Source organism: Aotus nancymaae, unplaced genomic scaffold (assembly GCF_030222135.1).
Source record: "Aotus nancymaae isolate 86718 unplaced genomic scaffold, 86718_ANA_hifiasm-v0.15.2.pri h1tg000053l, whole genome shotgun sequence".
NCBI lineage: Eukaryota > Metazoa > Chordata > Mammalia > Primates > Aotidae > Aotus > Aotus nancymaae.
In genome coordinates this window covers 17,224,897-17,296,583 of record NW_026988467.1, presented here as the reverse complement: position 1 = coordinate 17,296,583, position 71,687 = coordinate 17,224,897, and the positions used below count along the sequence as shown (strand labels likewise).

Genomic DNA, 71,687 nt, shown 5'->3' with positions numbered 1-71,687 from the left:
TGGTTAGGTAGCAATAAATATGGAAAAGGCTATTAAAAGACCGAGGTGGGGGAGGTCTACAGGCCTTCATGCATGATGGGAGCATGCCAGCGCCGCATTATTCAAACTTAATTAATTGAATGGTTGTAATCAGCATCCATCTCCCTGGATTCTGCTTCCGTGGCCTGTCCAGGCTGACAGCCTGAAGGAATATCGAAAAGCACCTCTAAGGGGGAAATTGGCAAATTAAGTTTTAAAAGAAAGAGACTTGAAAATTACTGCTATCTGGAGGCCACAGATGAAAGAATGAGTAAGGGGTGCTTCTGCGGAGAGCAGGGAGGGGATTCCCAGGGTCTGGGGGCCTGGTGGGAAGCTCTGGCCTAGAGGGAGGGGTCAGACATTAGGGTGGCTGGTGCATGGGTTTGGGACAAAGATGTCTTGGATTTGAAACCTCTGTTTTATGCTTTTCTAGTTGTGACTTGGGCATTTCTCAGGTTCTTTGGGCTTCTGTTTCCTCTTATATAAAATAGGGACAATAACAATTCTCACACATCATTAGATGGGAACCCCTTCCTTCTCCCTAGCACAGGGCCTGGTGCATAATAAATGGCAGCCATCAGTATGAACATATGTGAAGTGACTACCACATGCCAGGAAATGGACTTTTAAGATCTAGCCAACCTTTTTTTGTTGCATGAAGCTTCTTTGCGTATAGTTTTGGCAGTTGCCGTGAGGGTCAGTGGAGTCATCTCAGGGGTTTGAAAGGTGGAGGTTTGGGTGATGAGGTAGGGAGTAGTTTGGGGGTGGTCAGCCTGCCTCTCATGATCTCCAATAGCTCCCAAAATGCCCCAATAAATACAATCCTAAGTAAATCTACGTGCTTGCCTTCTAAAGGCAGAGTCAAGAGGAGTCTCTACCTGCTTCTAACCAGATTGCTAGAAGTCTTCCTTCTCTGGATGGAGGCTAAGAGATACTGACTTCCTGCCCTGGAAAGAGAAGATCTTGGCTTTCTGCTTTGATCACTTCCTTTAAGAAGACCTCCTCAAGTTTCTTTCATTTGACAAATATCAATTTAGCATCTGCTATGTGCCTGATCCTGTGCTAGGTGAACTGGGTATACAACGGTGAACAAAATGGATGTTCTTCCTGGGCTTGAAAATGATGATTGTTCCTATGGAAATGAGGTTGGGATCTAGGTGCTTGGATACTCCCCAAATCAGAAGCTCAAATCCTTCATGCCAAAAAAGGGGAATCAAAGATAGCTAGATTTTGGGGATTACCTGAAACCCAGTTAGCTGACTCGCTTTTTAGAAAGTAAACTTTCACTTGTAGAATAGTTTTAGGTTTAGGGAAAAGTTATGCAGATAGTACAGCATTGCCGCATACCCCGACCCAATTTCTCCTAATGTTAATGCCTGACGTTATTATGGAACATTTTTCACAACACTGGTATTTTACTGTCCACTAAACTCTGTAGTTTATTTGGATTTTATTAGGTGTTTTTTTTTTTTTTGAGATGGAGTCTCACTCTGTGTCCCAGGCTGGAGTGCAGTGGCGTGATCTCAGCTCCCTGCAACCTCTGTGTCCCCACCCCCGGGTTCAAGCAAGTCTCTGCCTTGGCCTCCCAAGTAGCTGGATTATAGGCACCTGCCACCACGCCCAGTTAATTTTTGTATTTTTAGTAGAGACAGTGTTTTACTATCTTGGCCAGGCTGATCTTGAACTCCTGACCTCGTGATCCACCCACCTTGGCCTACCAAAGTGCTGGGATTACAGGTGTGAGCTACTGTGTCTGGACTTGGATTTTATTACTGTCGACCAACCATCCTTTCTCTGTTCCACAGGGGCTCCCACATTGCATGTAGCCATCACATTTCCCTAAGCACCTCTTGGCTGTGACAGTTTCTGAGACTTTCCTGGTTTTTGATGGACTGTTGGTCAGGTATTTTGTACACTCTCCCTTAAGTGGGATCTGTCTGCTGTTTTTCTCACGGTTCAACTGTGGTTATGGGTTTGGAGAGGAGAGCCATGGGGGTGATGTGCTGTTCTCATCACATCATATCAAGTGTCTATGCTATAGCTATGACTGACTGCAGCTGATGTTGACCTTGGCCATCTGGCTGAGCTTGTGTTTGTCAGGTTTCTCCCCTGCAAAATTACTCTTTCCCCCTACTTTCCAAACTATACTCCATAGAAGGAAATCATTCTGCACAGCCCACACTTAAGGGACAGGGAGTTATGTTTCACCTCCTTGAGGGAGGAGTGTCTCCATAAATTATTTGGGATTCTTCTTAACAGGCGATTTGAGTGACCCATTTTTCAGTAGTTCAAACTTCGCCCCTGTGTTGGGCAAGACCACTGTGATTTAGATTTAATAATGAATTCCAGGCAAATGGGAGCAGTGGGGGGAACAAAAAATGCCCACAGGTGCTGCCTGATGACCCACAGATAGTCTTACAAAAGAAGAGATAAAAAAATTAATAAAAGTAACTTCCTGTGGAGGGGAACTGTCACCCTGGTTAGAAACTGTGCAGAATTTTTTCTTGGAAACCTTCAGGCAGCTGCTCTGGTTTATAAAGTCTGCCTATTGGAGGGAAGGAAAAGAGAGAGAGAGAGAAAAAAAGGTTGTCGTTATTCCAGTAACAGAGATTCTCCCAAACCATATGCAAAAATAAATCTGAGGCGACTGGGCTGTATCCGAGGAAACCTGGCAGCTGGGCTGGAGCTTGCGGGGTGGCCTCTAAGGACAGGGATTCTGTGTCCAGAAGCCCCTGCCACCTCCCCAGTGGGATCGAGAGTCCCGAAGCTGCTGGATTGCCCCTATCCCTGTCATGGCAGTACCAGGCCCCCGTCTGTTTTCCCTGGGACTGGGGGTGAGGATGGTTTACCTTGTTGCCTCTTACATTGGAGGGTGTCCTTAACCCAGGGGAAATGCACACCTCTGGACCTGGAGGAGGCTCCTTGACCCCAAAACAGCTGTTTTGGGGACAAAGGATCACTAAGTGAGGAGAGGTCAGGGAGGGTAGGCTGAAGGAAGGAGCGGGACCCAGGCAACGTGTCATGGGAAATCTGAACAGCAGGGTGATGGCAGTGGGTTGGGGTGAGGGGTGATGACAGGAAGTAGTCACAGTAAGGGGTGTCCTGTAAGGCAGAGAGCTGGGTGGCCAGGGGATTCAGGAACTTGCTCTGGGAGAGTGTTTGGGTGGAGGAGATGAACTAATTAATTAATTAAATCTATATTCATTTGACAACTCCTCCGCCAGGCAAGGGGTGGAAAGCAGAGGTGCAGGAAGAGGGTTTGTGCGTGGCACTGGGGAGACCGGGCTGGCTAAAGCAGGACCTTTTCTGGTTCAGGGACCTCACTGCTTGATCAACAACCATTCAATGACTGTGACTGTCAGGAGGTCAGAGAGGGGGGTTGGGCGGGCCCGCAGGAAGCACAGGTAACCCCTGAGAAACCCCAATGTGTTCACCCTGGTTGTCTTAGGAAGAACTGCCAAGTGCATTCCAATCCCAAATCTGCCAATAGCACGCTGTGTGACTGTCACCTTGGGCAACTGTTGGGGACTCTGTTCCCAGCATGGAAAATAATGCTTACTCAGTGCTGGCTACAGACCAGTAACCGATCTGCCCTCTTTGCATTTAGTCCATTCAGTTTTCACAACCCTGTAAGGTAGTCGCCATTATTATCATCCCCATCTTACAGATAATGAACACCAAGGCACAGCATGGCCAAGTCCTCTGCCTAGGATCCCACAGCTGGAAAGTGGTGGAGCGGGGGTTGCAACCAGGACAGGCAGGCCCCCAGAGTTTGTGGTCTCAACTACTCCCATAAAGGGAGGCAGTTTGACAGGATGATTTTGTAGGTTCTAGCTGCTGGAAGCTTCCAGAGCACAGAGTTGGGAGTCTAAGACGCCCAGCCTCCCACTGGGGAGGGGAGACCGAGGATCTGGTTGACTGTGAACCCTGGACCAGGCCAGCTGGTTGCCATGGGGACCGCTGGGTGGAGGCGGCTGGCCAGGCCTGTTGCCCCGAGGGGCAGTTCCGGGGAGCTCCCTCCTGCCAATGGCAGGGAGTGGCATGGAACTGGCACCTGGGACTGTTTTCCTGGCAGCCAGAGTCACACGAATTTTCTCCTCTCAGACAGGGGAGACCACAAGTCCCCTCAGCCGTCTGAGCCTCCTCCGCCCTGAACTCGATCTCCCACGAAGCCGTGCTTATCTCCAGTTCATCTGTGTGAATTATTTACTGCGTCTGGCGGCCTCCCTGGCGGCCTCCCTGCCCGCGAAGAATGTGGAACCCACATCCTGGGTTCTGAAGCCTGTTTTTTCTCATTATCCAAGGAGTTCCAGAGTTAGACCTCAGGGGGACCTGGGGGAAAGGGGCTTCCCACCCCCTCCCACCTTCACCCAGAATTCTTGTCCGGAACCAGAAAGCACTGAGTTGGGAGTCAGGGCACTTGCTGCTCTGCTTGGGTGCTCTGTGAACCTCAGCATCCTCATCTGTGACCCTGGGTTGGTGATTCCTGCCCTAGGTGCTTCCAGAACTGCTGATCAAACCCCACAAGGTAATGCTGGGGAGTGATCTCTGCAACCGAGGCGTTGTATGATTGCACAGGTATCACTATCGGTATTTTTCTTAATTGCCTTCTTATCATGTGCCACTGTGCTAAGTGTTCTGCATGCGATTTAATTCTCACAGCAACTCTAGGAATCATGTTTATTGTGTGTGCCAGTTACAACTATATATCATGTTCATTTCACAAAGAAACTGAGGCCCAGAGGGTCTGGGTAACCTGTCCTCAGTCAGGAAGGAGCCAGGAGTGGAAACTGAGTCTGAGTCTGGCTTCCACCCTGAACTCTTAACCACTCCTAAACTCCATGCCATGTTGCCTAATAAACCTGGGGGCCCTTCATCAGCACCCAAGAGACTGCTTGGGCACCAGTCTCATCTATGATAGCCATCTGCACAGAGTGATGACCCAGCCTGTGTGCCTGTCTCCATGCAAGGCGCCAGGGACACAGGGGTGAGTCAGGCACAGTCCCCACCCTCAAATTGCATGTGTCTGGAGTTGGGGGTGGGTGTCAGGGACAGGGAACAGGGAAGCACGACCTGGTCACACTCAGATATGATACAAAATGAAGTGCCCGTCATGATGAGGGCTGGGCACATTCAATGTGTTTTGGGGGGTGACCATTTAATGAGTGGGCAGGATTTCAGCGGGGCCTTGGGGAAGGGGATAGGGGTGGGAAGAGCACTCTTGAGCAGAAGGACAGATGTTGGTAAGTCTGGGGTTTGCTTGAGAAAGGGCGGTCCTTTAGGGGCTGGTTGGAACAAGGCATCTGTGTCGGTGCTGGGACTGGGGGAAAGGAGGTTAGGGCTAGAACAGGAGATTCTTGACATATGATCCCAAGGGTCAGTTTAGAGCAGTGCTTCTCAGCTGGGGCCGATTCGGCCCACCAAGGGACTTTGGCAATGTCTGGAGACAGTTTTGGTTGTCACAACGCCGGGGAGAGGGCTAGTGCTGCTGGCATCTGGTAGGTGGAGGCCAGGGATGCTGCTAGATACCCTCCAGTGCAAGGACAGCCCCACCATGAAGAATGCTCCAGCCTCCAACAGCAGTGTGTTGAGGTTAGGAAATACTAGCGTAGAGCCTGTTTAAGAGCCTTTAAAGTGAGATTTAGGGCAAGTCACTTAACTTCTCATGCTTCAGTTCCCACCTCTCTAAGATGGGCTGATTGTAACAGCTAACGTTTGAGAAAATAACTGCCACGTATTTCACGTTTACTGTGTGCCAGTTACGACCCTAAATGCCTTACGTGTATTATCTAGTCCTTGTAGCCAATGGGCACCAACAGGGAAGCTGCAGACCAGTGATTCAGCCTGGCCTCTCTGATGCCTATGTTAACCTGAACGCTCAACACCCGATTCTTTGACTTTCTCTGACCCTCATCTGTGAAATGGGGCCACGAATCCAGGCCTCAGAGGATTGCTGGAAAGGTGGTAAAATGATCTATTACCCAGCACCTACTAGGTGCTTAATAAATAGCAGATTCTTTCCCTGAGCCTCCTGGGGCTCCATCCTCAAGTCTGAGCTTTGGAGCAGTCCTTGGGGAGGTGTGGAGCTGATATTAGAGGAAGGGGGATCCAGGGGTGGCAGAAGGAGGGGGAAGGTCTCTAATGACTGCCCTGCCCTGCTCTATGAAGCAGGGTCCTGACCATCTCGGTGGGTCCCTTCCTGTTATGCTGTGCTGCCTTTAGACTACAGAGTGGCCGTGCTGCCCTGTCATCCACAGGTGCACCCGGGGAGGCTGTTTTTCTGGGGATGGGTTGCGTAGCACTCTTCCCATTCTCTAAATGGTTCCGGGCATCACTGGCAGTTAAAAGAGTAGATGGGGTGTGGTCTACACTGCAAGTCTCATCTTCCTCCACTTCTCCATAAGCCTGCTCCAGTGCCCTGGCCACACTGTTGTTTCCAGAGCACCACACTTTTTATGCCTCTGCACTTTTGCACATGCTCTTCCTTTAGCCTCTTACTCTTTCCATTTAGCTAAATCCTCCAGGTTTCAGCTGAGATGTCACCTTCTCCAGGAAACCTTGCTGAGACCCTTCCACCTGAACTGAGTGAGGTCCTTCACTTCCACTGCCGCAGTGTGGATGCTTCCTTCTGCCCTAGCACCGTGTGCCACTGCTGATGGGGCCTCCTCCATCAGACCACGTTCCCTCTTGGGCAGGCGCTGGAGCTCCCTCCTTGGTCTCCATATCCCCAGGACTTTGCACAAATGCCTGGCACACAGCAGCTCCCCAGGGAATGTTAGTGAATTAATGTTATGATAATAACAATGTCTTGTATAAATCGAGCTCTTTTCCCATTTCAAAAGCCTTCTTAATGCAACAACGGTGTCATCTGAACCTCATAGGAAACTCGATATTTGAGGTAGCTAGGGTTCGAATTGGTGTTTTCATTTTAAAGGGAAGAACTGGAGGCTGGAAGAGATTAGGTGCGGTGCCAGGTGGCCGGTGGGACAGGCACGATGCCCACACGGTCTTGCCTGAGCAGGCCTGGATGCATTTGAGAGATATCTGGTCCAGAGTGGGAGTCGCCTCAGAGTTCTGATCCTGTCTGGGGACCAGTGAGGAGTCAGGGGCCAGGACTTGCTGCTTTCAAGGGTTAGTGGGGAGTGGGGGCCAGCCTGTGCGGTGGTGGTGATGGGATGGGTGTGTTCTCTGGAGGTGAAACTGTAGGAGGCAGTACTTTTCTGTGAAGATTTAGTCACTGCTACGCTATTGACGGTACAGAATACTGGAAATTCAGGAAAAAACAAACAAACAGGGAACGACTAAGTAAACTGAGTCCAGCAACTTGCAATATTTGGTGGCCGTTAATAATAATGTTTCCACCAGGTACGGTGGCTCATGCCTGTAATCCCAGCACTTTCGGAAGCCAAGGCGGGTGGATCACCTGAGGTTAGGAGTTTGAGACCTGCCTGGTCAACATGGTGAAACCCCATCTCTACTAAAAATACAAAAAATTACCTGGGTGTGGTGGTGGACGCCTGTAATCCCAGCTACTCGGGAGGCTGAGGTGGGAGAATCGCTTGAACCGGGAGGCAGAGGTTGCAGTCCATTGCACTCCAGCCTGGACAATAAGAGTGAAACTCCATCCCCCAAAAAAGTGTTTCTGCAGCTCATGCAAGGACATGGGGAAGTGCATATGTGTCCATGGGAGGCTTAAGGCAAAAAGGAAAACATAAATGCGTCCGGTAGGAAAGACAGTGCCATGGAGTGGTTTGAATCCCAGCTCTGCCACTTACTGGCTGTGAACTCAGGCAAGCTAACCTCTCTGTGCCTCAGTTTCCTCATCTGAAAATAGACAAAATAATAATCTTGTCTCAGAGAGCCATTGGGGGAATTAAATGAGTCAATACTTGGACAACACTTAATAATGCCTAGTATATATTGTTAAGGTTTAGTCACTATTATTAATCATGATTGCCATCTCAGCTATGTCAAACGTGTAAGAAAAAATAAAACGATGGAGGAGAGCGCTCAGTGTTTTCTTTGGGACGTGGGTTGATGGACGGTTTTTGCTTTCTCTTTTTCCACTTCCCTGAATTCTCTACATATTTCACAATGGGGATGTTTTCCTTTTATTATCATGAAAGAATAAACTTTATTTTCCCCCAAACGACTGGAGATAAATGCAGCAGCACTTTCCTTTTGGACGTAAGGGGGTGACTGCAGGGAGTCGCCTCCATAATTAACACCTGGGACGCCCTGAGAGCACACTCGTGTCAATATTTCTTTACCTGGAAGGTCAGCTCCCAGGTAATCTTTCTCCAAACAGATCAGGCTGTGCCTCCCATCTCTCCTCTGCCTGTTTAATAATTTTATATGATGCCTATTGGAACAAATAACCAAGCTGTTTAAATACCCACAGCCATGAACTGTCACCACCTGATGACAATGAGAATTCCCCAGGCAGGGCACATCAGAAATGAAACTAAATCATTCTGACCAGCCCTGTCATCATCACACTCTCCCTCTATCCGGTGAGACAAGGGCATTTACAGTGAAGGAAATGCCAGCTGCTGCATGAGCTGATATGGGCTCTCAGTCAGCTGGCCAGGCTGGCAGTCTGCCAGAGAAAGCCAGCCGGCCAGCCAGCTGCTCAGCAAATGACTGTGCCAGGCACATAGTAGGTGTTCAATGACTCATCCCATCTGATGAGAGTTTTGTTAGTTCTGGCCAATGTGTGCAACTGTATCCTGAGCAGTGTATGTGTGTCATGGCAAGGACAGGAGGATGCTAAAGATGGCCTTCACTTTTAAGGAGCAAAGACCAATAGATATTTTCAGACCTTTCTACTGAGAGTTTCATAAGTTCTAGGCTTTTGGGATGGTGGTTTCTGGGCTAGGGGTCTATGCTAGATCTTAATTTTTTTCCTGAACCTTCTTGGGATATGGGTTTAAATGACCATACCAACCATCATTGTCAAGAGCTTACCATCTCACACCTTCCCATCCCCCTATTTTTCATCCATCCATCTATCCATTTATCCATCCACTTATCCATTCATTCATCCATCCATCCATCCATCCATCCAACCATCTGTCCATCTGTTCATCTGTCCATCTATCCATCTATCCATCCATTTGTTCCATCTGCTATGGTTTGAATACGTCCCTTAAAGCTCACGTGTTGGAAACTTAATCCAAAATGCAATAGTATTGAGAGGTGGGATCTTTAAGAGGTGATTAGGCCATGAGGGTTCTGCCCTCATGAATAGATTAATGCCATTATCAAGGGAGTGAGTTTGTTATAAAGGTGAGTTTGGCTCCCTCTTGTGCCCTCTTGTCCTTCCGCATTGTGCCATGGGATGATGGTGCAGCAAGAAGGCCCCTGCCAGATGCCAGCCTCTCAGCCTTGGACTTCCCAGACTCCAGAACTGTAAGAAATCAATCTCTGTTCTTTATAAATTACCCAGTCTCAGGTGTTCTCTTATAGCAGCAAAACCAAACTGAGACACCACCCAACTATCCATTCTGTCTGTGCATCTGTTGTGAAACAGTATAATGGTGGATAAATAGACTCTAAAGCTGGACCGTCTGGTTTAAAATCTTTTCTGGTGTGAGAGGCGGACAGATAAACAGACACTGAGGCCACAGGGTAAGTTCAGGGTGCTGTGGGTGCAGAGAAGAGAGGCCTGACACCCAGTTGGAGCCTCAGAGGAGGCTGCAGGAGGGGGACCCAATAGCACCATTACTATCATCAGGGGAATTTCTTTGACCTATGGTGGGGCCATGGTCAAGTGGAGTCATTGGCAAAGCTGGCCTGGGAGCCACAGCCTTGTCCCTGACATGCCTCCTCCTCCCAGCACTGTCATTGCTATGTACCTAGTAAGTGCATTTACTGTGCACGATGGAACCATCTACTCTGAACATTTTGCATTACCCAGCACTGCTCATGTGCAATTTTTAGGTATTTTGTGCATTGACTGTGTGCATTGACTGTGTGCATTGACTGCATTATTGAACACATAATGTGTGCCTTTGCCTATGAATTTCGACCAAATCTAGGCTTTAGCTTTCTTCAAAAGACAGCATGTGGAGTAGAGAGGTGAGATCCCTGCCAGACAGGCCTGGGTTGAAATCTCACCAAACTTCTTGCTAGCTTTATGCCCACAGACAAGTCAGCTACCATCACTGAGCCTCTGAGATAGTAATACTATAGCTACCTGGAAGTGCGGTGGGGAGAGTTACTGGACAATGTGTAAGGCATCTTTGCAAACTGTCAAGCACCATGTTAGCGTGAGAGTCATCCCAGGAGCTTTACATGCTGGGCAGATACTCCTCCTACAGGGGCAGGGACACAGATGGCTGGGGATGCAGGGGTTTTTGGAGGGGGCTGGGATCTCCAGGGCTGTAGACTGGGCTGGCTGTGACCAGTGTCCAGGGATATGGCATCACCACAGAGTGGCCTAAGACTGATTGGCATCTGATTGTCCTCTCTTGGACCTGATTACTCAGGGCCTTGCCCTGTAGGAAGTCTTACAAGATTTCCCCCATGCCAGTGTCCCCTGGGGTTGCATTGCTGGGTGCTCCCCCTTACTTCCTCCCCTGGGGAACTTCTACTGTCTGGACCTGTGTTCCTTGCTTGCAGAGCGGGAGTGTTTTGGCCTCCCACCAAGTACCCCAGCCTCCTTCTTTTGATTTTGAATCGGCAAAAAAGATGGTTCTCCTTCAGCGAGATCCCCCTGGAGATACCGACCCTTCATGCATGAATTCATTCGTGCATTCACTCAGCAAACATGTTAAGTCTTACCATATGCTGAGCTCTGCACGTGAAACATGGTATTGTGGGTGACCTGTGCTGAGCTTTGGAAGAGTCTCTGATGAGTGGTCTCAGGCACTCCCCTGCCCTTCCCAAGGGTCTGCTCACATGATGCAATGGGCTCAGGCTCAGCAATGGGGTTGAAAGTGGTCCTTAATAATAAAAAACATAAACTTACAATTGGGCACACCCACCTTGATGCTTCTGTATCTAAAAACTGTTGAAACGTCACGACTCTCTCAGACTGTTGGAAATGGGGGAATCAGGAGAGTTGTTGGGACTGGAGATAGATTTGAGATTCTGAATTTGTAGGCAATGGGTCAAATGATGGGGGTGGGTCTATTGCCTGGGCTGGGGTGGGGATGGGGAATACATAGGGAGAAGTGAGGGGAAGAGAAGTGGAGAGGATGGGATGAGGGGGGATCTCTGGGAACAGCGAATTAAAGATGGAGAGGCCAGAGGAGGTGCCTTCTGAGAGATGGGAGGAGCACTGGGAGGGAGGAGAGCACTTCAGGAAAGGCAGGGATCAGCAGAATCCGAGGAGACCCAGGGCTGGGGGCTGGCTGTGCACTGGCGACCTCAACATGGCCTCCTCTGTGTCCATGAGGCAGAAACCAGAATCGAGGGATTAGAAGGAGACAGGGGCCTTGGCCATTCTTTGGAGGAGGTGGGCAGTAAGAAGGAGGGGGTGCTCTTGGGGCTGGGGACAGCTATGGGGAGGATGGAGTTTGAGGCAGAAGGAAAGCATCTCCTTGATGCTGGCCATATACTAGGTGTGTACACAGCATATGTTGACTGGGTATCTTTTTATATCTCCAGTGGCTTCTTGGTCACCAAATCCTGCCAGCTAATCATACTAGTCAGCATCCCCCATCCCTGCTGATAACTCCTGGGCACCTGCTGGGTACCAGATTCTGCTTTGCGTGCTGGGGGTACCACTGAGAAAAGACAGACAGGGTTCTTACCATGGAGGCTTTTCCCATATCATGTGGTAAGAAATGCCATGAGCCAGTACTAAGAAGGCTGGGTACCAGTGAGGGCTAAACCTGAGACGAATCCATCGGGCTACGGTAGGAGAGCCCACACCATTACTGACGGTGGAGAACCAGGGCTTTATGATGGGGGTTAGACCTTGTTCAGCGGTGGCAACATATGGGCAGTCAGTGCAGGCCGCTGCCTCTGCATCTGGGGTTAGGCCTGAGTCACTATAGGTCAGCCAACTGGCCTTCAGGAGGGACAGCTGAATGGAGCCAGCGTGAGGACAAACTGGAACCCATGTCTGTCTCTGGCGACCTCCAATGTCGATGATGATGCTCGGGTGAGCTGTCACAGGGGCTGGTACCCTTCACCATGAGCTGCACACACAGCTGGCCCGGACTGGAGAGGTGGAAGGGGGAGTTCTGGTGGAGTGGAGCTCCCTCGGTCCCAGGAGCTGCCCCTCGTCAAAAGATGGACCACGACAGTGACAATGGTGCACCCTGCCCCGACCTTCAGAGCATATTCAAAACACATAGCTGCTGCTGCTTTACTCCCACCTTCCGAGTTGCCTGCAAGATGTCTCTTGCTCCCCACACCACCCCAGCACCATCCAGTGAAGGGTATTTCGGGAACCGGCATGCCAGCTTAGTTAGTTGCACTGTGTTAGCTGTGCTGATGCAGTAGGCAACGTGGTCCAGAGTGACAGGGTTGGGGTGCTGCTTTAGCTCAGGTGGGTGGGGAAAGCCCTTTGGAGGGTGTGGCACTTATAACAGGAGCTGGGAAGCTATAGTTGGTAAGTTCCAGGGGCAGGAAGAAGGGCAGGTGGCTGGGGCACAGAGGTGGGAGACGCAGGGAGAGAGGAGGAGATGAAGCCGGCCACGGCCACGCAGCAGGAGCTACAGGGGGTCGCACCGCACTGGCGGTGGGGGGGGGGGGCGGGGCGTTGGATCTGATTCTGCTTGCAGTGGGAAGAGTTCTAAGCAGGGCAGGGACATGGCATGATCTAAGCTTTTGAAAGTTCACTTGTGCTGCTGGGTGGATGAGGGACTGTGGGAGTGGAAAAGGCTGGAATTGAGGGGGCCCACATTTGGGGGGCACTATTACAGTGGTCTAAAGAGATGATGACAGCTAGAATGGGTGTGGTAGCTATGAGGAGAAGGGGTGATTGGATTCTGGATCCATTTTGGGGATAGAGATTGAATTGAGGTGGGTTTGTATGATGAGGGTTAGAGAGGTATCAAGGTCCTTAAGAATAACACTTCCCCTGAGCTTCTCGGATGACTGCTTTCGGGAAAGCCCATTTCTTCCCTAGTGGCTTTCTTGCTAGTGACCCCTGTGCTCAATGATTATGAGAATCCATCCCTTCCCCTCTGACATTCAAGGCCGGTCCCTGTGACATCACCCCCCCAACTCTCTCCACCCTTGGCTGTCCCCTGCTTTTGGGCTCCTGCCAGCTGTCAGCACCCCAAGCTCCTGTGCCTTTAAGATGAGGAGTTAAGGGCCAAATGAAATCTACCTCCTCAAAGTCCTGCCGCAATGAGAGGCAGAGAGAAGATAATAAAAGCAAGAACCAGCCTGGGGGGAAAAGAGGAGATTTTTATCTTCCCAACCCTGCAAATTCCCCTCTGGCTCTGAGAAGTCTCAGAAGATTTCTCTCCACACATATGAGTAATACCCGGCAAAAATGCCGTCCTCGGAGCAGAGGGAGAAGACGGAGCGATTCTGTGTTTGATTAGAATTTATTTCCAACCTGCAGCCTCCCTGGTGCCAGCCTCCTATGCTTGCCACCCCTACAGAGCTTGGTGGCCAGAGAGGCAAGGCAAGAGGAAAGGAGTTGATGAGAGGAGGGAGGAGGGAAGCAGGGAGACAGAGGGCTCTAGAGCTCCCTGAGAACTTCCAAGTTTCCTCTTGATGGGCAGGACAGGGAGAAGAGATGTATCGTACACTTGCTGCTCCCACAGGGACCAACGGGGTTGCCATTCCAGCACAACTGTGAAAAAGAGCCAGTTGGATTCACTGGGGTCAGAAAGGGATGGTTGACTAGAGCAGCCAGTTAAGCTTGGCTAATAGCTTGCTGTGTGAGCTTGTGTAGCTCCTGAACCCTCTCTGGGTCTCCTCTGAGGCCAGTTTTCTCCTCTGGCCTCGACGAGCTTTGAAGGACCCTTAGAGGTTGTGCTTTTAAGACAATTGCAACATCCCTGCCTAAGAGCAGATTCAGTTCTCACTGGATTGGGTTGAGGGAGGACCACTAGATGTCAGATTGGGGAGTGAGTAGGGCCGAAGGGGACCGGGACAAATTGGAGTATCCAGACTTCGAGTCAAGGCTCTCTCCTTTTTGGATAATCTCTAGGGGACTAGGGTGAATCAAGCCAAATGTCTCTCCTTTCATCACTCCATTATTCACTCAATCATTCAATGATTCATTCATTTGCTCACTTTATTAGTCACAGGCTGCATGCCCGATGCTGGGCCGAGTGCAGTGAAGACACAGTCTCTGCCTTCAGGAAGCTCTTAGTGTGGTGGGGGAGGAACAAGTGCTGGGTACAGGGGACACTGAGGAGAGGCACCTGGATTGGGCTTTGTAGGGTAGAGAAGGCTTCCTGGGGAAGCTGATGTCTAAGCTGAGACACAAAGAGTGAGCAGGGGGAAACCAGGAGGAAAGATAGAAGAAGGAAGCCCTCAGAAGAGAGAAGGATCTCTTCAGAGGTGCAGAGTACGAGCGGTCAGGGTAAGTGAAGGGATTGAAACATGCTAGTGTGATGGAAAGGAGGCCCAGGATTGGGGGTGAGATAGGGCAGGGGTGGGTTTAGCTAAGTGTGTGGGTTCAGATTTCATCTCATCGCCATGGGTTCATCAATGGCTTAGAGCAGCAGCTCTCCAGGAAGGTGTGTGACCAAGAGCATTTCAGGGCTGTGGGTGTCTATGTGACATTCAGATATTTTAAGGCCCACCCCTTGGAGCCCTGTTATTCTCTAGCCCTGGAGGTGGACATAGTCATGGCTGAAACACATGTGAGGGGGAGCTAGATTTCTTTAGCATAGATCTAGGGCTTCAGAGGTTAAAAGCTTTGAAGAAACAGACTTTTTGTGACTCCATAACAGAGACTCTCAGTGCTGGAACTGGATGCTGGAGTGGGAGTGAGGTCCTGCCCATGGAGTAGGTGGGTGGCCATTTATCCAGTTCTGGAAGGAAAGGTGATTGGGATGGACAGAATTTCACCTTGTAATAAAGAGGCATGAGCACTGGAATGAGGACAGACAGATCTGGTGTCCCAGTGGTGGCTCTGCCATGCACAAATGTGTATCCTTGGGCAAGTCAATTAACTTCTCTGTGTCCCGGTTTCTGTATTTGTAAAATGGCATTAATAGCATCCACTTCCAAAGACGGTTTTGGGGCTAAACAAGATGATGATGATGGTGGTGGTGATGGTGGTGGTGGTGGTGGTGGTGATGGTGGTGGTGGTGATGGTGATGATGTAATGATGATGATGGTAATGGTGGTGGTGGTGGTGATGATGGTGATGGTGGTTGTGATGATGACAGTAATGGTGATGCTGATGTTGGTGATGATGCTGTTGTTGGTGGTGGTTATGGTGATTGTGGTGGTGATGGTGGTGATGATGTTGGTGGTGATGGTGGTGGTGATGATGGTGGTCATGATGATGATGATAATGGTAGCAATGGTGATGGTGGTGATGGTGGTGATGGTGGTGATGATGATGATGATGGTAGTGGTGGTGGTGACTATGATGGTGATAGTAGCAGTGATGTTGATGATGGTGATGGTGGTGATGATGATGTTGGTGATGGTGATGGTGGTGATGATGATGGTGGTGATGGTGATGGTGATGATAGTGATAATGATGGTGATGATGATGATGGTGGTGGTTATGATGGTGATAGTAATGGTGATAGTGCCGCTGCTGATGGTGGTGATGATGATGTTGGTGATGATGCTGTTGGTGGTAGTGGTGGTGATGGTGATTTGGTGATGATGATGATGGTGAGGGTGGTGATGATGTTGGTGATGATGGTGATGATGTTTGTGGTGGTGATGGTGATGATGATGATGGTGATAGTGGTGATGATGGTGGTGGTGATGGTGATGATGGTGGTGGTAGTGGTGATGGTGACAATGATGATGATGATTAACAACTAATATTTATTGAGTCTTAAGCCCTATTGGTGGATGATGCCATGCATTGCTGAAGTCCCCCTTCAGGACTGAGGCACTCGTCCCCCAGTTTCCAAGAGTGTTGCCTGCTGAAAGCTCACTGCCGAGTGCCTCCCTGGAATTGCCTTCAGCCTAAGTCAAGGCCACTCTTTCTCTGGATGTAGCCCCATGGCCTCAGTGCAGGAGAATTTGAAGGGGAATCCCGCCTCAGAGCTCCAGTCTGTGGCTCCTGCAGATCATTCAGTGTCTCCTTCTGTCCAGTCCTGCTTCCTTCACCTCGTCAGGTGCTTTCTCAAGAGCCCTCCCCGACAAGCATCTTGCAAGCAAATGTTCATCTTAGAAGCTGTTTCTTAGGGATCTGACCTAAGAATCTGACAGCCCTTTGCCCATACTATCTCATGTAATCCTCCCAACATCCTTTTGAAGGGGAACTATGATTAAACCATTTTTACATACATGGAAACTAGAGTAAAGAGATTAGATCCCCACTTGCAGCCACACAGGTAGTAAGTGGCTGTACTTGGATTTGAATGCGGGGCACCTGACTCCAGGACCCCAGCTCTGAGCCACCATCTCGAGCCTGGCCTGTGGCAGGCAGTTATCAAAGGGCAGTGGGTAAATAGTTAGCATCCCTTCCTGCCTGGAGGCTTCGGTCCTGTTGCCGTTTGCTCTGAGGCCTCACATCCCCTTCTCTCTCCACATTGTGCAGTAGCCGTGATAGTAGCAGCAGCAGCAGCAGTCTTGATGAGCCTCCCAGTGTGCCAGCATCGCACAGTGGAAAACAACACCTCCCTTGGCCACCCACTTCCCAGCTGCCGATATAACACCATTGTCACTGCCACTAGGGTGGGTGTCTTCGCCTGTGTGCCTCCTCACATGTGGATGGTACAGCTGCAAAAACTGCTGGGAGAAGAGATTTGGAATCCGATCTCACTTTATTCTGACATCTAAGACCTTGGAAGAACTGAGACCCCAGCAGGACCAAGGTTCTGGCCAGGCTTGGACTGTGACAAGCGGTGCACTGGTTGTGATGAGACCTGGGTTCCAGTCCTAATACTTCCACCGATTTGGGAGGGGTCCTTGTACTTCTCTGGGCCTTAATTCCCCACCCAAAGCTGGGCAGTGGCCTTTCAGAGCCAGTGTAGAGTTCACATGCATGTGGATGCCCCATTGGACATTTGCTTCCTCCTCCCTTATACCTTCAGAATGTCCAGAAAGCCATCTCCTTATTCACTGGTTCGGAGTGTTATAGATTGTTAAGCATCTTCACAAGCATAGTCTCATTTGAGCCCCGCCACAAAGCTGTGAGGTTGGCATGACCACCATCCTGTGTCAAATGGTAAATAGAGTTCAGAGAGTGGAAGGAGCTTGCTTCAAGTCATGCAATCTTTGGGACACTCTTGTAATCCCTTAATTTTTAACCTACAAATAAAAACATATATGATGCTAAACATTGGAATTAAGAGACAGCTCAGAAATCATCCTACCCTATCCACTTGTTCGACTGAGATGGAGCTGAGGCCCTAGGAGTCCTCTTTCTCCCAGACTGCACAATGACCAGTGGCAGAGCTGGCACCAGGGCCAAGTCTGCAGTTCATTCAATGACTCTTGATTGGGTGTTTTTCAAATTTCATATTATGAAATTTAAGACAAAAACCTAAACCACTTACAGGTAGGCAAATACTGCATACGCTTGTGGACATTAGGTGCCCTGCTTCTGATGGTCTGTTTGCAGGAGGAGAGCAGAGCTCTAACAGAGATGACTGGGCTTGTCTCACCTTGTAACTCATGAGCTGTGGGTGTTCACGGTGGAGATGTGTTCGTGCACTTATTTTCCTATCATAGTGGCATAGGCAGCCTAGGGAGGAGGTAAGGCTGGGGAGCAGAGACAAAGAAATGTGTGTGTTCTGGCAAATTTGGGAAATTAACTCAGAGGCTGTTCCAGGGAGAAAATGATATTTTGAATCAGGAGTTATTATACATCTGAGCTCACTGCCTTTTGAAGAACACCTTGCTTACTTAACTGTTCTGTTTACAGATTTATTTATAACTGACTTGGTTTCAAAAGAAATCTGAAGTGGCTAATTATTTAATTTGAATGCGAGCTCCTTGAGGGCAGGAACTACCTTCATTATCTCTCCTCCTCTTCTGACAGGCTAACTTCTGCTTGCCCCTACCCCTGGCCTCCTCTAGCTGGATTCTCCACCTCTCTCTGTTGTAATAATCCCTTTCAGTATCTTGGTTCTCCCTTGAACTGTGAACCTGGTGAGGACAGGGACTATGCATTACATATCTCACTATCTCATCCATCCACCTAGCCATCCCTCCAACAACAATCAGCCATTCATTGAATCATTTATCCAACCAACAAACCAAATGTCTATCTAACCATCTGTCTTAGTCTGTTTCGTGCTGCTCCAACAGAATACCCGAGACTAGGTGATTTATAGTGAACAGAAATTTATTTGGCTCAAGGTTCTGGGGGCTGGGAAGTTCAAGATTGAGGGGCCACATCAAATGCCTTCTTACTGTTTCATAATATGGTGAAAAGCATCACATGGTGAGACAATGTGAGCATGAGAGGGGTTCAAATTCACTTTTATAACCAACCTACTCTTGTGGTAATAAATCAACTCCCACAATAATAGAATTAATCTATTCATTAGGACAGACCCCTAATGACCTAATCGTTTCTTAAAGGTCCCATGTCCCATGTCTCAACACTGTTGCACTGGGGATTAAGTTACCAACACATGAGCTTTGGGAGACACACTCAAACCCTAATGCAATCCACGCTCCATCCATCCATCTATCCATCCAACCATCCATCCATCTATATATCTGTCCAACCAACCATTAATCCATCAATTGATCCATCAGTCAATTGATCCATCCATCCATCCATCATCCATCCATCCATATTTGTGTCCAACCAACCACCCATTCAATTATCTATCTGTACAATTTTTCATTTATGCAACCACCCGTCATCCATCCATCATCCATTCATCCATCTGTCCATGTATCCGTGCAACCATCCCTCCATTCTTTCAAAACCCCAGAAAGTTGCACGACTGAAGCCAAAAAGGATGGTTAGTTATCCTTTATCCAGTGCTCACTTTGATCCCAGCACTATGCTACGTGTAGTACATACATTAATCAAGTAAGTGAAGTCCAAAGACTCCACGAAGTAGGATTATTATTTTTATATTGCAGATGACAAAAGTGAGATTAAGAGAGTTTCAGTGCCTTGCCCAAGGTCACATGGTCGGCAAATGGCAGAGTGAGATTTAAAGCCCAGCTTCTGACTCCAGAGCACAAGATTTTTTGCTTCACCATAGTGGGAAATATTTTGGGGCAATGATGTACACTGACCTGCACCTCTTCCCTGCAACAGCATAAACTTCCCCACACCCAACCTCCATCTCTTCAAGCCCTGACCCTGCCGTCATACTCCCGTCTCTAACTCCCTCCTAATAAAAAGTATCCTTCTTGATCTTAACCTCTGGGGAGAGAAGAAGAGTGAGAAAGGCCTGAGTGAGCTTTGCATGCAGGCCAGGTCTGGAGTGAGGAAGGAAACAAAACTCTCCATGGGCAGCCCAATACCCTATCTCCCTTCTTGTCCTCTGGGGAGGCTCAGAGCCTCACAAAGCATATAGCTCTGCTGTGAGTGGGCAGTGATGAGTTAGTGTGTAGGGGAGGGCCAGGGAGGCCCAGCCAACCACAAAACGCATTGGCCCCAGAAGCCCTGGGGGCTTCAAGAGAAGGAAGTTTTACTGTTCCAAGGTCACTGGCGGCCAAATGCAGTTCACGCAGAGGACTACACCTGTGGGGCTTCTCCACTCGATGACCTCCAGGCATCTGGAATCCCCAGCTCCAGAGCTAAACCCAATTTCTTTTGCTCCACCTCCTCCACTTGCCCCTCCCTGCTCTTCTCTCTCCTGGAAATGACATCATATGTTTTGCCTGTCTGTTGCACTCTTCTTTCCTTTTTCCTTTGAGATTAGCACCCTCTTTCTTAGCATGATTGCCCCTCTCCCGTTCTAGTTCTAATGGGACCTGCCCATCAGCAGTCTACCCTCTGGTCATGGGGGTGGGAAACATCCAAATTGGGCCAATCATAGTTCCCCAGGCCATGGTGCAGGGCTAGATATAGAGATGGACACATGACCAAGCCCGACCAATGAGAGCTCTTCCTTGGGATTTTTCTAACTGGAGGTGAATGGGAAATGTGTTTTCCTGATTACAAAGCTTTAAAGACAAGAGTACTGAGCTTTTTGCAGTCAGACAGAGAGAATGATACCAAAATATTAAAAGGGGAGAGGGGGCTGGGCACTGTGGCTCACGCCTGTAATCCCAGTACTTTAGAAGGCTGACGTGGCTAGATCACTTGAGGCTAGGAGCTTGAGACCAGCCTGGGTAACATGGCAAAACCCCATTTCTGCTAAAAATACAAAAATTTACCAGGCATGGTGGCGGGCACCTGTGAGCCCAGCTACTCGGGAGGCTGAGGCAGGAGAATCACTTGAACCTGGGAGGTGGAGGTTGCAGTGAGCCGAGATTGTGCCACTGCACTCCAGCCTGGGTGACAGAGTAAGACTCTGTCAAAAAAAAAAAAAAGAAAGAAAGGAGAGAGGGCATCCTGAAGAAGGAACCTGCTGAGGCCCCAAGTCCTAATCACCCCTGAGTCAACTCCACCCCTTACTTCTCTCAGTTTGTTTCAGGACAGAAGTTGATGTGTGGGTAATACATTTTCCCCTTCCTATGGTTTGATTGGGTTTCTGTCCCTTGCCATCAAAGAATGCTGGTGATTACCTTGCTCAAACAAGCAACTCAAGTGTCTTCTTTGACTCAACCCTCTCTTCACCATCTTATCCAGCCAAAGCCAAATTCTTAAATTCTACCTCCTAGCGAGCTCTCAATTCTGCTCACTTCTCCCCATACCTGCAGCCTCCTGGATCAGGGCAGCTCCCTCTCTGGGTCATGGCTTGCCCCCTCCAATCTCTCACTTTAGCCAGAGTAATCTTTAGAGCACACCAATCTGACCTGGTTATACCATGGCTATAAGACCTTCAATGGCTCCCCATTACCCTCAAGACAAATCTAGCTTTTTAAAGAAGTCTTGAACTTTGAAATCATTTTAGATTTATAGAAGAGATATGAAATATTACAGAATGTCTATATATCCTTTACCCACTGCCCCAACGTTAACTTCTTACATAACCATGATATGGCTGTGAAAACCAAGAAGTGAACACTGGTACAACATTATTAACTACATTACAGATGGTATTCAGATTTTACCAGTTTTCCCCAGTATTGTTCTTTTGCCTGCAGGCTGTGATCCAGGATACCAGGTTACATTTCGAAGTCTTACCTTTTGAACAGGGCATGAAAGCCTTTCAGGATCTGGTCTCTGATGACTTTCCAGCCTGTCTCTAGCTCCACCTTGTTCTGCTCTGGCTACCCCAAATGACCTGAAATTCCTCAAAGGGCCCAGGCCTCTTCTGACCCCTGGGCCTTTGCACATGCTCTTCTTTCTCCCTTCCTTACTCCCTTTCTTGGCCTGACTAACACTTATTCATCCTTTAAAACTCTGTTTGGGGCCGGGCGCGGTGGCTCACTTCTGTAATCCCAGCACTTCGGGAGGCCAAGGTGGCTGGATCACCTAAGGTCAGGAGTTCGAGACCAGCCTCACCAACATGGCAAAACCCCATCTCTACCAAAAATACAAAAATTAGCTGGGTGTGGTAGCAGGTGCCTGTAATCCCAGCTACTTGGGAAGCTGAGGCAGGACACTTGCTTGAAGCCAGGAGGCAGATGTTGCAGTGAGCCGAGATCTCGCCATTGCACTCCAGCCTGGGGGATGAGCGAAATTCTGTCTCAAAAAACAATAACAAAAACCCAAAACAAAACAACAACAAAAACTCTGTTTGGGCAATGGTCCTTCTATGAAGCCTTCTAGACTAAGCCCTGCCAGCCCCTGGGCTTCTCCAGTCTCCTGTGTTCTTTCCTTCCCTGCTCACCTTGGATTCTGTGATCTGCTTGTCTTCCCCATTGGGCAGGAGCTCCTTGAGAGGCCAGCACCCTGCTTTGTTCCTTTCTATGGGAATCCAATGAATGCTTACAAAATGGATGAAGTTAGGAAAAAGTCAATACCCACTTAAGCGCTGCAATAACTCAGAGAGAGAAATCAGCTGGTTGGGGAGACGTCCTGATTTGAGTCTTACAGGATGGAATCATAAACTAACATTTGTTGAGCATGGACTATGCATCAAGCAGCATTCTAAGGACTTTACGCATTGAGGTAGGTACTATCGCTATTCCCATTTTATAGATGAAGGGAGGAGGAGGGAGTATTCCAGGCTGGGACAACTGGCAAACCAAAAACATTTTTGAAAGTGAGTATGCGTGACCTTGGTTCTTGAAGAGTTTCTGTTAGGAGGGATGTGTTGTTGGCTACCCTTGAGGGTGACAGGTTGGGAGGACAATAATTTGGAAATGTGGAGCTGGGGAAGAGAAGCGACTGCATCCTGGTGGTAGAGGCCACTGATGCTCTCTGGGGTGTAATGTAGCCTGAGGCTGTTCAATTAGAAAGTTTCAAGAACTAGGAGCAAGCCAAGAAGAGATTGCCTGAAGGAAGGAAGAGCATAGAGGCCCAGAGAAAGTGGAGCTCCCAGGGCCAGGGTGGGCATGGTCAGGATGCACCTGCTAAAGTGAGCACCTCATACTGAGTTCTGGCAAGATGGGTGCTGTGGCTCACCTGGGCACCTGCAGAGTTCCACCATCTTTCCTATTTATTTATTTATTTATTTGGAGACAGAGTCTTGCTCTGTCGGCCAGACTGGAGTTCAGTGGCACGATCTTGGCTCACTGCAACCCCCGCCTCCCGGGTTCAAGTGATTCTCCTATCTTAGCCTCCTGAGTAGCTGGGACTACAGGCATGCACCACCATACCCAGCTAATTTTTATATTTTCAGTAGAGAGGGAGTTTCACCATGTTGGCCAGGCTGTTCTCTAACTCCTGACCTCAGGTGCTCCGCCCACCTTGGCCTCCCAAAATGCTGGGGTTATGGGCATGAGCCACTGTGCCCAGCCATCTTTCCCACTTACAGCCTGAGATTTCCTCTGGCTGCAGTCATACAGCACTGTACCCTACATGGAGTTGCAACTCCTTGTATTAGTAACTACTATTTTGCAATGTTTTAAATGAAAAAAAAAAAATACTTGATTGCTTTTAATCCATCCTTCCAATGGAAACAAGGCAGGCAGGCAGGTATTATTTCCATGTCCTTTTTCCAAATTAGGAAATGGAGGCTTAATGAGGAACCTGACTTGCATAGGTGACGTAGCTATAAAGGGGCACAATTAATAGTGAATGACTGATTAAGTAAGAACTTGAACTAGGTGTCCTCGAGTCTGGTTTCTATTCTACAATCTCTGAGAAAGGATTATAGCGCCTAGAACTGGAACACCTGGCACATAGGGAGAGTTCCATAAATAGGTGTGGAATGGGTGAATGAAAGTGGTATTAGCAAGAAGCAGGAGAGAAAGGCCCTAACAACACAAAAACCTACATATATTGGACACTCCATTTGCATTTGGAATGATGCACACCATATATCATCCAATCAATCAATCCTCACTTCAACTTAGCCGGCAAGAGCATCACGGTCCCCATTCCACAGGGGAGGGAAAGGAGGCTCGAGGAGTTAGGCAACTTGGCGGGGAGAGGCACAGACAGGACTGGAGCCCTGCTCTGATGTGGAGCACTCGCTGTAAGCCACTACATGGTCACATACTCCCACAGACACACCGGTACACACACACACACACACACACACACGCAGACACACAGATACATATACAGACATATAGCCACACACACACACACAGTTACACATACACACTGGTATACACACACATGCAGATACACACACACAGACACACATAGGCGGACACACACATATACAAACACAGAGGTACACACACAGACACACAGATACACAAACAGGTACACAGACATACACACAAATACACAGACATACATAGACACACAGGCACACACACACAGATATACAAAGAGACACACAGACACACAGATATGGACAGACACACACACGCTCATACACATGCAGACACACAGGTACATATACAGACACATAAGTACACACAGACACATACACGGATACACACAGACACACAGATACACATATATACCAGTACACACACACAGACACATAGATATACACACCAGTACACACACACAGAGATACATACACAGGCACAAGACATACACAAAGACACACAGACATACACACATACACACAGGCACACACACATAGATACACACACAGACACACTGGTACACACACAGACACACAGACACACAGATACACATATAGGCACGTAGGTACACACACACATAGACACACCAGTATACACACACACATAAACACACATATACGCCAGTACACCCACACCCACAGACACACAGACACACTAGAACACACACAGATATACACACAGACATGCACACAGATATACACACAGATACATAGCTACACATAGACACATAGGTGCACGCACAGATACACAGACACACTGGTACACACAGATATACACACAAACACACCAGTACATACTCACAGACACACCAGTACACACACACACAGACACACACAGATATACACACAGACACACAGATACCACATACAGACACATAGGTACACACACACAGACACACAGACTCATACATATGCACAGACAAACACAGACACACACAGGCACACAGACACACACCCAACAGTTGTAGTCTTTGGAGAAGAATTCCTGACGCCTTGGCTGGTGTCTCCACATGAGTAAATCCTAGAGAAACTTCTTTTTTTCTTTTTCTTTTCTTTTCTTTCTTTTTTTTTTTTTGAGACAGAGTCTTGCTCTGTTGCCCAGGCTGGAGTGCAGTGGCATGATCTTGGCTCACTGTAGCTTCTGGCTGCTGGGTTCAAGCGATTCTCCCGCCCCAGCCTCCCGAGTAGCTGGGACTACAGGTGCCTGCCACCACGCCCAGCTAATTTTTGTATTTTTAGTAGAGATGGAGTTTCACCAGGTTGTCCAGGCTGGTCTTGAACTCCTGACCTCAAGTGATCCGCCCACCTCAGCCTCCCAAAGTGCTGGGATTACAGGAGTGAGCCACTGTGCCCAGCTGAGAAGCTTCTTTAGTGGTTTCTCAGAATACAAAAGGCAGGCTTCCTGGAGGGGAAAAATTCCCCTCCCCTATCCCTTCTAGCTTTTCTGAGAGGATGATGGAAAATCCAACTGAAAAGGGGCTGGAGGAGGGTGAGGGCAATGAAATCACTGGGAATTGGGATGCAAATCCCACTGAAATTAATTGCTTTGCATAGTTTTAAATTCCTTCTTAAAAAAGGCAGGTATTAGCTGACACAGTGGCAGGTGCCTGTGGTCCTCACTGCTTGAGAGGCTGAAGTGGGAGAATCACTTGAGCCCAGAGGTTGAGCTATGATCTCACCACTGCACTTCAACCTGGGTGACAGAGTGAGACCATGTCTCTAAAAATAATACAATAATAATAATAAGAAGGCAGGCAATGCATGTTCCAGCTGGCTGGGCTGTGGGGCTCCTTCTGTGGAAGGCAGAGGCTTCCCTGCCTTCTCACTCCCACTTGCACGGCAGGAAAAGTTAGGATCCCGTTCTCAGGGACAGCAGAAAAGACCTTGGGTTTAGAGCCAGCCCCAGTTCCAAATCAAGCTCAACCCCTTTCTGCCTGTCTCATCTTGAGCAACTTACTTTGTCTCTTTGAGCCTCACTGTCCACATCTGTGAATGGGGAGGAGTACCTTCCTCCTAGGTAATGGGGAGGGTCAACCAAGAAAATTTCTCTAAAGTGCCCAGCCTGAGCCTGCCTGGCACAGAGCAGACGCTCAGTCGATGGTGTTCCCTTCCCCTCCCACCAAGTACTCTCTCCTCACCACCATGTGTGGCTGGCACCTTCACATAGGAGGTGATCAATAATGTGTGAGATGAATCTTTCCAAAATGCAGATTCGCTCCCCAGAGTCGTCAATGGAGCTTCACGTCCTCAGACGGGTAGAAGAGTAGGCTCTTTAGCCTGGCATTTGAAACACCTCCTGCCAGAATCACCACCTGCCAGCACTGAGACCTCGGCAGCTGGGGCCCCGAGCTGCACGTGCTTTAAAAGGCTCTGATCTGAACTTCCTCTGGCGAGGCCCATCCTCACGGGGCAAGCAGTCTGCAAGGCCAAGGGCCAAGGTCCTTGGAAGCCACATTTCCTTCTCTGGACTATACGTTGGGGCCTGGGCCCCCAAATTCCCTGCTTGAATGGCTCTGGGCTGCTTCCTGGGCCTCGTGAGCCTCTTTCCTGGGTGCTGCTCCTGCAGTTGGACTACACTTGCCACGCTCACATCCTTAGGCTTCAGGGATGGAGAGCAGGACAGTGGGACCCCCCAGGTCCCCATTCAACTCCAGGCCTGACGAAGGGTTGCTGGAGTGGGGTACCGGGAGTAGCCTGAATGAGAGGCTTGGCTGGGTTGCAAATGCTCCCAGATGGGCTTTCCCCACCAGGTTAGCAAGCGCCTAGTATCAAGGAGGCTCAGACTCAGCCCCCAGGTTGACTCCACAACTTTGCTGAGGGGGGTGGTTTGCCCAAGGGGAAGAATGCAGAGCTGGAACTGAAACTCGGGCTCCCCCCTCCCCTTTTTGGTCACTTTATTGAGGTATAATTTATATACAAGAAAATTTGCCAATTTCACATATATAATTTGATGAGTTTTGACAAATGTATACAGTCGTGGTTGTTACCACGACCACAGTCATGATGAAAGAAAAACTTTCTCTACAACTACTAGGATCTGTTTTTCACTCATAACACTTCTGGCAACAAGTGTGTGCTCCGTCACCCCCATACTAGGCAAGTCTCCAATTCTCTGTGGACACCAACTGGGTGTCCTACAATTTAAGTAGATTCTGATACCAACTACTTGAGGTTAGCACAGACCCCACAGGTTAAAGACTCAGTCCCACAAGATGCCCCTAACTTCAGATGCTGATTGCAAGCAGTGGGTCCCTGGGTTACCCACCCTCTGTCTGACTTGTCTACACATCAGAGGTTCCCACGCCCCCTTTTCAGCTTCAGTAATTTGCTATAAGGGCTCACAGAACTCAGGACAATACTTTACTGGCTTATGATGATGATGATGATTTTTGAGATGGAGTCCCACTGTGTCGCCCAGACTGGAGTGCAGTGGTGTGATCTCGGCTCACTGCAACCTCCTGGGTTCAAGCCATCCTCCTGCCTCAGCCTCCCGAGCAGCTGGGATTACAAGCTTGTGCCACCATGCCCCACTAATTTTTGTATTTTTTAGTAGAGACAAGGTTTCACCACGTTGGTCATGCTGATCTCAAACTCCTGACCTCAAGTGATCCGCCCGCCTTGGCCTCCCAAAGTGCTGGGATGACAGGTGTGAGCCACTTCGCCTGGACTTTACTGGTTTATAATAAGGGATATTATAAAGGATACAAATAAATCACCAGATGGACAGGTTTATAGGGTAAGGTCTGGAAGAGTCCCAAGCTCTGGAACTCCTGTCCCTGTGGAATTTGGGGTGCGCCACTCTTGTGGCATGTGGATACTTTCACAGACCGGGAAGCCATCTGAACTCAGTTGTTTAGGGTCTTTATGGAAGCTTCATTATGTAAGCATGATTGATTAGGTCATTGGTGATCAATTTAACCTCCAACCCCTCTCCTCTCCCCAGTGGTCATGAGGTGGGGCTGAAAATTCCACCCTTATCATCACAGGGTTGGTTTTCTTGGCATCCAGCCCCTATCCTGCAAGAGCCACCTCATTAGAATAAACTCAGGTGTGGTTGAAAGGGGCTCGTTATGAATAACATAATCATAAGAAGCCGCCTACCCCCGTCCCATCACCTAGGAAAGTCCAAGCGTTTTAAAAACTTTTATGCCAGGAACTGGGAGGAAAACTAAATATATATTTCTTATATCACAATCTTGCAGTCACATAGAACATTTCCATCAGCTCACGGAACTCCCTCGTGCTTCTCCTGAATCTTCGCGGGAAATCCTCTCCACCATCTCTGTCACCACAGTTTTGCCCTTTCTAGAATTTCACATAAATGGAATTGTGTGGTCTATGTCTTTCACGTCTGGCTTCTTTCACTCATAATCATTTGGAGATTCATCCATGTTGTTTTTGTATCAGTAGTTCATTCCTTTTTGTTGCTAAATAGAATTCCATTGCAAAGAGGTATTACATGTTATCCACTCACCAGTTGATAGACATTTGGGTTGCTGCCAGTTTTCGGCTATTACAAATAAAGCTGCAGTGACCAGTCACGCATGAGTCTTTGCGTGGACACGTGTTTTCATTTATCTTGAGTAAATGCCTAGGAATGAAATTGCTGTGCCATATGGTAAATATATGCACATGTTTTGCAAAATGGCTCGACTATTTTGCATCCACACCAGCAGAGTCTAAGTTCCCTGCATATCCTTGTTACCATCAGCCTTGGTGTGCCCAGTTCCTAACCTCCCTCTGAGCCACCATTCCTCCTTCCATAAAAGGAGGACAAAAACAACCTCGAAGAGTGAGCTGGGAAAATTAAGTGTCCAGAGCTTGTCTAGAAGTTAAAATATTTGCTGAGCACCTACTGTGTGCCTGGCACTGTTTTTGGTGCAGGGAGAAAAGCAGAGAATAAGATAAGGTCAGCTTGTGGCTCTTATCCACAGTGGGGAAGGCAGATCATAAAGAAGGAAAGGAATGAAATCAACAATTATCACTGATGACAAGGGCTATTTGAAAGGGTCAAGTCGTCCTGTACTTTAGACAGGGTGATCGGAGAGTCTCTCTGAAGAGGCGATATTGGAAGAGGGTCCTGAATGACGAGGAGGAGCTGGGCAGATGGAGACGTGTTTGCAGGCATGGGAACAGCGCCTGCAAAGGTGCAAAGGTTGGAAAGGACTTACTGTATTTCAGAGGCAGAAAGAAGAGCGGTGCCACCCTGGGACAGCCATCTAGGGAGAGTCATAGAGAGTGGTGGGCTGGGTTGGCTTGTGCTGTGCCTTTTAGGAGTTTCGATTTTGTACAAAGAGCAGATTTATTTTAGACACAAATGAATGTTAGCTGTTATTATTCTTCCTTCAATTTTCCATCATTCAGGGGTCTTAATTCCCAGTCAGAGCATCTTCCCAAAAATCCACTGTGGGCAGGTGCAATGCTGGGGTCTGCAGCCAGCCGAGCCTGGGCCCCCTCCCCAACCTCCCAGGCAGGCCTGGCAAGCCCAGCGGTACCAGCTGGGGAGTGGGGGTAGGGCTCCGGGTTGGGGGTGGGCAGGTTGGGGGAGAGACCATCTGCTGTTCCCTATTGTTCATCAGCCCATTGTTCAGTCCATGCCCTCTGCTCTGGGGACAATGGGTGACAATGGAGAAATGTGATCTTCGGGCTCCTATTTCCCGGCCTGGCCTCTCGTCCCCAGGATGACACCAGGAGAATGCCCTCCTGGGCCGGGCTGGAGGCAGGGGCTCTGCCGGGAGGTAGCACTGCCTGCTTTCCTCATCATCTCCTTGGCAACCGCAGCTGTCACATTGTTGGTTGGAGGAATTTTTTTTTTTTTTTAGCATCCTGGGTGAAGGTTTTCTCCTTGCATCCCATGTAGTATGGGGTGCTCTTGGGAAAAGATCTGCTTCTCCCCTTCTGAGGGTCCCTAGTGCCTGCCATGGGATTCATTGACCCCTCAGGCCACCTGGGAGCTCAGGGTAGGACCACACCAAGTCAGACTAAGTGGATGCTTCAGTGCTTCCAAGAAGGAGCCACCAAAATCAACTCCAATGATATTTGAGACACAGCATGCACGTGGTCATTATCCCAAAAGTCAGTGTTGTTAAAACATCTTCATGCTCTTTTTAGGGGTTATTGTTTTTCAGACATAGATAGTGGGCGTGGGGATGAGACCCCATATTCTTTTCATTGCATAGAGTCTCTAAAAGCCTGGACCCAGAGCTCAGGGGGCATGCAGGGAGGGGAGCAGCCCCCTGGTCGGCTTTGCTATCATCCCGCTAACGGAGACATCTCATTCTTGCACGGCAGCTCTGAGCACTGACTTGTCTGCTCTCCGGTGTTCCAGAAGCCTCAAAGGCAAGATATGGATAGTAACAGCCAATGTTTATTGAGCATTTACTATGTGTCAGTTACTGCTTCATATACATCAACTCATTTCATCTTCATGACAATTCCAGGAAATGGGTACTATTATTATCATGCCCATTTTCTAGATTGGAAAACTGAGGTGCAGGGAGGTCAAATCTATCACCCAAAGTCACATAGTTAGCTGGTGGCAGAACCAGGACTCGAACCTGGGCTGCTTAGTTTTACATGCTGAGCTCTTTCGCTCTCTTTTTTTTTTTAGACAGAATCTCACTCACTCTGTCACTCAAGCTGGAGTGTCGCGGTGTGATCTCCGCTCACTGCAGTGTCTGCTTCCTGGATTCAAGCGATTCTCCTGCCTCAGCCTCTTAAGTAACTAGGACTACAGGCATGTGCCACCATACACAGATTTTTTTTTTTTTTTCTGTACTTTTAGTAGAGACAGGGTTTCACCATATTGGCCAGGCTGGTCTTGAACTCCTGACCGCAAATGATCCACCCGTCTCTGTCTCCCAAAGTACTGGGATTACAGGCATCTTACATCTTTTTTATCCCTCTGCTACCTAGACTCCTGGTAGGCTCTCCTCTCCTATTAAAGGAGATGAGCCCCAGCTCCAGTCCTGCTCCAGGCCAGAACTCTGGGGAGATGAACCTGAAGGAGCCAGGTATCACCTCCCAAAGTGTTGGCACAGCCTGGGGTTGGAGCTAGACAGACCTAGGTTTGTGCCCTGGCATTTATCAGCGATGTGAGTTTGGGTAAGCCACTCCGCTTCTCTGAGCTCATTCTCCCCTCTTGTAATTTGACATAATAATAGTACCTCCTTCAATGGGTTGACACAAGCATTAAATGAGTGAATATAAGTCAGCACCTAGAACAATGCCTGTCCCTTAGAATGTGCTCAGTAAGTGTCAAGGGTGACTATTCTTACTGCTTTCACCCTTCTTTTTAGGGCGATCATGGGGATAGGGTAATATGCAAAGGCACTTTGTATGTGGAAGGCAATTACACAAATGTCAGGGCTTGGTGTGACTCATATAAATAAGAGCATTCAGTTTGGATAGCAGAGGTGGGCGGGGGATGAGAGGAGAACCATCTACCCAGCACTCAGTGCCAAGTGCCAGCTCAGCGGGGTGGTGGTGAGGACACCAGCAGCAAGGAGGCTGAGGGAGGCCGCTGGTCTGCCCTGAACCCAGGCCCCTCCTGGGAAGACCGAACCAAAGGGAAGAGCCTGAACGCAGGCCCCCTGGCATGTTCCTTTCCCTCTATGGGCCTCAGTCTCCCCATCTGCAGAATGGGTGACTAGGGACTAGCTAATCTTAAAGCCTCCCTGCCTCCATCCCAGTTCTGAGTTTCTGTGACTTGGATAAGAAAATGTGCAAAAATAAAAGTGAGAAACAGACCCATGGTGTGGCAAAGACTGATTGCAAAGATGTGCTGAGTCCTTCCCTGGTCTCCATAATCACACCATTTGCAAAGGGACTTGACAGCTTCTCCCTCGAGAGGTGGAGTCTGTTTCCCCAGCTCTGGCTGTCCTGGTGGTCTGCTTTGGCTACTACAAAGTGGAGGAGGTGGCAGTGTGCTAGTTTCAAGCCTAGGCCTTGAGAGGACTTGCAGCTTCCTCTCTCTCTCTCTCTCTCTCTCTCTCTCTGTGTGTCTCTCTCTGTGTGTGTGTGTGTGTCTCTCTCTGTCTCTCTCTCTCTCTCTCTCTCTCTCTCTCTCTGTCTGTCTCAGATCTTTACCACTGTCATGCCATCAATTCCAGGCTAGCCTGCTACAGGATGACAGACATGTGGCCCAGTCACTTCCATCACCTGAGCAATAGCCAGCCAATTGTCAGACACGTGAGTGAAACCATTCTAGACCATCCAGCCCCCATTTCACCTGCCAGCTGTCAGCAGACACCTGAGCAAGACAAGCTGAGATCAGCTGTGCCTGGTCCAGATCCCCAGAACCACCCACTCAACCTGCAGACTGGTGGGTGAGAGGAAATAACTATGTATCGCTGTGAGAGGTCATGTGGTTGTTTGTTACACAGTGTTCTTGAGTCAGTCACTAACAGATACACGTGGTCAGTAGTTGGGGAAAGATGTGGCTCTTCGCCAGAGTGGGACCTTGGCTGGGGAGGGTCTGTTGCTTTCCTTGAGGGAGCAGGGGACAGTGGGTTTAGCACACTAGTTAAACGGAGGTTAAGTTCTGGATGGAAACTGCCTGGCTTTGGATCTCAGCTTTTCCACTTTCTAGCTGTGTGGTTTTTTTCAAGTTACTTAATAGACGGTTTCTGTTTTCTCCAAAATCTAGATAATCATAGCACCCACCTTTGGAATTGTGTGGATTAAGTGAGTTAATACTTGTAAAGAATTTAGTAAAGCTATGACTAAATGATCAGATAAATGTGAGACTCAGTCATGGTTCTGCCACTCACTGGGGGTGTGGCTGTGGGTCCTTCCCCAGCTGCTGTGTCCTGGTTTGCACACTGGAGATACTAGTGGCATTTTCCTGGTCAATGAGGCTGTGTGCTAAAGGGCTCGACCCAGTGCCTGCCTGGAGGATGCTCAGGGAAACTCAGCTTGGGAGAGGAGCCTTCCCTGGCAGATTCTCCTTTTCCCTGCTCCAGCTCAGACCGCCTGCTTCTGGTGACATGGAATCTTAGAAAAGAATGTCTCGAGACCGGTTTGAGTTTAACTTCCTCATATTAAAGATGGGAAAACTGAGGCCCCCAATAGAACTTATTCAAGGTCACAGAGAGTCAGTGGCTGAAACCTACACATTCTGACCTCAAGCTTGGTGCTTCTCCTATCATGCTAGGATTGTTGTGCCCCAGCAAGGTACACAAGTTCTGGGCTTGGTCTTGGTGGCTCAAAAGAGCGGACCGAGCAAGACCCTCTGGCCTGCACAGGCCAATGGAAGGATGAGTTTCTCCCTGGGTGGTGAAAGCCTCTTACTGACCTTGTCCAGAACCCCATTCAGTGCTGGTGCTGGGGAGATCCTGTAGGGGGAGGGGCATCACCCTGACCATGGGCTCACCACCGAGTAGGGCCAGATGTCCTTTTTTTTTTTCTTTGAGATGGAGTCTTGCTTTGTCACCCAGGCTGGAGTGCAGTGTTGCAATCTCAGCTCACTGCAACCTCTGCCTCCCTGGTTCAGATGATTCTTGTGCCTCAGTCTCCCGAGTAGCTGGGACTACAGGCATGCGCCACAATGCCTGGCTAATTTTTGTATTTTTTTTTTTTTAGTAGAGACCATGTTGGCCAGACTGGTCTCAAATTCCTGACCTCAAGTGATCCTCCTGCCTCGGCTTTCCAAAGCGCTGGGATTACAAGCATAAGCCACTGTGCCTGGCCAAGGGTCAGATGTTTAGGTGATAGGTGACCTGTGACATATGCCTCATTATGAGGACAGAGATGGAAGGGTCAAGGTGATTCCCTCCGGGTGTCATGGGATAACTGAGGCTCAGGATGGGTAGGGCCTTGTCCAGAATGCCCAGTTGTGTAGAGGTGGAGCCAGGCCTAGACCCCAGGCTCCTGACCCCCAACCTGGGGCTTTCTGTTCAGTGTCCCCCCCACAGCACCTTGGGCTCTGGCCTTTTGGGTATACCAGAGAGAAGGCAAGAGCCGGGCAGCATGGAGCCTGTCCCACCGCAGGCTTCGGGCTGTTCAGAAGCCTCTCTGGGGCTGTCCTCCAGCCCCACCTCTGTCCCAGGTGCTTACAAAGCTCTTGGGCCTGGCTTAGGCCAGGATACTCCTTCCTGGGCCTCTCAGGTCCCTGACCTCATTGTCTGTAGGGGCTGGCACAGATGTCGAGTCAGGAATTCCCCAGGTTCCAGCTTGCCTCAGTGAATGACCCTTTAGGTCTTAGCCCACCTCCGGGAGGAGGGAAGGGATTTTCCTGCCTCTGTCTGACGTTCCCTGGGCTGGCCCTGCAAGGCTGAAGATGCTGTGTGTGTGTGGGGTGTGTGTGTGTGTGTGTGCACATGCATGTGTGTGAATGCTGCTGTGTATGTGTGCACATGTGTGTGTGCCTGCGCAGTGTGAACTTGCTCTACTGGTGCACTATCTGGGCATTATTTCATGCATGCTGTATTTATGCTGTACACACTATGTCTACTGCACGTAGGCACGTGGGTGTGTTCACGTAAGTTCTCACTGTACCCTTTTTCTGCCTGGTGTGTGGGCCTCCTAGCCATGTGTTGTGTGCACAAGTCATGTGCGGTGTGTGTGCATGCACTGGTGGATAAGGGAAGTCTTGGAGCAGATGCCTGATGTGCTCAACCCTGAGTACTTCCTGTATATACTGAGTGCACTAAGTGTGAACTCTGTGTGTATGCCCAGTGTGAATGCATGCAGTGGTCAGCCCTCTGAGAACCAGACTTGGCTCTGGAGGTGGGTTGGGGCTGGACTTCAAGGTCCAGTGTTGTGACTTGACTCTGCTACCTTGACCCAGATCGTGGTTCAGTGGTACCTGCTCTTACAGCTCAGACAGGCCCAGGGAGTGGGAATTGCCCTCAGGGAGCTGGAGGTGGTGGATCACCTTTCGTCGGGTCCTGCACTGGCCCTGGGTGCTGCTCAGAGAGTTTTGGTGGAAAAAAGAGAGGCAGGTCCTGGGGGCCTCTCTTGACCAATCTGATCTTTGGCTCCCAAAGACCTTTTGCCTCCAGGACTCCTGTTGTCTTTGAGTGTCCTACGCAGAATAGGTCTTTGAATTGCCATGCAGGGGGATGTAGGCTCCTGGCAGCCCCTTGGTTGCGCTTGACCTAACAGCTGGCCTTGCTCTAGCCAGGGATGAGGAGCAGGCCTGGACCTGGAGCCCGACCACTGCCCCATCTGCCTGGGCAACTTTAAAGAGTCCTGCATTCCCAGATGAGGGGTGGGGGAGAGGATGATAATGTCTGAAGTCTGCATTCATCTCCCCAAGTGTCCTCCTGTAATCCAGGTGTAAGTGGCTGTGCACACTCAGCACAGTCTCCCCACCCCCATTCCAGGCTGCCATGGCAACGCAGAAGTTGGCTCACTATCTGCTGTCTGTGGGGACCTCAGTCAGGCCTTTGCCATGCTAGGGACTAGTGTGGGGAGGCACCTGACCTGCTGTGTTCCAGGGCAGGCATTGACCACATCTGGCACCACTCAGTCCTGGAGAGTTTGGAGCTGATACAGCCTGGAGTCCCTCTGGCTGCTGGAGAAGAGCAGACATTGAGAGACCCTGCAATTCCGGGGCTAACCTCTCCTCAGAACATCCTCTCAGAGGAAGGGGCTGCAGACTTATTCATAATAGAGTGTAAATGACTAACCCCTTCTGGGAGGGTGGCGGGTTGGAAGGGTGTAGAAACCTGGACTTTCAGAGAAATTAGAAGCTTAAATTAACACATTATGAACAGGGAAGACTTTAGACATGGGAAAGAGGTGTAGGGTATCACGAAATTTAAAGCTTAGTTGCTAAGGTAGCCCTAGGTATGCAGTGGGCTACTGCAAGTCTAATTTGCCCTTGGGTGTCTTGCTGAGGGTGGAGGAGACACCCATGCCCTATCTGGCCTGGGTCTCTGAGGCCTCTGCCTCTGCTGGGAAGCTAAATTTTCCCTTTTGGGTTCAGAGATTTTCCCTACCCCCACTCCTGGCTCCTTTAAATTTGCTTTCTTTAGAAAAATGAAAGAAATGGATGTTCTGTGCTCACTGTGAAAAGCGCAGGGGAGAGGAGGAGGGATTCAGTATTCCAGATGAGGCTGGGCAGGAGTGAGGCGAGGGAGGTGAGGGAATTTGGGAGAGATGAAGAAAGAAGGGAGGTCTGCAGGAAGGTGACACCAGTCGCAGCGGCGGTTGAATCCAGGATCTGTCACTTGAGGGCAGTGTGAGTGTGGGTGAGTGATGTCCCATCTCCGTGCCTTAGTTTCCTTACCTGGAAAATGGGTACAAGAACTTGCTTGTGAGGATTGGGGAAGACGCATTTGGAGACCTGGCACAGTGAGAGCATGCAGCAGCTGCTTAGGAAATGACAGTTTGCACCCTTCTTCCCTTTTGACGTGGGTTCTGTGTCAGACAGTGAGGTTTCTAGAGCTCACTCTGGGCTCTCGCTCTTGGAAGGAGGAAGCTCTGGCATCTGAGCTGGCCACCTGCTGACCTGGGTTCCGCAATCTGCCTGAGTGAGGAACCACCTCCCGCAGGCCCTGGGCAGGTCCCATAGGCCTTCTGTTCACCAGGTTCACAGGCTGAGAGTAACCCACATAAATCGAGGTCGTTGTACTGAGTGGAGCCGGGATGCCAGAGTCCTCTGCCTCAGGGGCTCCCAATCCAATCCCAGGCCCAGGAACTGGGACAAACCCAGAGATAAACAGGGGAGTCATTTTCAGAGGTGGAGCCCACCTCCTCACCATGCCTGTAGGGTTCAGCAAGGCCCTAACAGCACCCAGCTTGGCTTGGTACGGAAGATAAAGGGTACAGATAGGTGGGGGAAGAGCAGAGCAGGGCAGGATACCAAGCCCTCTGTACCAGTGAGCTCCTTCCTGTGAAATTTTAGCATCTGCAAATTTATTTCTGCGAGCAATTTACCTTTTCTGCAAGCAAGAGAAATCTGTTCTTGTTTATGAGTCATTGCTTTATGGGGAAAATTAGAAAAAGAGGCATCTGCAGTTTGGAAATAAGACAGGGAGGTGAAGTTTGCTGGCAGGGCCAGTAAAAACGAGCCCTGGAGTAAAGTCTAATGTGGTCTCACTCCTATTCAGCCAGAGGCGACTTATTTTGTTGGCTGGAGGTACAAGGCTTTATTAATATCCACACGGCATCCTTTTTTGATAAAGCAAACAGTTTCTAAGTAAATATACTTTGAAGCTTAAAATCGAAAGCTCCACTTGACACAATAGAATAAACTGGAAAATATGCTGTCTGTAGAAAGCTGTTGGAAAATGTTAAGCCAAGAGTGGTCCGGGAAGGGATTTAGTATTAGATCCACAGCTGGGGGCTGGGCAGAGGTGGCCGGATCCTGTCTCTGGGAGTATTGCTATCATTCTGTGCTCTTCCAGGGAAACTGCTACTGGGAGGCCACCTGGGCATCTTTCCAGGGCTGTCATCCCTCTCAATGGGCACCTCGGTGAGGCATGTCAGGCCACACTGCCTGGTGTTGTAGAGTGTACCAGTTGTCCCCTAATATTCACAGCCCTCCAGCTCAAGACTACATTTCCCAGTCTCCCTTGCAGCTAGTCTGACCATGTGACTGGGGTCCAGCCAATGGGATATGAGTGAAAGTGGCACATCTGACTTCGGGTTGTGCTCTTAAAAGAGAGTGTGTTTTGCCCTCCTCTTCCTCACTTCCTGCTGCTGGAACAGACCCCTTGAGCCCCAGGATGGAAACCACATGTGGTGGCTGGCAGAACTGCCCTGCCAGCCCTGGACCATGGACCTCTAGATTGTCATATGAGAGAGAAGTGAACTTTTATCTTGTTTAAGTCAATATATTTTGGGGTCTATTATTTTGTATCATGACTTCTTAATGTGGCAAACACAAGATTTGACAACTGGCCTAAATCCTGTAACGCGTTACTTGTAGTTAGTGTAGCCAGTGCCATGAGCAGTAGAGCAGTACGGTCAAAAGCCTGTTAGACCTGCCTTCAAATTCCTGTCCCTTCAGTCAGTAGATGGGTGATTTTGGACAAATTATTAATCTCACTGCAGTAGGGTGATTTCAATAAAAAATGCCTTTTGGCTGGGCACAGTGGCTCATGCCTGTAATCCTAGCACTTTGGGAGGCTAAGGTGGGCAGATCACTTGAGGTCAGGAGTTCAAGACCAGCCTGGTCAACATGGTGAAACCCCGACTCTACTAAACGTACAAAAATCAGCTGGGCATGGTGGCATGCACCTGTAATCTTAGCTACTCAGGAGGCTGAGGCAGGAGAGTTGCTTGAACCTAGGAAGTAGAGGTTGCAGTGAACTGAGACTGTGCCACTGCACTCCAGCCTGGGTTACAGAGTGAGATTCAGTCTCAAAAAAAAAAAAAATGTCTTTCACGTGGCTATCCAGTGTCCACTGCATATGTAATTGAAACAGAAGTTTCATGGAATAAAACAGCCATATTGCCTGCAGTAGAGTCTGATATTTTGTATTTCCATACTTCTCAAAGTGGGATCCCTGAACCAGCAGCAGCAACGTCACCTGAGAACTTGTTAGAAATACAATTTCTTGGTCCCTATCCCAGACTTTTTGAATTAGAAGCTCTGGTGTAGGGATTACCAATCTGTTTTAAGAAGACTTCTGGGTGATTCTGAAGCAGCTAAAGTTTGATAACCACTGTTTTACTCTAATTTTAAAAAATGCAAATTTTAAAAATGCTGGTTATCACCTAATAAGTTGACCTTATAACCAACTAATATGAGCCATGACTCATGTAGATGTAGCTGATGCCTGTTTATCTGTTTTCTGGTCAGCATTTATAACTTCTTCTTCAACTTCCCAAATTTTCTCTAGGGAAAGTACTCTTAATCCATGGCTACAGGGATGGGTCAAACCTTAGGCCCTGTCACCTGAAGCGGTGATTGGTTCAGGGATGAGCATGTGATCCTTGTCATCCAGTGACATGCAATCCTGAGACTTTTGCTGGAACTACCAAGAAGGAGAAGCTCTTTCTCCTGGGGCTGCTGAGCTGCAGGAAGAAAGCCTGGGGCTGACCATGGTGCTGTTGCCAGCCCTCTGGATGAGGCTCCCTGATGCTGCCAGTATCTCAGAGGAGGAGAGTTGAGGGATGCAGCAGAGAGTGCAGATGTTTTTGGCATCCTGCATCAGCTCCTTGTGCCTGAGCTCAGGCACAGCTGCAGTGCATAGTCCTGTGCACATTGGCAGGATCTATCCCAAGAGTTTCCTGAGCTGAGGAGCCTGCTAGCCTGAGCATGGGCGCAGCTTTGAAGTCCAGGGAAATTAACACCCTTGGGATCACCCTCAACCAGTGCAGTGGGGTGCCGGTGGGTAAGTGCCCCTGGCTCCTGTTCTTCAGAAGGACACTTCTGGGAGGCAGTGTGCTTATCTCAATCTCCTCCCGCCTTCATTCCTGCAATCACCTCTCAAATAAAACACCTGCAACCATCCCCCTGCCTTAGGCCCTGCTCTCACAGAAACCCAGACTGAGACAGAAGGATGCCTGTTGACATCTGATGGATCCAACCATGCCTGAAAGAAGCTCTGCTCCTGGACTTTCCAGGTCAGCGAGTCCACCGAAATCAACCCCCTTCTTTTTTGCAATGTGTATTAGTTATTTATTCCTGTGTAACAAATTGTTCCCAAACTGAATGGCTTTACACAACAGCATCTATTATCTCACAGTTTCTGCAGGTGAGAATCCAGGTGTGGCTTAGCTGGGTCCTCTGGCCTGGGTTCCCCCATGAGATTGCAGTGAAGGTGCCAGCTGAGGTTGCATCGTCTCAAGGTTTGCCTGGGAAAGGATCTGCTTCCACGATCCCTTCTGTTTGCAGAATTCAGTTCCTGTGGGTTGTCGGATTGAGGTCCTCAACTTTTTGCTCTCTGCTGGCCAAAAGCCACCCTCAGTTCCTTGCCACATGGGTCTCCAAATAGGGCAGCTCACACCACAGCAGTGGCTTCCACCAGAGCAGGCAGGGAGGGAACAAAAGAGTGCTGGTGAGCAATTAAGAAGCCGGGAGCTTTAGGAGCCCAATGTTTAAATGGCATCTCAACACGTTTCTTGTATTCTATTACTTAGAAGCAAGTCTCTAGGTCCAGTGCACACTGATGGGGAGACCAGTACTCAAGGTCATGGATACCAGGAGGTGAGGACCATCAGTTGCCTAAGACAGGCTGTAAGGATTATGAACCCAGAAGGGCCAGGAGCATCAGAATGGAAGCCCGGATGCCCAAATCAGCCTTGACTCTGTCCCAAGGTAAGGAGAACTGACAGGCATCTTGGGGACCTTGCAGGGGTGAGGAGCCTGCAAAGGTCTTGGTGGGCAGGAGGTGGGAGGGAGTTGGAAATGGAGGGGGCGGTTCCCCCTTATTACCTAGGGAAACTCTGTGGAAGATCGTTGCTGTTCTCATTACGGAGGGACCATTCTTTGTGATTGGTTTTCACTGTGCTATCACAGTGCAAGCTAACCTTTATTAAATGTTTATTTTTTTGTCCAGCTCTGGACTGAGAACTTCACCTACCTGATCTCATTTAATCCTCCCTCTCTGAGGTCAGACCTGGGGGCCACTGTCAAGATGAGGAAGCTTAGGTGCAGAGAGGTTGAGTAATTTGCCTGAGGACACACAGCTATTAAATGATGTCACTGCAATTTATCAGACACTGAGTCCTTATCTGCCAGGAAATCAAAACCATCTCAGCTCAGTGAACGTGAAGTATTCAGGGAGGCTTGAACATGGTCATTCACTCACAATCTTAATCCCCTGCCCCTTTCACACAAAGCCTTAAGTTCCTCACTCTAAAATTTTCTTGGTACTGAATTTTCATCACCGCCAGCATTTATAAACCTCCTTTGGGTCATGGAGGCATTGGAGAAAGCACATTCTTTTTTTTTTTTTTTTTTTTTGTTGTTGTTGTTGAGACAGAGTCTCACTCTGTTGCCCATGCTGGAATGCAGTGGCATGATCTCTGTTCACTGCAACTTCTGCCTCCCGGGTTCAAGTAATTCTCCTGCCTCAGCCTCCTAAGTAGCTGGGACTACAGGCGCTGGCCACCATGTCTGGCTAATTTTTGTATTTTTAGTAGAGACAAGGTTTCACCATGCTGGTCAGGCTGGTCTTGAACTCCTGACCTCAAATGATCCACCTACCTCGGTCTCCCAAAGTGCTGGGATTACAGGCGAGAGCCACTGTGCCCAGCCAACACATTCTTTTTCCTCCAAAATATTCACCCATGCGTTCAAACTCACATTTGGCACATGATTTGAGGAGGCAACTGACTTCCTGCAGGGCACCAGGATGGACTCTCATTGGCTCCCCTTGGGTCATGTGCCCACTCTGGAACCAATCACGGCAGCCTAAGGGATTTGGTGCTCGGGCTGGTGGGATCTTTCGGGATCTTGGCATCCTATTCCCTCATTTTCCAGTGGAGGAATTGAAGACTAGAGAAGAGTGACTTGCTCAAGGTTATACAGCCTTGATGGGCTGAGGTCAGACTCAAGCAGTAAGGTGTGGCTGTCCCTCAGCCTGCAGGTTCTTCCCAGGCTGGGGTGTGTCTGATTTATGGATGTATTATGCACTAGAGAAATCTATCTGAAACCCCTCCCTCTCCCCGAAGGGGACTGAGTGTGAATCTATGGAAGTTACAGATAGATAGTTTTTGCCCAAGTGAGATCCTGGAGTCTCATCCTGCAGCACGTTAATAGATATTCCATGAAAAAATGGAAGGCTCCATGAGGAAATAAGTTTGTGAAACATTGGACAAAGTGAACTGGTTTCTCTGCATTACAATTTCTCAGGATTCTTTATGGGCTCAGTGCAATGAGTCCTCCAAAAGGAAGATACAGTATGTCGTGTTTCCCAAGCTTGTTTGACCATAGAATCCTTTTTGTTAAATGTAATTTTTGAAGGATTAGTGTTTAGGGAAACCCACTTTGGAAGGTAGGGTGGTCGGAGAAGGCTTCCTGGAGGAGGTGGCACCTCAGCTACGTTCAAGGATGGGGGACTGGGAGAAACAAATGAGAGCAAAGAAGGCATCCCATAGGTATCACTGGGGAAAGCATTAACTATTTTAAAGTTGAGGTCCTCAACTTTATAGCACATACATAGGTCAGGATCCCATTGGATACAAACATCAGAAACGCAGTTGAGACTGACTTGAGCAAAAGGGGAATTTTTTGTTCCATGTAACTGATTTCAGGCATGGCTGGATCCAGGTGCTTGAGTTATACCCTCAATATTGGCTTTGTCCTCAAGCATGCTTTCTTCTGAGGCACCCCCGTGACCATCTCCAGGCTCACATGCTGCTAGTTAGCAACCTCTGCCGGAAGAGAAATGCTTTTGTACGACAGTTTCAACCAAGAACCCCAGGATGGGTGCTCATGGGCTTAACTTGGGTCATGCGTCCACCTTGGTACCAATTATTGCAGCCTAGGGGATTTGGTGCTCTGACTGGCCAGAGCCTTAGGCATCATTACATCCCATGCTCTCATTTGACAGGTGGAGAAACTGGAACCCAGAGGGGAAGAGAGAGTTGCTCAACGTCACACAGCAAGTGAGTGGCACAGTGAAGACAGGAACGTCCGGTTCTAGAGCTCTTGCTGCTGCACGTGGTGCGGGGGGGCCAGTTAGACCAGCGTGGGCCGAGCAGAACACCCGCTGGTGTCTTTGAGTTGGGAGTCGTGGCGGAGCCCTGCCTAGAGGAACTCTGTGGGAGATGAGGCTGGAAAGGATGAAAGTTCCCTGACTTTAAAGGACCTGACAGGCTGCGGAACAGCCCCCTGATTGAGTTGGCTCTGAACACTTACAGGCTTGGCTGTGGTCAGGGAAGGCAAAGGGAGCAGACCAGAGGCAGAGAAGGGGGTCTGGCGCCCTGGCTTCCCGTGGGGATGGGTGTGGCGGGGAAGTATACAAGGAAAGATCCGTCAAGTGGGGTTTGTCTGAGTCTGGGGTGTCCAGCCAATTCTTCCTTCTCGCTGAGTTTCTGCATCCAAGTGGTTCCTAGACCTCTTGATGCTACCTTCTGATTGTGTAGAAACCACCCGCTTCTCTCTGGTTCACCTGACCCCATCCTAATCCCAGCCACTGTCCTCCCGTGCCCACGCCTGGCTGCTGGCAGCAGGGTTTCAAATGCTGTCTGCATTTCCATTCTTGCTTTCTGACCTCAACCTGTAGCAACCTAGGTGCTCTTTTTATTTTTTATTTTTTTGAGACAGACTCTCACTCTGTCACTGGAGCGCTGGAGATTGAGCGTAGTGGCTCAATCTTGGCTCACTCACACGGCCGCCTCCTGGGTTCGAGTGATTCTCCTGCCTCAGCCTCCTGAGTAGCTGGGATTACAAGCATGCACCACTATGCCTGGCTACTTTATTTTTAATTTTTTTTTTATTTTTAGTAGAGATGTGGTTTCACCATTTTGGCCAGGCTGATCGCAAACTCCTGACCTCAGGTGATCCACTCACCTCAGCTTTCCAGAGTGCTGGGATTACAGGTGTGAGCCATTGTGCCTGGCCTGGGTGCTCTTTTAGAAACCCAAATCAGCTGTCCTCACTAAAGTGTTTAACGGCTCTCCATTGGCTTCAAGATAAAATCCAAACTGTGGCTGCTCAGCACCTCCCTATGGGCAATCTCCATACCACACTCCAGGCACATGGGTTTCTCCTTTCAGCTTCTTCTTACCTCTGAGCCTTTGCACATGCTGTTCCATCTGCCTGGAACTCTTCTTTTCCCTCTTCACCTGGCTAAATCCCAATATTCCTTCAAATTTCAGCTCAGTGTCCCTTCCTGTCCTTTAAGAAATCTTTTCTCATACCTTCCTTAAGACTGGATTGGGTCACCTGCTACCTGAGAGCGCTACCTACCTCCCTGGGAGTTGAGGAAATGAGGACGCTGAGATGCAGAGAAGAAAGGGACACTTCCAAAGTCACATGGCTAGTAAATGGCAGCGCTGGATTAAATTCAGCTCAACAAATGTGTATGGAGCATTTACTATGGGCCAGGCTCTGTACCAGATCCTGTGGTTACAATGACAAATCAGACCAAGTACTGCCCCAGAGGAGTGCTCAGACTGGCAGAGGAGACAGACCAGAAAAAGGGGCAAGGATGGGGACCTAATCTCAGTGTATTAGTCTGTTTTTACACTGCTATAAAGAAATGTCTGAGACGGAGTAATTTATAAAGAGAAGAGGTTCTGCAGGCTGTTACAGAAAGCATAGCAGCTTCTGCCTCTGGGGAGGCCCCAGGAAACTTACAATTATGGTGGAAGGAGAAGGGGGAGCAGACACTTCTCATGGTTGGAGCAGAAGGAAGAGAGAGAGAGAGAGAGGAGAGAGGGGAGGTGCCATAATCTTTTAAATGACCAGATATCGTAAGAACTCTATCACAAAAGCAGCAGCATAGGGATGGTGCTACGCCATTCATGAAGGACCCATCCACACGATCCATCACCTCCCACCAGGCTCTGCCTTCAACATTGGGAATTACAATGGAACACGACATTTGGGTGGGGACTCAGGTGCCAACCGTATCACTCAGGGAGGCAGGGAAGGCTCCAGAAGCGGGCGAAGTCTGTGGTGAGACTTGGTGAAAAGACATCCAAGCATGTGTGTGACAATTCATTTATGAATTGAATGAATGAATGAATATGCACATTTGCATCTTTGGGGATATAGATGTCAGGGGTGTGCGCATGTGTGGAAGTAGGTGTTGGAGTGAACTGTGTGCATGCGAGTGGCATTTTGCACACAAAATATGCTGTGTGTACAGACATGCATGTAAACAGGTGCACTGGCGTGAGTATGTGTATGTGAATAGAAAAATGGATTTGCATTGTATATCCAAGTATTTAGAGGTAGTGGAATGAGACTGCCTGTTCAGCTTTGGCCTCTGTTACTTACACGTTTTGGGCAAGTTACCTCTTGGTCTGCTTCTTCATCAATAAAATGAGGAAAATGGTAGCATCTCCCTGTCTTAGGTTGGGTTGCTGGGAAGCAGGGCCCAAGACAGGCATTCTTACCCAAGTGGTTTATTGTGGGAGAAGCTGCAAGCCAGTGTGGGAAACAGGATAGAGCTGGAGGAGAAGCTCAAAACTGAGATGTGAAGTCAGCCGGTGTCTAGTCTCAGCCTGATCCCACGGGGAGCTCTGAGTCATAAATGGCTTCGCAGAGGTGGCCCACTGTAAGAGGAGGAGGCCAGCCCCTGCCAGCCATAGTTGGCTGTGTCCTCCTAGCCCTCACCTGGAGGAAGACGTATCTCCTAGGCATTTCCAGAGAAGGGGGCGGCTGCACCCAGGCCTTTATGAGGCCACGCCCTTGCTGCTCTTGCTTCTCAAATGGGACCTCAGGGAGTGTAGTATCGGTCTCCCCTGGGAGCATGTTAGAAATGCAGAGTCACAGGCCCTCCCCCAGACCTGCTGATCCAGACCCTGTACTCTAGCACAATCCTCAGGCCTGGGCACTTTAACATTTGAGACGCCCTGTGTTAAACCACTCACAGGCTCACTGTGAGGAGAAGGCATATAGAGCGCTCAGAGCAGCATCTGGCCCACAGCGGGTGCTGTTATTATTATATGCATCTAGGGGTGTTGTGCGTGTTTGCTCGCCCAGATACTTAATATGCAGAAATAAATGTGTGCAAGGAGGACCGGCTAGAACATTTGCAGGATCCATTACAAAATGAAAATGTGGGCTTCTTGTTCAAAAATTAGACAGCAGAGCCTTCAACCAAGCAGGGGCCCTTCTGAGCTGGAGGCCTTGGCGACCAGAGGCTTTCTTTTCTGCGGTGACCTGGCCCCTCCTTACGGCTTTACAGGTGAGAAAACCTGGGAGAAGGGTGCCAGCGCTGAGTGTGGGACTTGAGTCTCCCATCTCCCGGGGGCCCTGCCCCCATCCCACTCGGACATGCTCACTCCCTGGCCCTGCACACCCGCCTTGATGCCGACTTTGGGGAATTGTTGAGAATTCGAAGCTGAGAAATGTTCTCTTGTATATGCACATTGCAAAGAGACATCTGAGCATATTCCCCCCTTGAGTCGTGAGTATCCATTCCCAGGGAGCTCTGACTGCTCGGGAGAAGGGGTGTGAAATTTAATTTGCACTAATTATCCCAAAGTGAGAGGAGCGGGAAATGAGCTGGCTCTGCACATTCGGCCTCTTCCAGCGGCTCCCCGTTCTCCAGGTTGCAGTTTATTTATGTGAAAGTGGTGGGGGTGGGGTGGAGGTGCTGTTTCTATGGTAACTGCAGCTGCTGGGATTTTGGGGTGGCTTGGCAGGGAGGGAGAAGGGGAGGGCTGGGGTAGAGCTGGGCATGTGTGTCCTTGTGATTGTGGGGGCCATCTGGAAGCCCCGACTGACTGATGGGTGAGAAGACGCCAGGAGGAGAGGGAGAGAGTTCTCGGCCCCTTTCAGCTGGGAGAGGGCTTTGGGCAGGAGATGGGCTGTCCGAATCAGCAATTCCCTGGGGCAGGGATGTCCCTCTCAGGCCCCCAGGGCTAGGCCAGCTGGAGGAGGCCAGCTGGCAGAGTGAGCACCAGAGGGGAGAAGGGACTCCAGGGCCCGGGACAAAGTGCCCGGCCTGCCTCCTCTAGCTCCTTTCCCCGTCCCTTCCTCAGCTCCACCTTTCTCTTCCCCTCTCTTCTCTCTCCCCTTCCTCACCTCCTCCCTCCCGCAACCTTCCTTTCCTTGCCCCGTCCTGGCCCTCGCCACAGACTCTTCCTGCCACCACTAGAGGGCGCTGGGGTGCTATGGTCACCCTGGGAGGGATTTAGCAGCCTAAGACCCTCCAAGGGCACCTCGCCGGGTGTGGGTGGGCAGCGGGAGGAGGGCCCCCAGCACCTGGGTCCTCCGCAGAGCAGGGCTGATTCTAGCCTGTCTGGAGCCTGGGGCAGGTCTGGGCTGTCCCCAATGACTGAGGATGGATGGCACAGTGACCTTCAGGTTTGATGGGGAGGGTGCTTCTGTGGGACCTGAATTTGCACCCCAGCCTTCCAGCTTGTTTTCTCTTCTGTGAAAGTGGGGCAACCACTCCCTGCTCAGAGGCTGCTGTGAGGACTGGTTGGAATCACACGGGAACTGATCGCAATGCTCAAGGAGCGTTCCTTGGCCTTAGAGGTCATTCAGTCAGTCAACAAATGTTTACTGGGCACCTCCGATATGCTAGGGGCTCTGCTGGGCACTGGGGACGGCAGGGATCAAGGTGGAGCAGGGCTTAGCATCACAGATCTTTCAACCTAACGGATGAAGATATTATATATAAAGGAAAATCATTTGGAAATTAATAACAAATTCTTGTTTTTGAGATGGGGTCTTGCCTTGTTGCCCAGACTAGAGTGCAGTGGCATGATCATGGCTCACTGCATTCTCAACCTCCCAGGCTCAAGCAATCCTCCCACCTCAGCCTCCCGAGTAGCTGAGATGACAGGCTCACACCACCATGTCCAGCTCATTTTTTATGTTTTGTAGAGATAGGGTCTCCCTGTGTTGCCTAGGCTGATCTTGAACTCCTGGGCTCAAGCAGTCCTCCCACCTTGGCCTCCCAAAGTGCTGAGGTTATAGACATGAACCACTTTGCCTAGCCTGTAATTTCTTAAGTAGTTGCAAATACGTGGACTGTGTTACAAAAGAGAAGTTCTGGGTACAGACCAGGGGATCATCTGGGTCTGATATTAAGTTGCAGCTGAAGGGTGAATAGGTTTCTTCTTTCCCACGAGAGAGGCAAGAGGGAAGGGCTTCCAGGCTGAAGGAAGGGCAGATGCAAAGCCAGGACAGGGGGAGGGAGAACAGGATGGATTCCAGGCCTCAGGGGTTTGGTGGAGTGTTGCGAGAGAAGGAACAGAGTGTGAGATAAACTGGGGAGTGGACAGGGGCCAGGCTGCCTGGAGGGTACGGGAGCAGGTACGGTCCCCAGGCCGTGGCACTGAAAGTGGAAGGCCCAGCTGCCTTTTTACGACAGACGGAGGAGGCGTTTTCAAAGTGATGACAACGTTTCTGAACAGAAAAGTGGGTCTCTTCTTCCCCAACAGTCTTAGAGCATCTAAAAATAAAGCCGGCATCAAGAGAGCATCCCAGCAGTGCCATCACAACACAGGGCTCAAATGTGGATGAGAGGAGGGCCTTAGTGGACCAGGAGGCTGAGCTGGCCTCGCAGCATTGGTGGTGGGGGAGGATGGACGGTCAGGACCCTGGGTCTTTGGCCCCGCAGCCTAGGCTGTGGCCCGAGGCCTCAGTCTGCCTATCTGTGAAATGAGGGGGAGCTGGTCCTGACTGCCTCCCAGGGACCTTGTGAAAAGCCACTCTGAACTCCTTGCAGAGAGGAGGTGTGCTGGTGCCACCATCCAGGTTTGTGGGCTCCCCCATCACGCTGGTCTTTCTGTGACCATAGGCAGGAAGACAAAGGATTTTGGAGATCCTACTGTGATGTAAGCCCTGCGCTGGGTGGGGTGGGGGTTCAGAAGCAAAAGCTGTGTTTTCAGCATCAGGAGCTCTAGCGGAGAGGCATGATTCGTGCATGAAATAATGACGACTGTCAGAGAAAAAGAAAAGCCTGTAGGTCCCCCTTCCTCCCTCCTTATCTCTCACTGTCTATCTCAGCATTTCCTGGGGCCCACTCCGCTCTGGGTACTGTGTAAAGGAATCCACAGCCATCGACTTCCCTTCATCCTTGCCACATCTCTGAAAGGTGAGTATTTTTAAAAAATATATTTATTTTTCTTTATTTTTATAGAGACAGGGTCTTGCTGTGTTGGCCAGGCTGGTCTCAAATTCCCATCTCAGCCTCCCAAAGTGTTGGGATTACAGGTGTGAGCCACCGGGCCCAGCCTGGAAAGTGAGTATTCTTGTCCCCCCTTTACAGATGAAAAAACTGAGCTTCAGAAAAGTTGAGTGACTGTCCCAAGGTCATGTAGTTACTAAATGTCAGATCTAGAATTAGGTAGACTCCAAGTCTGCCTATCTGAATTCAAACCTAATGATGTATGCAAACCCATGCCTGCCATTCCCCGCGGTCATCGAGGTATCTGCGTGTCGTGGAAAGATAGTGGAAGAGGGAGAGGGAGAGGGAGAGGGATTCTAAGATTCTTTTAAAATGTCAAGATTTCAGGGGAAGTGAGGGCCCAGGGGTCACTCTTTTTTTTTTTTTGAGATGGAGTCTCACTCTGTTGCCCAGGCTGGAGTGCAGTGGCACAATCTTGGCTCACTGCAACCTCTGCCTCCCAGGTTCAAGCGATTCTCCTGCCTCAGCCTCCTGAGTAGCTGGGATTACAGGTTCGCGCCACCACGCCCGGGTAATTTTTGTATTTTTAGTAGAGAAGAGGTTTCACCATGTTGGCGAGGCTGGTCTCAGACTCCTGACCTCAAGCGATCCAACTGCCTTGGCCTCCCGAAGTGCTGGAATTACAGGCGTAAGCCACCATGCCTGGCCACCAGCGGACACTCTTTAGTGCTAATTTGTGGCTTTTCTGGTGCTGCGCTTGGGTGTCTAAGGAGAAAGTAAAAAGGCGACATGTGTGAACACGAAGGGAACAGGGAGCATCCAGGTTGAGGGTGTGGCATGAGTGGCAGAAGGGCACTGGCACTAGCGGGAGGGAACAGGCAGGGAAGGCAGCGTGCAGACGCTTTGGCTGGAGAGCTGGCTCGGTGGTGAACTTACTCGCTGTGTGATCCCCAGTGAGTCCTTTCTCTTCGAGGTTTTCATCTCTCATCTGTGCAATAAGAATAGTGGACTAGGTGGTGGCTAAGGTCTCTTCCAGATTAAAAAGCCACTGCTGACTCTCACCTGGAGTTTGATGTGGGGCAGCCCTAACTGGCCTCAGAGGCCCAAGGGTAGTCCTGAAGTCCGGTTCTACATCTGGGTGGACTCAAGCGCAGAGAGGCAGTGACGACCGAAACCCTCTGGTGAGGTGGAGTGCTGTGGGGCTGGACCAGCCTGTTTTGAACCACTGCCTGCAGCTCCCATGGAGCCTGCGGAGTCATTTCTCCAAGTTAGAGCCTTCATTGTCTCGTGATGAATTTGGGCTTCTCACCATGACTCACATCCTGGAATGAGCTGAGCTCAAACATGGCTTCTGTTGCTCAGAGAAGGGGCTCCCCTTTCCCAAGTTCCTTCCTTGCCTCCTTCTGTGTGCTGGAAAGCTCTGTAGTGAATAGAGTGCCGGACTGGGAGACAGCCAGACTTGGGATCTTACCCTGGCTCTTTTTAGCTTTGTGGCCCCAGGCAAGCTGCTAAACCTCCCTGAGACTCAGTTTCCTCATCTGTAGCATGGGGATAAACTCACCTGCCTCCCAGGGCCCTTTAGAGGATTACAGGAGGATGTCCATGGAGGCGCCTGGTACTCAGCAGGTGTTCACTGAAGGCCTGCGGATTCTGGATCAGTTGGCAGTTTCCCCAGCAGGGGGCCGGTCGCCTCTAGACCACTGTGTACTCTGAATATTTCTCCTTTAAGACAGAGGCCCAGATTTTCAAGGCAGTGGGCAGGATCAGGCAAGATCCGTAGACTTGGGAAAACCCCACAGCCCCACCTGTTTCCTCTCTTTGGGGTCAGAACCTGGCTGACCCTCGGTGGAAGGCTCAAGTTTTCAATTCTGCAGGAGCAAATTTAAGGTACCTGACCAGCTACCTTCCTTACAGCCTCCAAGTTCAGCAGTGGGGTGGCTCAGACCCTAAGACTAAAGGTTTTATTTATAAATCCAGAAGTTTTAATTTTTATCAAAAAGTCACACACACACACACACACACACACACACACACACACACACACAGAGTTTAAATAATTACATAGTTCCACAAGGTTTTTTAAAATAAAATTAACTCACTCTCATTTCCCCCACCGCAGAGAGGAAACCACTTTGACTTCTTTTAGCTGATTTATTTTGACATTTATATTCATGTTTCTAGATGGCATGCTTGTTTCACTATTTTTTGAATTTTTCTTTTTTTTTTTTGTTAGCTAATTGACTTATTTTGTAACAGCTTTATTGAGATGTAATTCACATACACAATTCACCCATTTAACAGGTACAATTCAGTGGTTGTTAGTATATCCACAGAGTTATTTAACCATCACTACATGAATTTCAGAGCCTGTGCCCTTTATCTGTCATCTTCTGCCTTTGGCCCCTGCTAATCGACTTTCTGTGTCTATGGATTTGCCTATTCTGGACATTTAATATAAACCAATCATATAGTACATGGTCTTTTGTGACTGGCTGCTTTCACTTAGCGTAATTTTCTCAAGGTTTATCTAAGTTATAGCACATATTAGTTCTTCATTCCTTTTCATGGATGAATAATATTCCGTCGTCTAGATATACCACTGTTTGTGTATCCATTCATCAGCTGATGGGCGTTTGGGTTCTTTCTACCTTTTGGATAGTATAAATGATGCTGCTATGGAGATTTGTGTGCAAGTTTTTAATTCTCTTGGGTATGCTGGATTATAGAGTAACTTTATGTTTAACCTTTTGAGGAACTGCCAGGCCATTTTCTACAATGGCTGCACCATTTTACATTCCCACCAGCAATATATGAGGGTCCCAATTTCTCCACATTTTAACCCACAGTGGAGTTATTCTCTTTTTGTTTATAGCCATCCTAGTGAGCGTGAAATGGTATCTAATGTGGTTTTGATTTGATGGCTAATGATGCTGATTATATTTTCATGTACTTTTAGCCATAGGTATGTCTTCTTTGGAGAAATGTCTGTCAGATCTTTTGCCCATTTTTAATTTGGATTACTTGGCTTTTTATTGTGAGTTGTAAGAGTTCCTTCTATACACACGTTCCCTCTCAGACATGTGATTCGCAAACATTTTCTCCCATTCTGTGGGGTTTCTTTTCACTATCTCGATTGTATCTTTTGAAGCACAAAGGTTTTAAATTTTGATGAAGTTCAACTTTGCTAATTTTTTTTTTCTTTTGTGGCCCGTGCTTTTGGTGCTACATGCAAGAACCCGTGGCCAAATCCAAGGTCATGAAGTTTTATCCCTCTGTTTTCTTCTAAGAGCTTTATAATTTTGGTGCTTACATTTACATCTTTGATCCATTTTGAGTTGACTTTTTATGTACGGTGTAAGGTAAGGGTCAAACTTCATGCATGAGGCTATCCAGTTACCTCGGCATCATTTGTTGATGAGGCTGTTCTTTCTCCATTGAATGGTCTTGGCATCCTTGTCAAAAATCAATTGACCGTGGTTGTATGGCTCTATTTCTAGACCCTGAATTCTATTCCGTTGACCTATGTGTCTATCCTTATGCCGGTACAACTTTCTATACCTTTGTATTAAGTTTTAAAATTGGGAAATGTGATCCCTCCAATTTTGTTTTTCTTTTTCAAGACTGTTTTGACTATTTGGTGTTCCTTGCAATTATATATAAATTTTGGGATTGGAATTTTCATTTCTACAAAAAATACCATTGGGATTGCATTAATAGGCATTGCGTTGAGTCTATAGGTCAGTATGGTGAGTATATTTACATTAACTATATAAGTTTGATAATCCATGAACATAGGACATCTTTTGATTTATTTAGGTCCTTTTTTTTTTTTTTTTTTTTTTTGAGACAGGGTCTCCCTTCGTTGCCCAGGCTGGAGTTCAGTCTTGACTTCCCAGGCTCAAGTAATTCTCCCACTTCAGCTTTCAGAGTAGCAGGGACTACAGGCAGCCACCACTATGTTGGCCAAATTTTTGTGCTTTTTACATAGAGATGAGATTTCCCCATGTTGCCCAGGCTGGTCTTGAACGCCTAGGCTCAAGCAATCCACCTGCCTTTGCCTCCCAAAGTGCTGGGATTACAGGTGTGTGTCACTGTGCCTGGCCCATTTAGGTGTTAATTTTTGTCAACAACATTTTGCACTTTTTAAAGTATAAGTTTTGTACTTCTTTAGTTAACCTTTTCCTAAATATTTTATTCTTTTTGATGCTAATGCCAGCGGAACTGTTTTCTTAATTTCATTTTAAAATTGTTGATTGCAAATGTAAGGAAATACAATTGATTTGTGTATATTGATTTTCTTCATTTACTCTTGCTGAACTTGTTCATTAGTTTTAATAGTTTTTAATGGATTCTGATCCCTTGGGATTTTCTAGGTACATGATGATATCATTCTTCAATAGATATATTTTACTTCTTCCTTTCTTTTTCTTGACTAATTTCCATGGCTAGAATATCCAATACAATGTTAAATCAAAGTGGTGAGCATGGATAGTCTTGTCTTGCCCCTGATCTTAGGGGAAAAGCATCCAGTATTTCACCACTGAGTATGTTAGCTGTGGGTTTTTCACATATGCCCAGTATTAGATTGAGGAGATTCCTTGATACTTCTAATTTATTCAGTGTTTTTAGCATGAAAGAGTGTTGGATTTTGTCAAATTCTTTTTCTGTGTTTATTGAGATAATAATGCGATTTAAAAAAATCGATCAGCTGGGTGTGGTGGCTCATGCCTGTAATCCCAGCACTTTGGGAGGCCGAGGCAGGCAGATCTTGAGGTCAGGAGTTTGAGACCAGCCTGGCCAACATAAATCAGTTCTGGCCAGCATGTATTAGTTCTTCATTCTTTCTGATGAGTGAAATTCCGTCTCTGTTAAAAATGCAAAAAGTTAACTGAGCATGGTGGCACACACCTGTAATCCCAGCTGCTTGGGAGGCTGAGGCAGGAGAATTGCTTGAACCTTGGAGGTGGAGGTTGCAGTGAGCCAAGATTGTGCCATTGCACTCCAGCCTGGGTGACAGAGCAAGACTCCATCTCAAAAAAAAAAAAAAAAAATCTATCAATATGGCATGTTACATCAATTTATTTTCAGATGCTAAACCAAATTTGCATTCTGAGGATAAATCCCATTTGGTCATGGTATATAATTCTTTGAATATGTTGCTAGATTTGGTTTGCTAGCATTTCGTCGAGGATTTTGCGTCTATATTCACAAGATATATAGTTTTTTTGCAATATGTTTGTCTGGATTTGGTATGAGAGTAATACTGGGAATGTCTTTATTTCTCCTTCCTTTTGGCAAGATAGTTTTTTAGGATGCAGTATTATTGGTTGACAATTGTTATCTTAAGTGCTTTGAATATGTTATCCCACTGCCTCTGGCCCCATTGTTTCTAATAAGAAGTCAGTTGTTAATCTTACACCGCTCCCTTATGAGTGACGATTCCTTTTTTTTCCCTCTTGCTGCTTTTGAGTTTTTTTCCTTCTCTTTGGTTTTCAGAATTTTTACTACTTTGCATTAATTCTACTTGGAGTTTTTGAGTTTTATAAGTCTGTACATTAAAGTTTAATAAAATCAAATTCAGAAAGTTTTTTGACATTATTTCTTTGAAATTTTCCCTGTGTCTTTCTTTGTTTCCTCTCTTTCTGTCACTCCCGTTATGCATATGTTGATCACTTAATGGTGTTCCACACTTCTCTGAGACTCTGCCCATTTTTTTTTTCAGTTTCTGTTCTTTAGATTGCATAATCTCTGTCAATCTATCTTCAAGTTTGCTAATTTTTATTTTTGCCAGTTCAAATCTAGTGTTGAGACCTTTCAGTGAATTTTTCATTTCAGTTATTGTACTTTCAAGCTCCAGAATTTCTATTTCAGAAAAATAATTTCCATCTCTTTATTTATACACTCTATTTGATGAGGCATTATTATCATACCTTCCTTTACTGCTTTAAACATGGTTTTCTTTAGCACTTTGAAAATATTTATAATTATTATTTTGATTTTTTTAATTATTATTATACTTTAAGTTCTGGGATACATGTGCAGAACATGCAGGTTTGTTGCATAGGTCTACGTATGCCATGGTCATTTGCTGCAGCCATCAACCCGTCATCTACATTAGGTATTTCTCCTAATGCTATCCTTCCCCTAGCCCCCATCCCCCAACTTTGAATTCTTTGTCTGTTAAATCTGACATGTGGTCATTCTCACAGGCAGCTTCTGTTGCCTGATTTTTTTTTATGTGTGTCAAACTTTCTTGCTTCTATGCGTGGCTCATAGTTTCTTCTGTTGGAAATTGGACCCTTAAAATAATATATTGTAGCAATTCTGGCCTCCTTTTCAGGTATAGTTTTTGAGATCATTGTTTGAGATCTGCTCTGACCCCAGGAGGGCTCTTATTAGCTCTCTCATTCCCTAGTTCTTTCTGGCAAACTATTCAGTGGTCTAGCTTTTATGCCAAATGAATCTAACAGTCTCCTCTGAATTGTTTTCACCACAACCTCGATTGTCTCTGAGAGTGCTCTTAGGCTTTAACTTCCCCATGTGCTGTTGCAAATGCAAATGAAGTCAGTTCTTTTGAGACAAGCTTCAGAACTCTGTTTCGTGATCTACTTCTCTCCATGGGTGAAATATCTGGAGCTAGGGATGGAGAAAATGGCATGCTTCTCTCTCAGTAAGACCCTTACCTTAGGAGTGGGTGCTTATTGGAGTGGGGGCTGACTGTAACCTCTGGTCTTCTCAGCTTGCCTCTCCTGGTGTGGAACTTCTGCTTTATGAATGAGCCAGAGTGAGAGTAGTTGGGGTCCCAGGATTTCTCAGCTTGCCACACCCAAGTTAGAGTGACCATCTCACTGGTGGGGGCCAGGAAGAAGAAGGGAGCCCCTATCTCTCAGCTGCATTCACCTAAAACTTAGCATCTGCAACAGTAAGCTTGGACAGGATGAGAAATGCTTATGTCCTGTTCTTCCTGAGAAGATACTGTAGGCTTCCAACTTGGAGTTAAAAGGAGAAGGAGCCCCCTGTTATTGGCTGGACCCATCCAGAGTGGAGTTTTCATAGTGCTGCGATGGGATGAGGAAGGGAGGGAGTGGATCACGGTTCAAAGGTCACAGACTCTTGCTATTCTTAATGGAGTTTTCATAGGTTTTCCTGAATAAACATTTCTTTATTTGCTGTATGCTCTTAGGACCATTTCCAGGGACTTTAAATAGTGTTTTAAAAATAATTTCCAGCAGTTTCACAAGAGAACAAATCTGCAAAGAGCCTCACATTTCCATGACAGAAGCGGAACTCTAGCTGTTTGACTTTGCACTAGGGAAGATGATGATTTAGCTCTCTGCTCTCCTTCCCAATTCTTATCTTGCTCTCTCCATTCTCCTATCCTTCCAATAATGCTATAATTTCTTTTCTTTCTCTGTGCAAGTTTTTGTTTTCCCTGGAGTTACTAGTTGCCTTTTGAAAGGGTGTATTTGTTTGCTTGTACTTGTAACTAATTAAGTACACCAAACTCCTGACCAATAGTGTAAATTTTCTCTCAAGGCAGTTAGATGCATCAAGTTTTCTATGAATTTCATCCTCTCAGTGAAGTCTTTCAGAGCCTTATGACCCGCTTACGGCTGGACTGGTTGCTTTTTACACTTGGCACACAGGTGTCATCCTAGGCTCTCTCTTCATTGTTAACCTGGTTCCTGTCTCTCTCTTGTATTGGATGTTCAATTTCCAGTGTCCCATATCTTCCTCTTTCTTGTTTTATTCCCTTGTTTTGGTGGAGCATATCCTCCAGTACTTCCTGAGAAAAGATACATGGAATGTTGATTTTTTGAGACTTTGGACATCTGAAAATGTGTTTCTTCTTTTCCCATCCTTTACTGGGTTTTAGGCTAGGTATAGAATTCTGGGCTGGAAATTATTTTCCTTCAGAATTTGAAGGCTTTACTCTACTGCCTTCTGGCTTTCAGTATTGGTATCAGAAGGAAGCTATTCTCTAGTCCTAATCTTTTAAGTTTAGAAGTTTAGAGAATCCTCTCTTAGTTCCCAGGGTAGTGACAATTCACAATAATGTGCCTTGGTGTGTCTATTTAATAGTGAGAATAGTCACGTTATTGTCTATTTTCACTTACTGTCCCGGGCCTTCTGTGAGTTCTTGAAATCTAGAAAGCTGTTCTTTGGGTCTGTGAAATTATCTTGAATGATTTCATTGATGATTCCCTTTCCTCTACTTAAAAAAAATTCTATCTAGAAGATGAAACTCTTGGACAAATCCTAATTTAAAGACACTTCTCTTCCAGTTTCTGCATCTGTCACTCCAGAAGAGCTTAATCCTGTCTTCCAACTTTCCCTTTTTAATTTTTGCCGTTGTATTTTCAATTTTTAAACGCTCCTTTATTTTGTTCTCTGCCTTTTTAAAATTAGAATCCTATTTTAATTTCATGCATGTCTTTTGTCGTCTCTCTGATGATATTAGGGAAGTTCTCCCCCAACCTCCTTGGTATTCTCCGTTATCTTCGAGTTGGTGTTTTCTTTGTGTTTTATTCTTTATCTTTCAGATTAGAGGCTTTCTTCTGATGTCTAGTAAACCTCAGTTATCCTGCATGTATTTTAAAATAGGAGAGTATGGGCTGATTAGAAGCTCTGAGTATGTGAGTGCGTCTCGTGGGCTGTGGGCTTCCTTGTAGGATGATGTGACTTGGCTGTTTAATTGGAGAACCTTCAATGTTGATATCTCTAGGGCTTCTCATGGTCTCCAGAGAAGACTCTTCCAATGGTCTGTCTGGAGGATGTAAGTCTGGCTGCCAATGTTCCAAGAGCAGAGTGGTTTGTCATGGTTGGGGTCTTGGCATCCAGACTGTCCATTTTCATGGAAACTGTGTCATCAATAGACTGCCACTGCATGCACTGAGCCTGGTATTCCCCAGTCTAGAGGAGCCTAGTCTGGGGCAATGACAGCTTCTTAAACAGCCTTTCAAAGACTCCTCTTCATTTTAATTTCTCCTTCACCTCAGCTTCCAGAGGTAATTGGTGCCGCCAAGCCCTGAGCCTTTGGGGGACTTTTCTTTCTGATGCATTTTTCTTAATCATTCGTTTTCAAGCTCCTGAAATTTTGATGTTATTGTCCCGTCTCCTCTTCTCCCATCCTGTGGGCTCATTCTTTCAGATATTTAAAGAAATCTCATTACTGCTATTTGAGCACCCAAGGGATGACGTTAGCATCGCGGTGGCTGTGCATGCTCAAGCTGCCATCTTTATGTGGACGCCCTCTCTTCTCACTGACTGCCACATCCCAGCACGGCAGCTCCATGCTTCCAGTTGCTCAGGTCAAAACTCTGGTGCCATCCTTGACTCATCTCTGTCTTTTATACCTCACATTCAATCTCTCAGCAAGTGTAGTGAACTCTACCTTCAAAATATATTCAGAATTCACCACCTCCACCCAGGACCAAGCCTCCATTGTCTCTCACCTGGATGTCACAATAGCCTCCTCACTGGCCTCCCTCTTTCTGTCTTTGTATTTAGCGCAGCAGCGTGTTCTGTCATACTGTCACTCCTCTTCCTAAAGCTCCCCTGTGGCTCCTGTTTTACTCTGAATGAGAGCCCAAATCCCAGTCAAGGCCAAGGCCCTGTGTGATCCTGCTTTACACACCTTCCCAGGCACACTGGCTTCCTGGCCACCTCGCTGCACATAGGCAAGATCCCCCACTCTTCCCTTTACCTGGAACACTCTTCCTCCAGATATCTGTGGGGCTCACTTCCTCATCTCCTTTGGGACACTTGTGATGCATCCTTGACCCTTCCATCTAGAAGTAAAACACCCCTCTCTCTGGGGCCTCCCTACCTTCCTTATCCTACTTCATCTTTCCCTATAGCAACTCTGGGTATTAGACATATTTATGCTTCCTTCTGAAGTTATTTATCGTTGATCTCCCCTCTTGAGGGCAGGGATTTTAGCTTATTTTGTTCTCTGTGGTATCCCCAGCACCTAGAACATTGCTTGGCATGCACATAGTAGGTGCTCAACAAATGTGTGTTGCCTGCTGGCATGAATGAATGATTGCTTGGCCTTTGTCCAGGTTCTGGAACTGACCTAGTTCCAGCCGGGAGCTCTGGGTCTGCAGCCCTCCCTTTAATTAACTCATTAATCCATGTTTCCATCCATGCATTATTACTGTTGTTTTGAGGATTAAAATCGCACAGCTAGAAAGTGGCAGATGGGGGATTTGGCTAAAGCCCTGGCTGCTGCCCAGGATGCTAAAAGCAGGCCCTTTGCAAGGCCCAAGGAATAAGACTCAGTTCTCTGACTTGGGGTCAGAAGTTAGAACAGAACCAGGTGGTCCTTGCTCCTAAGGTTCCCCTTGCTGGAAGGGCAGTCCCTTGAGAAAACTCTGCAAGGTCCAGCTCCAGGATGCTACCTCAGGGAAGTCCCCCAGGACCAGGGCACAGTCAGCCGTTGCTTGCATGCTGTGTCAGAGCCATGACTGTCCTTCCAGCAGGGACAATCAATCAGGTTTCTTGCAAATGGCCGCTGCTCTCTGTCCACCCTTAACTGTGAACTACTCCAGGACAGGGACTGTGTCTTGTTCGGCTCAGTGTCCCAAGAGCCCATGCAAGGCTTGCAGCCCAGGAGGCTCTAGAGGAGCGGATAATACAGACCAGGGGAGTGGCTCGTGTGTGGGCTTGAATGGGGAATCAAACTCTGCCACCCACCAGCTGTGGGACCTGTGGAAGCTCCTCCATGCTGCGGGTCTCAATTTGCTTATCTAAATAATGGAGAAAAAAAACTAGTTCCTTTTTCCATGAGGATCCAATGATATACTGAGTGTGACCATTTGCACAGTGCCCGGTGCAGAGCAGGCATGCAACAAAAATGGCTGTGACTCCGAGCCAGCCCTCCCCGGCCCTGGCCCATTCCTTTGTGCTCCCCAGCAGTGGGTGCTTCCGCCCGACTTCCTCCTGGTGCCCTGGGCAGCTGGCTGAGTTCCTGGTCCAGCAGCTTGGTCCTCTGCCACTTAGGGATTGGCCTAGCTGCACTCAGCGTTAGTCTCTAAACAGCCTGGCTCTGACACATTGTGTCCTTGCCTGCTGGCCAAGCTGGGGACAGTCATCACTGGGGGAACTGAGGCCTCCTCGGTGCAGCCATGGGGCAGTGGGCATCAGGTGAAGAACAGCGCTCGGGGTACCTGCGAGAAACAGATATGGCAGGAGGCAAAGGCTGGTGGGGTGCCAGGGCAAGGCTGTCAAGGGGAAGATGAGGGCTGATTGGGGGCCTGCCCTGAGGATTTGGGGGAAGTCTGTCTTTTTGTTGCATCTTTACAAAGTCAGAAAGAGTTTTTCTGTAATTAAGGCACATTGATTTCCAATGCCAGGTCCTCTTTGGCAGATTGCCAGCTCCAGCTAAAGTCAGGGTGGGAGGAGCCCCTCCAGTTCCTTCCTTGAAGCCTTGAGATTTGGGGCTGGAGGCCTGGCTTGGTGTTCTGGCCTGATAGATACCCCAATAGTACTTATCTCCTGCATTGTAATTAATTGCTCAACACCTGACTTTCCTCCAAGAGGCTGTTAGAGTTGGATTTGTTCAGTTTTGCGCCCTGCTTGCGTCCAGCACAGTGCCTGCTGCATAAGTATAATGATAATAATACTCATAGTTTTTTTTTTTTTTTTTTTTTTTTTGAGATGGAGTTTCGCTCTTGTTACCCAGGCTGGAGTGCAATGGCGCGATCTCGGCTCACCACAACCTCCGCCTCCTGGGTTCAGGCAATTCTCCTGTCTCAGCCTCCTGAGTAGCTGGGATTACAGGCACGCGCCACCATGCCCAGCTAATTTTTTGTATTTTTAGTAGAGACGGGGTTTCACCGTGTTGACCAGGATGGTCTCGATCTCTTGACCTCGTGATCCACCTGCCTCGACCTCCCTAAGTGCTGGGATTACAGGAGTGAGCCACCGCGCCCGGCCCATAGTCATCTTTTAATGAGCACTTACACCAACCCTGAGGTGGGTTCTATTATTAGTCCAGTTTTTGAATGAAGAAACAGGCTGAGAGAGGTAAAGAGCTGTGGTCACAGTCACACCATTAGAGGTGGCACAGCTGAGATGTGACCTCTCCAAACTTGCTTGTGTTCTGAACTCTGTGACCTTCTGCCATACTGAGTGAGGGTTTGCCGAATGACTGACAGTGATGACCTGTGGTGATGTGTGGTTGTGTCAACAGTAAAATATTTGAGCAGCTCACTTCCGCCAGCCACAGCTTTTGTCAGGGCCAGGAAGGGAGGGTGTGACCTGGGCCAGCCCATGGTGGCTGGGCTGAGACTTGGAGACCTTTCAGAGATTCGGATGAGAAGGTGGGGACTAGAGTGCCCGGGGTCTTCTGCAGCCTCCTTTTCTGAATGCTAGAGTGTGGTCTTCAAGGCAAAGTGTTCTTCTGGCATCTGTTTGAGCTTTTCCCATAGTGGAGAAGCCATCCTTTTCAGGGATAGATAACATTATTAGAAAACTCTTCCTCGGTGGGTGTGGTGGCGCATGCCTGTAATACCAGCATTTTGCGAGGCCGAGGTTGGAGGATCACTTGAGGTTGGGAATTTGAGACCAGCCTGGCCAACATGGTGAAACCCTGTCTGTATTGAAAATACAAAATTAGCTGGGTATGGTGATGGACACTTGTAGTCCCAGCTACTCAGGCGGCTGAGGCAGGAGAATGGATTGAACCCAGGGGGTGGAGGTTACAATGAGCTGAGATCACGCCACTGTGTTCTAGCCCAGGTGACAGAGCAAGACTCCATCCCAAAAAAAAAAAAAAGAAAAAAAGAAAACTCATCCTCCTTTCCAGTCCTTACGTTCTTGCTTGGTTCTTGTTTCTCCCTTGGGATCCTGTAGATTGAGTGGAATTTACATATTTGTTGAATGAATAATATAAAGATACCATTTTGAACTTTGGGGGAGTTTAATACAAATGAACATCCCATCCTCACCCCCTGCCACTGGGTTTTCCCTATGTTAACATCGTACATGACCACAGTACATTTGTTCAGACTCAGAAACCAGCTTTGGCACCTCACTGTTAACTAAATCCCATTATTTGGATATTTCCAGTCTTTCCACGAATGTTTTCTGCTCCAAGATCCAGTCCAAGGTCCACCTCACATTTAGTCTTCATGTCTCCTTAGCGTCCCCTGGTCTGCAACAGTTTTTCAGTCTTTCCTTGGTTTTCCTGCCCTTGACAGTTTTGAGGAGGACGGGCCAGGTGTGTTGTAGAGTGTCCCTCACTTAGGGTTTGTCTGATGTTTTCTCCTGACTAGACTGGGCTTATGGGCTGTTGGAAAGTGCATCACAGGGATGGAGCACCATCTCCTATTGTACTGGAGGTGCGTGGTATCACACGGCATCACGGGTGATGTCAACCTTGACTGCTTGGTTAATTAAGGTGGTGTTGGCTGGTTCTCTCCACTGTCAAGTTAAAGTTCTAACATTTCAGTACATAACATGTACCGAATCCTATTATTGGCCTTAGCTCATATAACCCTGACAACCACCTTGGGAAGAAGACACTCTTACCATGTCCATTTCATGGTTGCGGGACTGAGGAATGAAAAGTCAAAGTCACTTGTCCAAGTTGATATAGCTGGTCAGTCTTGATCCCAGCAACCTGGCTGTAGGGCCCATGTTTAGCCACTGTACTCTATGTCTGCCCTGGGGAAAGCATGCTCATTGGCCACCTGGATTCCTACAATGGTCCCCTCTTCGTCTTCCCTCTGACCTCATTTCCTGCCCATCTCCCCTTGATCACTCTGCCCCAGGCACACTGGCTGATCAGAGCAAACTATTTGTGCCTAATTACATTAAATTGCATTATATTTTTACTGCTTTTCCCAAGGACATCTGATTTCTGTCTGTTTATTTCTTTCCGGTCAGTCCGGCCACTAAGATACTTGTATGTAAAAAGATGCTGTTTACATACATGCCTCCTTGCCAGGTGCACTGCCACCCCAGGGCCTTTGCACATGCTTCCGCTTTGTTCAGAATGCTCTGTATCATCTAGGTGGTTTGCTTGGTTTGTTTCTCCTCCCTTGGGCCTTTGCTGAAATGTTATCCTCTCAGCCAAGTCCTTGATCATTTTCTTTAAAATCTCCACCCCTGTCTCCCAGTACTCTCTAGCCCCCAACCCCTTATTTTTTTCATAGCACTTACCAGCCTCTGAACATTTTCTGTATTTAACCTATTTCTTGACTGACTGTCTGTCTTCCTTAACTAGAATGTAAACCCCATGAGGACAGAGATTTTGGTCTGTCTTGTTCACAGCTGTGTCCTCAGTGCCTAGAATAGTGAGCGTCTGGCACAGAGTAGGTGTCCTGTAACATTTTGGGTGAATGCCCTGAACTTAAGCTTGTCTCCAGGATTCCTCAACGGTTGTGCACTTGACGAGAAATCCCAAAGACAGAATCCCATGGCATGCCATGAGAGACTTCCTCAGGCTGGCGTGGACTCATTTATCAGCACCCTTTGAACTGGGTCATTTGACAGATTACAGGTCTTTTTCATCATCCAGTCCCACAGCCCTGACACGTAAGTCCTAGCAGGAAAGAAAATGGGGCTGTTTTGTTCACTTTTGTGAACAAAAATACATTTAATCAATACATTGCCTTGTACACACAAAATGCTCAAAAGATGTTTGTTGGAAAAACCATTGAAAAAGGCCAGCAGTGAATGACATGATCTTCTCTAAAGAAATCTACAAACCATCTCATTTCCTTAGAGTGCCTGCCAATTGCCATAGATCCTTTCTTGAGGGCAGCACAGACGGAATGTAACCTTGGCTTTGGGGACATAACAAAATTTCTCTGTGCATGCACACACACACACATGCACACACACGTACATACACACACATACGTACACACACAAGCACACATACGTGCACACACACAAGCACACACACACAAGTGCACACACACACAAGCATATGCACACAAGCACACATACAAGCACACACACAAGTGCACACACAAGCACACACATGCACACACAAGCACACATACAAGTGCACACACACATACATGCACACACACACAAGTGGACACACACACAAGCATATGCACACAAACACATACATGCACACATACAAGCACGCACACACACAAGCACACACATATACATGCACACATAGGCACACACACAAGTGCACACACACAAGCATACGCGCACAAGCACACATACAAGCGCACACACAAGCACACAAATGCACACACACACACAAAGAAATGAACAGAGAGAAATCAGCTGATGCTCTTGGGGAAAGCAGTGAAAATATTATGCAATTTAATGTAATTAGACACAAATAGTTTGCTCTGATCAGAGACTCTGGGAAACTGTGGTGAGTCTGGTGGAGTGTCGGGGGGAGTTAAGAACCACAGATCCTCCTCCTACCGCAGTGGAGGTCACGTGGAAAACTGGGGCTCCAGATGCCTCTGAAGCCAATACTTGTCGGTGCCCTCTGCATGCCAGGAGCTTTACACCAAAACACCTCATTTCATCCTCACCATGGGCATTTCTTCTCTTGCAGCAGAGGAAACTGAGGCTCATGAAGGTACAGTGAGTTGCCAATATTGTAGAGCCGGCCAGTGGGAGAGCTGGACCGTGGACCTGGCCTGCCTGACTTTTCCCTGTCCACCCCTCTAGCTCCTTCTCTGGCCTTAGCCTGAGCTGCCCTCTCCTGGGTTGGGGCCTGCGCTCATATGTGGAAGAGGTTAGCAAGTTCAGATCATGCATGGGGACAGGGGGATGGACTCCATGACTTCTCAGGCACTTCTCATGTTTTCCTCTTTCCCCAGAATCCCTTCTGGGTCTTTGATTCCTGGGTCAGATGCCTCAAGATGGCCACGTGGGAGGCCCTGTGCCACGGCGTGGGCTGTGACCACAGCCAGAGTGGCTGCATCAGATAGAGGCTGGGGAGGCAGGAGGACAGGTGGGTGAGAAGCCATGGAGAGACACATTCTGGATTTGTGCATGTCAGCTTTGGCTCTGGAAATGAAATGCCTTTTAATTTCATCATCTGCTTTTCTTTTTTCCCTCTGTGATGCTGTCTGGTGCCAGGAGGCCCTTGGCCACAGGATGCGTGTTTAACAAATCCAATAAAGCCTTTTATTTGTCTCTTGCTTGCTCCCCGGAGCTCGGCTGGCCTGGGAGACATTATCTCATTCACACTTCTCGCTTATGTGCAGGGTAGGGTGTCGTTGTCCCAGTGGCCGGGAAAGGCAAAGGCCAGGGAGGCCTGCCCTGGGTGATCTGCTAGCAAGGAGTGACAGATGGTGCCCGGGGCAGCATCCTGAGACCTAGGCACTGGTCCCGGCTCTGCCACCAGCTCTTAGTTGGACCTTGGGCAATCCTTGGACACGTTGTATTTTCCGTGTTCACAGTTTTTCTTCTGTGAAGTGGCAGGATTAGACTAGGTCAATGGGTTATATCTATACGTCTATCTGTTATTTTGTTTTTTTTTCAGAAAAATCCAATTTCTCCAAGTGGATATTGGCTACAGAGGTCTCATCTTGGACAGTTCTGCCACTGCTTTCTGCCCTCAGTGATTTTTAAAGATGACAGGTTTGTTTCTGCCTCGGGGCCTCTGCACTGGTCTTTTCTTTTTCATGATTATCCTTTCCCTAGAATTCTCTGTGCATCACTGGCTCTCATCTTGCCATTCGGGGGTCAGCTCAGGTGTTACTTTTTCGGGGAGGCTTCCCCAGCCAGACCATCTAATGATACCCCGAGCACTCCACCGCATTCTGTTTCTTACTCCCATCCTATTGTGTCCTCAGCACTTACCACTTCTTGAGATTTTCTTGTGTCTTTATTTATTAATATGTTTCTTGTCTGTTTTCCCCAGTAGCTTGCAAGTTTCATGAGCCTAGAGGTTTAGTTTCTTTGTTCACTGTCTTATTGATAGAAGCTGATACAGTAAAGGTGCTCAGTAAACAGCTAATGAACGGATGCGTGCATGAATGAATGAATGACCGTCTAAGACAGATCAAGGTGAGGCTGCTTTGAGTTGGAGCAGGTATAGAGGGCTGCGTCCCTGCTGGCTGGACCACCTCTCAGGACCACCCTCCTCCTATAGTCTTTAAGGCCCCACTCCCACCAGGGTGTCACAAGCCAAGTTTGAAAACGACTGCATTGAAAAACTACCTTTTGGGTACCAAGCTCACTACCTGGGTGATGGGATCAATCATACCCAAACCTCAGCATCACACAATATGCTCATAACAAACTCACACAGGTACCCCTTGAATCTAAAATAAAAGTTGAAATTAAAAAATCCCACAAAACCACTGTTGGGAGGCCGAGGCATTAGGACCACCTGAGGTTGAGAATTCGACACCAGCTTGACCAACTTGGAGAAACCTTGTCTCTACTAAAAATACAAAATTATCTGGACGTGGTGGCGCATGCCTGTAATTCCAGCTACTCGGGATTACAGAATTGCTTGAACCCAGGAGGCAGAGGTTGTGGTGAGCTGAGATCGCACCACTGCATTCCAGCCTAGGCTGGGCAAAAAAAGCAAAACTCGTCTCAAACAAAACAAAACAAAATAAAAACCACTGGACTTTATTGCTTCAGACTCCTCGCAGCTCTGACAACCCATAGCTAGTTCTAAAAACAGTGGTACAGCCAAGAAGTTCCAGGGTTTCAGAGAAGGGCAAGTTCAATAATGATTTCAGTCATCTCCGAGGAGGTAGGTGGCCCTTAAACTGGTTTGGAGATTTAGAGATGGTGCAAAGAGCCCTCGAGGAGGAAGAGAAGAGAAGCAAAGTTTTGGGAGAGCAGGAATTTGGGGCTATTTCAGACAACATTAGGAGTCAGGGGAAACTGAGTGTTGGAAAAGGCCAGATATCTGGGGGCCTTGAATGCCCAGGTGAGGCGATGTACCTGATGGGCAGCACATGGGAGCAGGCATTGACGCTTTGGGCAGAGTGGTGAAGTCACCAGGGTCTTGCATTTGGGCAATGAGGTGGAGAGGGCAGGAGTGGAGGCTGAGTGATAACGAGGGCTGAATCACGGCAGTGGGGATGGCAGCAGGGATGGGATCCAGGCGAGAAAGAAACGAAGAATGGAGCTGATTGAGCAGCGAATTAATGCGGAGGGGAAGGAAGAAAGAAGAGTCTGAGATAGTGCTGAGATTTCCTACCCAGCTTGGGGGACGGTGCCCTTGTTCAGGAGTTGTTGAGTGACTGTCATCAGGGGTGGTCAGGGAGGGGCGGGCTTGCAGACAGGAAGCTCCCCCAGCCCCAGGCAGGGAGGGTGAGTCTTCCCAACTCAGCCACGTCCCACCTCAGGCTGCCTGGGTAAAGAGGAGCTTTCGCAGGCTAGGTGTGGTGGCTCATGCCTGTAATCCCAGCACTTTGGGAGGCCGAGGTGGGTGGATCACCTGAGTTTGAGACCAGCTTGACCGACATGGAGAAACCCTGCCTCTACTAAAAATGCAAAAATTAGCCAGACAAGATGGTGCATGCCTGTAATCCCAGCTATTTGGGAGGCTGAGGCAGGAGAACTGCTTGAACCCTGGAGGTGGAGGTTGCGGTAAGACAAGGTCATGCCATTGTACTCCAGCCTGGGCAACAAGAGCAAAACTCCATTTCAAAAGAGAGAGAGAGAGAGAGAGGAGCTTTCACCAAGGGCCAGGAGGTGCTCCAATTTCACCCCCTCCTAAGGGCCCCTGGATTGATGTGCTAATGGTCACATAGGAGCCTTGGCAGAGAGCAGGGACACGTCAGGGACGAATCATCCTCACTGCAGAGAACAGGCACGGTGTCATGAAGTGCACTAGGGATGCCTGGGCCAGGGGAGCTACCCCTGACTCTGAGGTCTGACATGTGCTGGGGCACATCTGTGATGCTCTGTGTTTCCAAGGAATCAGGACGAGGCCTTCATCTGCTCACTCCGCAGGTCACCCCCGCTGGCCATGTTCCAACACAAGCCCTGAGCGCTCCTTAATTCTTGCAGTTCAGATAGAAAACCAGTGCCCAGGAAGAATCAATTCAAGAAGGGGAGAAGAATTTAAGGGCCTGCGCCAGCTCTCCAGGGGCATGTTTTAGGATTTGGAGGCTCATGCCTGGAGAGACTGACAGAAATGGAGGGTAGTCTTTGGATCTCTGGGGTGTGTTCTGGACCTTGGGGAAAGTATTCTGGAATCTGGCAACAGATTTTGGAATTCCAGGCTTCTTCCAGTGCTCTGGGCTCTGTTTCAGAATTCTCAAGGATACAACCCCAGAGTGTATTCTAGCTTTCTGAGACATATTTTAGAACTCCTGGGGGCCTGCTGGAGTCCTGGGCTGGCTCCCCATCATTCACCTCCTTGGGCTTGTCTTGTCAGCTGTGATCTGCTGGTACACACGGTTACAGGGAGGCAGTTGCTATGGCAACAGTAACCATGAGGTGTATCAACTCCCAGAATTTACTCTGAGCCTGTGACATTTTAGCTGGTGAAGAATCGCAATTAGCTCCCGAGAGTCTGATGAACAGAGATTCCTGCCAACCCTTACCCCCAACCTTAAATAACCTCCTTTAGACCCATAGATTCTGGCTGCCCAATTCTCCCTTGGGCAAATGAATATTCAAAAGCAGCCAAAAAGCGTATTCAAATCTTATAAACTTCCACCTGCCTCACTCCATTTAAATGCAACTGCATCTTCTGTTTTGCCCCATTTATCTGCCAGGAAAGTGAAGGGTAATTCCAGGAGCTGAGAATAAATGCTTTTCCCAAGTTGCTTTAACATCCTAAGTGGGGTAAGGGACGGGTGAGGCTGGCTCCTCTCTCCTATAAATCAGGCCCCTCAGACAAGTCTCACAGAACCCTGAAATGCTGGAGTGAATCTGCTGGAACTGTGGACCAGGGAGGGGAAGTGACAACAGGTACATTCAGAGTCAAGTCTGGGCTCTCCTCCTCTTCTCCCCAGTGGTGGTTTTCTTAGCAGGAGGGCAGGGCCCCTGCTGCCAGCTTCCCCTGGGGCTGCTTATTAGAGTAGACTTTCTTGCCTGAGCCCCTGCTTCTTCTACAAAGAAGTGTGATGAACTCTCAAGAATCACCAGGGCTTTACAGATGAGGAAACTGAGGCCCAGAGGTGTCCCTCTGGTGGTTGATTAGTGGCAGAGCAGGGACCTGAGCTTTAGACTCCAAATTCTCAGCCTAGAGCCCCTGTTGCCACACTCACTTTTCCCACCACGTACTATTTATGTATTCATACATGAATAGATCTGTCCTTCCATCCATCTGTCCATCCATCCATCCATCCTCCCTTCCATTCATCCATCCATCCTTCCTTCCTTCAGTCCTTCCATCCATCCATCCTTCCTTCCTTCCATCCTTTGTTCCTTCCATCCATCCATCCATCCATCCAGCCTTCATTCCTTCCATCCATCCTTCCTTCCTTTCATCCATCCATCCATCCATCCTTCCTTACCTCATTCCTTCCATCCATCCATCCTTCCTTCCATCCATCCATCCCTCCATCCATCTACCCATCCAACCATCCATCCATCCATCCATCCATCCATCCATCCCTCCATCCATCTACCCATCCAACCATCCATCCATCCATCCCTCCATCCATCCATCCCTCCATCCCTCCATCCATTCATCCATCCAGAAAGATGTTAAGTACTTGCTGAATGGCCTGCATTACCTTTGGCCTGAGCATGGTAAGAAGCTCACAGTTGTCTCTCCTGGGCCTCCTATTTATGACCGAGGCCATCTGGTCCACCCAACCTCATCATTTCCCTTTCTGCTAAACAGACAGTCTCCCATCCAGACCACTCATGTCCATCTCCCTACCCACTCCCACCATGTCAAGTTCCTTCTGGTCTTTACCCTTTTCCTCATAATGTCTCCCTGCATAGAATGCCCTTGGGCCCCACAACTTATCCAAACCCTACTTATCCTCTAAGTCTCCCAGAAAAAGCTCCGCATCCTCTGGGAGCACTCCTGCCCACCCAGGCCCTGGGAGCCCTCCTTTTCTGTGACTCTTTGTCTAGGAACCGCACAAAGCAGCCCCTGTTTCTGACTGTCTGGTTTTGTGCCAGTACACTCCCTGAGAGCAGGCCTCATGCTATTTTATTATGAGCATCGCTGTTGGTGTATTTTGTAGGAGATTTTCTTCAACCCTCATAGGTTCTTGGAAAGCACTGCTGTTACAAAAGACAGATTAACAAGAGAAAACAAACCAAAGTTTATTAACATGGATATTTCATATCCATATGGGAGACAGCCAGGGAATGAGTAGTTCTCAGAGAGCTGGTTTGAATTCCAGCTCATAGAACATCTTCAATAAAGAGCAGTCGATTTCTAGAGCAGTGACAAGATGCAGGAAAATAATGTTGAGTTTCCCGGGGTGGCAACTTGGGGGAAGGTAGTAACTGGCAGCTCAAGGTGAGTAAAGCTGGTGGGTGTCCATCTCTCTGCTGTCACCTCTAGACGGTGGGCATCTACACTTGTCTCCAACAGTAAACCTTTGTTCTTCCCAGTAGAAGAGGGTCACGATGCCTTTTGTCTTTGTAAATCTATGTTCTGCTTTTAGGCCAATGGAGGGAGGGTCGAGAGTTTTCCTGTATCTGCTTTTATTTTTTTTTAAGGCAAGGTCTCCCTCACTCTGTTGCTTAGGCTAGAGTGAATTGGCACCATCACAGCTCACTGCAGCCTCCACCTTCTGGGCTGAAGCAAACCTCCGATCTCGGCCTCTCAAGTCACAGGTACGTACCATCATGCCTGGCTTATTTTTTTTTTCCCTTTAACTTTTTTTTTTTTTTTTTTTTTTTTGAGATGGAGTCTCGCTCTGTCGCCCAGGCTGGAGTGCAGTGGTGCGATCTCAGCTCACTACAACCTTTGCCACCTGGGTTCAAGAGATTCTCCTGTCTCAGCCTTCCAAGTAGCTGGGACTACAGGCACGTGCCACCATGTCTGGCTAATTTTTGTATTTTTAGTAGAAATGAGGTTTCACTATGTTGGCCAGGCTTGTCTTGAACTCCTGACTTCATGATCCACCTGCTTTGGCCTCCCAAAGTGCTGGATTACAGGTGTGAGCCACCATGCCCGGCCTTTTCCTTTAACTTTTAAGTTCAGGGGTACAGAAGCAGGATGTGCAGGTTTGTTACATAGGTAAGTGTGTGCCATGGTGGTTTGCTGCACAGATCGTCCCATCGCCTAGGTTTTAAGCCCAGCATTCATTAGCTATTCTTCCTGATGCTCTCCCTCTCCCCACACCCCACTCTCCGACAGGCCCCAGTGTGTGTTGCTCCCCTCCTTGTGTCCATATTGTTCAGCTCCCACATATAAGTGAGAACATGTGGTGTTTGGTTTTCTGTTCCTGCATTAGTTAGCTGAGGATAATGGCTTCCAACCAACTCCATCCGTGTCCCTGCAAATGACATGATCTCATTCCTTTTTATGGCTGCATAGTATTCCATGGTGTATATGTACCACATTTTCTTTATCCAGTCTATCACTGATGGACATTTAGGTTGATTCCATGTCTTTGCTATTATGAATAGTGCTGCAGTGAACATACAAGTGCATGTATCTTTATAATAGAATGATTTATGTTCTTTTGGGTTTATACCCAGTAATGGGATTGCTGAGTCAAATGGTATTTCTGCCTCTAGGTCTATCAGGAATTGCCATGCTGTCTTCCACAACTGTTGAACTAATTTATACTCCCACCGACAGTGTAAAAATATTCCTTTTTCTCTGCAACTCTCCAGCATCTGTTGTTTTTTGACTTTTTAATAATAGCCATTCTGACTGGCATGAGATAGTTTCTCATTGTGGTTTTGATTTGCATTCTCTAATGATCAGTGATGTTGAGCTTTTTTTAGGTTTGTTGGCTGCGTGATTGTCTTCTTTTGAGAAGTGTCTGTTCATGACCTTTGTCCGCTTTTTAATGAGGTTGATTTTTTCTTGTAAATTTGTTTAAGTTCCTTGTAGACTCTGGATATTAGACCTCTGTCAGATGGATAGATTGCAAAAATTTTCTCCCATTCTATGGGTTGTATGTTCGCTCTGATGATAGTTTCTTTTACTGTGCAGAAACTCTTTAGTTTAATTAGATCTCATTAGTCAATTTTTGTTTTTGTCGCAATTGCTGTTGGTGTTTTTGTCATGAAATCTTTGCCTGTGCCTATGTCCTGAATGGTATTGCCTAGACTTACTTCTAGGGTTTTTATAATTTTGGGTTTTACATGTAAGCCTTTAATC

At 48.2% G+C, this 71,687-nt stretch overlaps 2 long non-coding RNA genes across 2 annotated transcripts in view; both read left to right on the top strand.

The window, feature by feature from the left end:
- LOC110567804 (uncharacterized) overlaps positions 1-8,451 on the top strand; it is an 8,789-nt gene extending 338 nt beyond the window's left edge. Inside the window, exons 2-3 of the long non-coding RNA XR_010337744.1 lie at positions 4,123-4,546; positions 6,530-8,451. This is a non-coding gene — a long non-coding RNA (uncharacterized LOC110567804). The remainder of the gene's footprint in view (positions 1-4,122; positions 4,547-6,529) is intronic.
- A 27,439-nt stretch (positions 8,452-35,890) lies between these two features.
- LOC105708629 (uncharacterized) lies at positions 35,891-48,439 on the top strand. Its single transcript, XR_001105358.2, has 5 exons — positions 35,891-36,007; positions 39,849-40,026; positions 42,266-42,320; positions 45,471-45,574; positions 48,352-48,439. It is a non-coding gene; the product is annotated as an uncharacterized LOC105708629 (long non-coding RNA).
- Positions 48,440-71,687: the final 23,248 nt, after the last annotated feature.